The 72089-nt window shown below is 39.6% G+C and overlaps 2 protein-coding genes and 1 long non-coding RNA gene across 3 annotated transcripts; 2 read left to right on the top strand and 1 right to left on the bottom strand.

Moving 5' to 3' along the window:
- Positions 1 to 13484: 13484 nt before the first annotated feature.
- LOC122861979 lies at positions 13485 to 16072 on the bottom strand. The gene is made up of 2 exons (XR_006374613.1): positions 15682 to 16072; positions 13485 to 15439 (listed from the first exon to the last, which is right to left on the bottom strand). It is a non-coding gene; the product is annotated as an uncharacterized LOC122861979 (long non-coding RNA).
- A 15453-nt stretch (positions 16073 to 31525) lies between these two features.
- lrrn1 (leucine rich repeat neuronal 1) lies at positions 31526 to 47359 on the top strand. The gene is made up of 2 exons (XM_044172162.1): positions 31526 to 31931; positions 44197 to 47359. Exon 2 carries the CDS (start codon positions 44358 to 44360, stop codon positions 46509 to 46511), a length of 2154 nt encoding a protein of 717 aa, XP_044028097.1. The 5' UTR covers positions 31526 to 31931; positions 44197 to 44357; the 3' UTR covers positions 46512 to 47359.
- Positions 47360 to 65352: 17993 nt separating this feature from the next.
- On the top strand, positions 65353 to 68962 carry setmar (SET domain and mariner transposase fusion gene). The gene is made up of 2 exons (XM_044174729.1): positions 65353 to 65545; positions 67775 to 68962. Exons 1-2 carry the CDS (start codon positions 65444 to 65446, stop codon positions 68570 to 68572), a joined length of 900 nt encoding a protein of 299 aa, XP_044030664.1. The 5' UTR covers positions 65353 to 65443; the 3' UTR covers positions 68573 to 68962.
- The last annotated feature ends 3127 nt before the right edge of the window (positions 68963 to 72089 follow it).

Raw genomic sequence — 72089 nt, 5'->3', positions numbered from 1 at the left:
CAGGGTCCTAAATGTCACAGAATAATCTGCTACGCTTCTTGGGAACCAGGAAAAGGACCCAAATGCAGATGCAAAGGCAGAGCTGGTGCAGTTTTAATCATTTAATAATGAACAAAAAGGCTTACAATGATATCAGGAAGGCAGTGGTCAAAAACCAGGGAAGCAGTCCAACAGAGGCAAACAAGTCCAAATGAGCAAACAATAATCAGTCCAAAAATCCAGGCGCAGTCCAAGCAAAATAGAAATAATCTTAGAACTCGGGGGGAAACACAGGAAACAAAGGCCAGGACGCTTGACATTGAGACAAAGATGTTCTGCAAAGAGACAAGCGAAGCACACAGACTAAATGCATTCAGGTGAGGGGAGATAACGAGACACAGGTGAAATTAATCAGAGCAGGGCAAACAATCAAAACAGGCGGGAAAAGCAAACAAAGACAGGAAGTAAAACTACAAGACACATGAGAGAAGGAGAATATTTCAAAATAAAACAGGAGAGTAATCATGACACTTCTGTCACCTTGGCAGAGGTTTTGCAGCATTTCCCATGTTATCTGGGTGGTTAAACACATTGCATAGCATAGACACAAGTGAATCAAAAGCTAGTATATCCACTGGTTGGTTAGCATTAACTGCCGCTGCACAGGCCAAAGCTTGTTCTCTCAATAATCCCAAAATGTAATGTACCTTAGATTGATCCGTGGAGAAGGTCAGCAGTTGCTGACAAAACACTGTGGAGCACTGAAGTAGGAAGCCCCTGCATTTTCCAAAAATCTCTGGAGAAGGGCTCTGGGTCAGCGACATATGATTCCCTGAGTTGGTGATTAGGCAATGGAGCTGGTGGGGTAACAGGAGACTGGGAGAAGTTGTAGGAACAGACTGAGAATCTTGAGTGGTTAACATAGCAACTTGGGCAGACAACTGAGTCAATTGATTTAGCTTTGGCCAGAGAGTGTAAGAAGGAGGTATTCGTGTTATCCCAAGCATTGTCCTTGGTTAAAAAGAACCTTCTGGAAGAAGGAGAAGTTGGGGTCGGAATCTGCTGGGTCCATATTGGCCAGATTGTTCTGTTGAGTTTCACAGAGAGAGCTGGACCCAAATGCAAAACTCAGAAGGGTTAGTTGGACAAGAACACCATTTATTAGAGTTCAGAGGAGAGGGGGAATGATCCGGTAATCCAGTTGAGTGGAGAAGAGCAGCAGGCAGAGGGAATGGTTCTGTGAGTCGTGGGTGAATCTGGCATGGAGAGGAGGTTGCAGACAATGGAGACAGACATGTGGATTCCGGGAATTGTTTGGCATGGCGTGGAGCAGACAGGCAGGAATCTTCAACTGAAGGCAAACCTGAGCACAGGATAACAACAGGTCCGACAGGAATTCAAACACATGAGGCAAACACACAAGCCTAGGTTTCTTTGGCTGTTCTTTTACCATGGAGGTTAACTGATGATCTGGTGAACACTGGAGTGAGCCAAGGTATATAAACTGCAGAGTCTTGATTGTGGATGAGCCTCAGGTGTGCAGCAGGTAGTGTGGGAGAGTAAGCTGGGTGGTGATTGACAGTGGAATCAGGTATGGCACTCCATACCTGATTCCACAGACACACATACACACATACACACAAACAGGCAGGGGGAAAAAACCCAACAGGGGACTCACAGGAACACAAAAATATTGTTTAAAAATTCTATGTGGAATTTGCATTGTGCTACTGTAAGCTCTCTTACCTCCTGCTTTCTCTCTCTCTCTCCTTGATATTCAGAACTCAGAATCACAGGCTGAAAAATAACTGGATTCAATTAGGGGCATTTCAAGGCACTGATCAAATTTGGAGGTATGGATTGTATGTAGCTACTGCTGATCTGTTATGTCTGGTAATTCCTGAGGCGCATGGTTTTCAACATTGCGCAAGGAGGGAGGTAATCAAGAAGATAACAAACATGGGACTATGGTCACCTAAATTGCAGGCACTGGTAGATGTGTAACATGCATAAAAAACAACACCCGAAATGGAATAACCACTCCAGTTGGACATATACCAATGCCGTGAGGTCCATTTAAACATATAACAATGGACTATGTAGACATGATCAAACCAATAGAGGGAAAGAGGTATATGTTGGTCATAGAGGACAGATTTAGCCGTTGGGTAGACGCTACGCCAGCAAAACATAAAAATGCAGACACGGTGCTTAAATTCTTATGCAGAGAGGTAATTTCGATATTTGGCTTGCCAACTATGATAAGCTCAGATAATGGTTGAGAGTTTACTGGCAAAACAGTGAAAGGGATATACCAGAAATTAGGAATAAGACAAAGGCTAGGATGTGTATACCATCCACAGTCACAAGGAATGGTTGAGTGTGAATGGAACATTATTGGCAAAAATAACCAAGATATGCGCTCAGACCAAACTTAACTGGGTGGATGCATTGCCTCATGGCCTATAGATCAGGAACTCACTGAAAAACTAACACTGCATGAAATGCTTATGAGTCGACCCATACCAGCTCCCTCATACAGACATTTGCAAAAAGGTCCCACTTTAGATATTTTGGAAAAAGACTTTTGTAAAACAGATTGCTCAAGAAATCTTGTTACAGGAATAATCCAAGGAGAAGGAGCAAGAGGAGACAGAACCACTCCCCATTCAACCAGGAGATCAGGTGTTCGTATGGGTCTTTCGGGCCCAGAATTTAGGGACCCTACGAGTTGGTCCAATTAAAGGGCTCACCTACATGGTATCATCTCAACCACTGTACTAAGGCTCCTCCAGCTGAAGGAAATGCCAAAGATCAAAATAATGGAGAGGAGGATGGAACAGGAAACGATTATAACCAAGGCAGATTCATCAACTACACAGATGGTGCTTTAAGTGCATTAAGAGAACAGCTATCAGCAACTAGCGCAATGACTTGGCAAAACAGACAAGCTTTAGATTGGCTGCTAACAGAAAAAGGAGGGGTAAGTGCTTTTATAGGTGAATATTGTTGTACCTTTATCTACAATAACACAGCTCCAGACGGAACATTGACTAAGGCTATGGCTAAATTGAGGAGTCTTAGGAAAGAGATTGGGGACAATGCAGTCCTTGGGAAAGATTTATTTTCATGGTTGAAAAAGGCAAACAACATGGCTAATACTTGATGTTTTTCCTCTTATGCCATCAGAAGTTTTTTCCCAAGTATTGGCCAAAGGGAGCCAGGTACAATTTGTTTTTTACTCAATCCCCTCGCTATATTGGGAGGATTACTCTCAATATAGGAGTTTACTAGATTGTACGCTTGTACTCACAGACTCCCTCAGGATGAGGAGTCATTATTCATGGTCATCCAGTGGGTAACGATAGTTGTCCATAGAGTACTGAGCCAAGTTCATTGGCCTAAGACTGACTCTGTCACCACAGGCTAGATAAGTATTGTTTCACCAATATGGCATTTATTGGTCTTGAATTTTTTGAGTTATGTATTCTGACATTCTGCAAGTAGTGTATTTTAACCTATACGATTAAGAAGTATGGGACTTTTACAGTCCCAAAGGGGGGGATTCTGTGGTGGAAACTCATAGTCAATACATTATGTTTGTATGTTCATAATAATATCAGAATAATATCACCTTTATTCATGTGTATTCTTGATCTTGTGTGATGCAGCATATTGATAACCGTACACCTTGACTCAGAACATTGTGCCCTAGAGTCTTGTTTGAAGACAAACAAGTCTCAGGGCTATCATCCAAAAGTCTAGACTTAAACAAACAAACAACAGTATGACAAGTAGAGTAAAGCAGGCCATGCCATGACATCCAATAGATAAGCCGAAGATCAAGAGGTGTATGATCAGGATTTGCTGTAACTGTCCAGAACCACATGTCAAAGTGTCCTTGGGCAAGACACTGAACCCCAAATTGCTCCTGAGGGCTGTGCCTTTGGTGTGTATGTGAGTGTGTGTGAATGATTAGTTAGTTTCTTTGAGCTGATGAGCAGTTAGCATTGTGTGAATGTGGTGAATGTGATATGTAGTGTGTGAAGCGCTTTGCGTGGTCAGAAGACTAGAAAGGCGCTATACAAGTACAGTCCATTTACAATTTAAATTGTATGCTTGTGTGACCTCAGTCGCTTTGCAAACCGATTCAGGTCTTTATAGATTTCAATAAAGATCTTTAAAAACTCTGATGACTTTGTCTCCGAACGTTTGATTTCAACCACAACCGCCCATGCAAACCTTATCGTACAAAATGATAGGGAACAACTTTTGCTCATCAGATCATTGGTGGACAACACTTTTTCAGCATGTTAACTAAACTAAGATAGTGATCACTGTAAACAGGTAAATAGGTGTACATAACACCAGCATGTTAACTTTGTCATTGTGAGCATGTTAGCATGCTGACATTAGCATTTAGCTCATACTACAGCCTCACACAGTGTTGATTTAGCGACTTTTCAGACCTTCTTAGCGACTTTATTTCTAAAAAGTGACTAGCAACAAACACTTTCTCTCCAAATCTCTAGATTAGGATGTTCCTATAGCTTGTAATTATGTAAATAGTTAGTTTGATCTTGTAAATATTTAAATCGTTTGTTTGATCTACTCCCTCCCTTTGTAGATTTTTTTTATTGTTCTTCAAATATGTCCCAGTAGTGAGTTTGTGATTTTTTGGCAAAAGATTTCTCTATCTACCATTTTATATGGGGATGCATAAAGTTTAGTGCAACCACTAAACTTTATGCAAATGATGGCGTGATGATGTCATCAATATGCACATTTGCATATGACATCATCTGGCGACTTTTGGAGCTAGTGCTAGGTACTTTCATTGGAATAGCCTCACAGAGCCGCTAGCATGACTCTTCGCATCTTCTGGTGCACAAGCAGTGCAATAAGCTAAGATCAATAATCCTAAGTTAAATATAGTGTTTACAGTGAGTACGTTTCAAGGACATTGTCTAAAATATACAAGAAAATTGAATTGTGTAATTATGAGGGGCCATGGTATGTAATGATATGGGGAAAAAAAGCTGCATTTTGAAATATTAATTTTTCATGTCATTGTGACAATTACTTTTTCAGTTCTTTCTCGTAATGACTGTAAAATAGGCAGGTGGCAGACAAAACTGTATGTTAAAAATGACAGTACCTGTACAAAAAAGCCATGTTCCTATACATATCAAAATCTCAGACACACTTTAGTCAAGTAGCTTTTTGATTATCTATTTGCGCCTTTTTGCTGTCATCTATTTTTGGGATGAAGTTGATTTTGCCTTCTGTTCTCCTTCAGCTTGTGTCGGTCCCATCTCTGTTGCTCTCCTTTTATGAGAACTTTCAAAGCCGTCAGTGGGACACAAAGTGGAAGACATCATTTGAATTTCAAAGGCCTGACAGAACACATTGCCTCTATCAGCTGAGTAAAGGTCCTCTTGACAAGAAAGTGCCTTCAGAATTAATCATCCATGCTGAGAGTCCTCTTGGATAATGCTTCTGCCGGCAAGGAGGTGGCTGGAGAGAGCAGGCCAGACTCCATAAAAAAGCTGAAAACTTCCCACCCTGCTACCAGCCTTTCTGACAAAAACTAAACATGTGTTTTTTATGAGACAAACAACATGAGGTTATCTTTTTTTATTTCTAATTTTCACTCACATCAGTGTATTTCTTCTGTTTTGCAAAAGCACATCTTAAACTGTGTCATTTTCAGTGCACCCTGGGGAAACATAAAATGACCCATGAAAACACAAAGTTGGAGCTTCTCGCCTCCAGAGGTCTTGTTCGGGAGACATACGGCACCAGCGAGCAGCAGACAGCTTCCAGCCGTCATTGCTTTGAGCTAATTAGCCATCACTAATGTGAATCAGCTTCCATTCTTACTCACTTTGATTGGGGCCCATCCCCATTGCATCTCCATGGAGACAATGCAGTATTTATGGACTGTTGTGGGCTCCGCACGCTGAATGATCCCATAAAGGAGCATTTATGGCAGCTTACATACCTGCCAACACTCCTGTTTCTCCCGGGTTTCTCCTGGCTTTTCTCCCATATTTCAAGGCCATCTCCCTGCACCCTCACATTTTCTTGTTTCTCCCGGGAAACTCCCATAATTTGCATGGCCCTCAAACTTTTATTACTATTATGAAAACACGAATCCAAGTTTTGGATGTTTTTCTGACATCACCCAAGTTGCCAGATGGTCAATGAAACAATGAATGGTGTCGGGGGAGGGGTTTTTCAAACACTTACACAATACGACAAGCACTTCATTTAAAGCACATTTAGGCCCTTAGTCATCCTCAGATTAACTTTAAAACATTTGCTAAAGTGTTTAAAACATGATAATATGACCAATAGCATTGAATACATAACAGATACACTGAGGTGAATTGAAATTACGAAAGTCTTGGTTGGCTACACATTATTGTTTGTTTAATTCTCTACTCCACTCCAATTAGTTGTTTGTTGAGTTTAGTCTGATGAAATTGTGAATTTGTTAACTGTTCCTGTTGCAGCTGTGATGTTTGTCACATTTTAATAAAAAGAACATCTCATGGAACAAAAAGGCAGCTTTGAGCCTAATTAGCAGCACACAGAGGGAGCTATTTAGAATTAATTTCTCTGTTGTGTACTTTTATAACCAGTGTGTAACAGCCTCAAAATTAATTTATAGCTTTGTTGTGAAGAACGCTCACTCCCATCTTCAACAGTCATTGCCTTTCAAGTATGTTACATGTTACAGCCCTGCGTGCGTTGGTGTTTTCTAAATGTCAAATGTAGAGCTTCAGAGACTTAAGGTACTCATACTAACAAGTGGAAAACATGGAGACTTAATGAACCCGGTCTGTTAATATTTGAGACCATGAGACCTTATTCTGACAACTATTTTGTTTATCTTGTGGATATCTCTCCAAATTTTAAAGTCTGAACTGATTTTTGTTCTGTCAGTTGAAACTAAAGTTGCTTGAGACACTGACTTTGTATCCCTCTCATCATTCTCTCTCTCTACTCTGGGGGAGCGGGGGGCTCCTGTCAGGGGAATCAATCTACAGGACCAGGGAAGGGGAGGAATGACACAGCACCCATCGCTCACCCACAGCCTCGCTCTGCCCCTGACGGTAAGCCCTGCGATGATGGGAGGAGTGCATGACAAGACGGGGAAGAGGAGTGATGGGGTCTCTCCATCACAGCCAAGGCCCTGTCAGCACGTCTCAACCACTTTTTCTTCAACTTTGTAACCCCCCCGAAATAACTGCTTATAGCCAACCAGGAGTTCCTGCAGACGTCTATCCCTCTATGTTAATGAGAAAGCGGTTATTGGGGTGATCATTCAGCACTGATAAAACCAGACTGCCTGCTGAGATCTCTTAGTGGGGGGTAGGGAGGAATGAACAGCTGCTGATAATTCAGACACCCTGGTATTAAGCAGTGAGTTCCTCCTCACCGCAGCCCTCATCATCTGATCCTAAATCTAATTTACTGTTTAATTTCAATGAACTTTTCATTCTCTCAAGGCTGTAACTCAACTAGCTTGCACAATGTCCTGTACCCATCTGTGGGAGAGCAGATAATCATTTTAGAAGCACCATTATTTCATCTCTCAACATCTCCACCCTGGTGACTTTGAAAGCAGTATTTCAAGAATCACAGACGTGAGAGGACTCCCCATTTCACATATAAAACTTGATGTTTCACACCCCACCTGCCAGTAAGGGAAGGGACCTTCAACAGCTGCATAATTTTTGATAGGTGGATTAAAAAAATATGATGAATATTCTATTTCATGTGAAGCAACCTGCTGTTGGTATAGTGTAAGTAATCAGAGAGCCTTTTTTGCTTCTGAGTGCTTCTCTGTTTATGGGCAGCAGTCCACGAGCCCCAGCTGAATACTAAATGCTTATCAGAGATTGTGACAGGCCAGAGGCCAGAAAGCAGCACAAGTAGCAGCTGTGTTGTGCTCTATCAGGCCACAAAGATCCACAGAGCCACTAACTACGATTCCAAATCCAGCTCTATCACTATAGAGCACTTTGTGTCCCCTTGTACTGCCATTTCTCTTCATTATATCCACCCACAGACAGCAGAGAGTGGAACCACAATCTGCTGCTGATTGGCCACCATCGTTTATTGGCCTGGACAAAGAACCACCTCTACAGGAATCAAAGAAACATCAAAAGAGCCAACCAGAGCATGCCAAGCCTAAAAATACAGTTGAAACACAAATTAAACATGCCTGAATATCGCTGCCAAAACTCACATAAAATATCCAGAAGATGTTAATTTCATCAACAAAAATTTTTTGTTTGCATTTGAAAATGAAATGAAAACTATGACACATTTTCATCAAAGAATAAAACAATCTGCATATATCTGAATATTTTACACACTGAATATTTCTGATTAGTAAAACAATAAAATGATCCTCCTCTGCCCAAACGTATAGCTTATCTTCCAAAGTTGATTTAGCCACTTCTTTTTGCACCGATAAGTACCATCTTCACTAATATATGTCTCTGCTAGTAATGTAATGCTAACATTATGGGTTCTTGTAAAGAAAAAAGTAATTTATGAACAAGTCATCTCAAATCTCACAATCCCTACAAATAGCCAGGCCAGTATGGTGACGAATACAAAATAGTAAGCTAATGTAAATGTAACAACATCACGTTAACAGTGACGATAACATTACTTAAGGTTAACATTAACTAAAGAGGAACTCAACACTTGTTTTATTTTTATTTTTTGTTTTGCACAGTACACATAATCACATAGATTCTTGTTGGCATATTATGTTAATACATTTGATTTTTGGCCTACCGCTTTTTTTGCTCAAGATTAGCTTGGAGTTGAAAGTTCAGTTCAGCTGAATTTTGTGGCGTAATAGTCAAGACTCTGAGGTATATTTCGTACATTTACCCTCTCATCTGTGTTAGCAGTTGCCTCGCCAAGTATGAAAAACAGAACACTGGCTAACTGTAGCCCCAGTTTGTTCCTCTCATACATAGCTTCTGGTAACCTTAGCAAACCTTCACAAGAGACGACGTGGAGAGACGACGTTGTTCATGAACAAAAGATTTATTCCTCTGCAGTAGCAGTACAACATCTGGTTCTGCCAATAACTGTGCGATATTCAGAGCTTAACAAGATATTTAGGTCTGAAAAACAGTAACATTAATCAGGATAAACAGCATGGATATAACTATGTACTGGAATTTCACACAGACACCAGGTGAGCCTCTCTTAGTGGGCCTTAGTGGCTTAAACTCCCTGTCTTTCCAACAGAGAAACAGAGAGCCCAGCAGTAGCTACTCATGGCTGGTTAGCACTGACTACCTGCACTGTGGGACAGCACTATCCATGCTGCACTGACCAGTTTTTAGCAGTGGATTATGTTCAGAGACAACGTTTCTTTTTGTGAATAAAACAGTACAGTTATGTACCGCCCAGGAGTCGCAAGGAGGTGGTTGGGGTGGATGGTGGATGGCGTACAAAGTGCAGGACTGACTGTCACGCAAGAATCCAGGGTTCGTGTCCAGACTTCTGTGGTTAAGTTTAGGCAACAAAAGCACTTTGGTTAAGTTAAGGGAAAGATCGTGATTTCAGTTAAATGTCAATAACATAACCATAAAAAAGTAAAATAATGCTATAATCACAGTTAGTGGATAGTCTTTTGCAAGTTTGTCTATTTTGGTGGAAAACAACATTTGCGACAGTACGTTAATTAACAACATTTCCTCATTATGTTAATAGAAAACATAATTTGGTCGGTATTACGTTTCCCTCAAAACATATTTTGCTGTTGCAAATTAGTTGTATATAAACGGAATTTCTAGCAGACAGGGCTGGTATGTCACACACTACGTAGTCATGAGGCCATGCCAAACCACTACAACCTGGTATAATCAGGATGATTGCTAACCTCACAAAAAACACCTTAAACCTGACCTTCTAACCATGGTAACTGGATATAGTGCACATCAAAGATGGGATCAGCTGTAGTCTCAGAATGCTGAGAAGACAAAAATGAATGCACAATGAAATGAGACTAAAATTTTGCTGACAAAAATATCTAAATATCTTTAGTTTTTGTTGACTAAAACTAGACTTAAAACTAACAACACAACTGAAATGTGACCCAAACTAATACATTTTTGTTAAAAGACTAAAATAAAATAAAAATCAGGTGCCAAAATGAACATTGTATCCAGACAAGACAAGAGACATTCACCTAAAATGTTGGCAAGTTAGTGCGACAGTTACTAAAGGTCAGCCAGAAGATGAAATGTAAACTTATTTGATCTATTCCCTTAAGATGGATGTCAATGTCTTTATACTGTAAATACAGTCACAACGCAGTTTGTGATTAATTTGGAGGGAGGTATGTTTTATTCATCTTTGATTTCCTATCAGTAGAAGAAACACCATCACTTCATATGCAAATAGCCACCTCTTTGATATTAAAATTTAAAAAGACCTATGTAGTCTTACATATAGTATGCAGATTTATTAATTTATGCTATTTGGGTTGTGAATAGATACACAGTGGTGTCCTTTTGGACGATTCCCTGCTTGTGAGGTGGATTTAGATCTCCAGGGAAATGTAAGGCCTCGGGTCATAATCTGATGAAACTAGGCCTTAACAGTGATAGTCATTTTTTTTTTTTTGAGGTACAGTGTGTGTTCATCTATTTTAGGACCAATAAAAGGAAGTGTAAGAACCATCTCTGAAAGGAAACATTTTAGAAAAATATGGCCTTAGTTGAATCAGTTACCAGATGAAGCTTTCTATGTTGTCTTCAGCAGAATAAAGATTTTACAGACCCGTACACTCAGCTCACACTGTCAGTGGTGTGTTTCCCATCCAAATAGAGTCATACTAAATAAAGTTTGAGTATGGTAGGTGAAGGAAACCAAGGTGTATGAAAAGTCATACTAGTAATGTTCATTTGAAAAGATGTGGATCTAGTAAGTGGATTCATTCTTTGAAAACCTTCCTCATTTAACTTCCTTAAAAGAGAAAATATGAAGGACATCTGCTCAGGGCTGCACTAGGCTAATTAGAGGGTATTTTTGCTCTCATCATTTGTTTTCTTTGGACACACTGTATCTCTCCAAGGCCACCTCTACTGATATGCTATTTTTATTTCTTACACCCATTATTTGTGTGATTGTGGCAGCACGTGAGCTGGAGATATTCAACACCTGTGACTGCTCAAACAGCGTGAGAAAAGGAGATGGGGATGCTGGAACTGCAGGTGCTTGTCAGTCAGTAGCCTGGTTGTTGCTGAGAATGAAAAGTGAATTAATAAATAACTTAAAGGAGGAAGGGAGTTAGTACTGTTGTCACAAACCACGTTAATAATCAACTGTTCTAATCCTCATTTCAGTTCATTGGTGATTTCACAGTTTGCTCATCCAGTCTCAAATACAACAAAATAACAGTTTTTCCTACAGGGGGAAAAATCTGACTTTGGATCTGGAAAGTAGGACAGTCAACAGATGAGCAGCAGTTACAGTGTGTCCTTCCCTCGGGTAAGGAGGAGCCGACAGCAATAGTATTGATTATCATTGAGCTTACCTAGGTAATGCAGCTCTCCAGATAGTTTTAGTTTTACGTCCCAGTTACTCTACTCTACTATGTTAGCAGCTGTATTACCATCTCAAGAATACTGTCATAATAGTTAAATTTGATTGGTCTTTTAATTAAATTTTTGACTGGCAGCACCTAAATGATTCAATTATGCCAGTAAGTGAAAAATGTCTATTTACTCCTTTTGATTTTCTTATTTACACTGTAACATTATGGAGAGACACCTGAGACAGTGGTGAGCGATGAGCTACACAAGCCAGACTCCTGTGGGGTGTGGTGATGACAGGAGCATGATGAGACTGAGGCACCCCTGACTGTGCTGAGAGAGACGAGCACACACACACACACACACACACACACACACACACACACACACACACACACACACACACAGAAATTCAGACCTACCACAGTACACAGACAAATCCTATTTGTCACAGATTTGTGTGGGGGCTTTATTAATTAGGCCTGTGCTGGTAGAAAATTGAATTAGATGATTATAGTAAACAATGTATTTGGGATTCCAGTACGCCAGCTACATTAATCGTGGAAAAATGCATCGTCTGTTTTGATATAGCACAAGACAACCTGTCCAGACTCTATATTGTAAGTTGAGTGAGCTAATACTGTATGTGCCAAGTAGAAGCATTTTCTGAATGCATGATCTCTCTGCAAGATTGATCCTATCAGGTATTTAAACGACAGTACTACCCTTTCTTTGCTCTCATGCAAGCATACGCATGCACACAATGCTCTGTGTCATCTCCCAGCTTGTGTATGCTGTCTTTTTGTTCTGCTTGCCTCAGCAACCCTGGGTTTTCAAGGAGACACACTCCAGCTCTCTCCACAGAGAACTTTTCCCCAACTCTGGTTGTGAGGCAAACTTCTTGTTTTGCTGTGCATCACAATGGCACCATGCCCTCGTTTTTCCAGCCAGCTTTCCTCCGCAGAAGGATGCACATACACGCACAGCAGAAATACTCCCTCCTTCCACATGGGAATCCCTTGGTTACAGTGACTAATGTCTTGTCTGTGTCTGAACTGGGAATACTGACAAATATGGTGCAGTCAAAAAAAGTGGTATACTGCAGCAGTTAAATACAGTTAACTGTCTCAGAAGGGGAGCTTATATCCCATATGATTGTCTCTGAGGTACAGATCTCTGGAGTACTACATAAGGAATATGTACAATAATCCTCATAGATTGTGTGTTTCTTTAGAGCCACAGCTCTGGATAGGTCAGTCTAGTCAGAGATTGCTGGTTGCACCAGCCCTTCGTAAGTTAAACTTATGATGCTACAGACATGACTTCCTGTTTAGCTGCTTTTGATTTTGACAGCTCCACAGATATTTCCTAGAAACAACCTAGCTAATGTGTCAAGCTAAGAAATCGGTCGCACTTTATTTTACGGTACACTAATAAGAAGTAATAAGCCGTACTTTGTATCAAATTAGACCAAAACTAGAAATAATACGTTCTTTATTAGACAGTAAATTAACACAGTTATACCCTAATTAGACACCACACACCTAAATTATGGTGTAATTAGAAACCACATATAATGCTGTATTAGACCTAAAATATACTATACTTAGACATGAGTATACCAAATTATACTCTAATTAGAAACCAAATAGGAGATCCTAATGCACAATTAGACACCATTTTATAAAATCATAGTCTAATTAGAACTCGAATACAATGCTATATCAGATCCAAAATATGCTACAGTTAGACTCTATTCTACCCATACTACCAAATTATGCTGTAATTCACCACATTTAATGCTGCCAACATGGGCCTATGATAGCTTGATTAGACAACACAGGCTGTAGGCCTAATTAGTTGAATTTAATGCCATATTATATCGGGCATAATCTTTATAATAGTCAGACAAAACACCAAGAGCTCAGAGGACAACACATTTATTTGGCCTTCATTTAACACACTCCGATTCCAGTTAAGACATCAGACTATTTAATGCCGTATCACTATTTAACCCCAGTAACATTATGGAAGCTGCCAGGACATTTATTTCCCACTGTTAGACCCTTATTAGACTTTCTCAGAGGGTAATTTGCGACACATTTCAAAAGAACTGTGCCGTAAACTAAAGTGAAATCACATACGTACCTAACCCTAACCTAAAATACATATTAAAAGTTGCATTGGTGTAACGACGGTTTGCTGTTACTAGATCTCTAGTTAACAGTAAATAGTATTACTAGACGAAAATGGCTTATTATTGTACAGGGATACTGTACAGTGTGTGATTCTGCAGATGTGTGCAGGTCATTAAATCAGGCTTTGCATTAAAACGGTATAGCTCATTTGTCTGTCACATTATTGTTTAGTTTTTATTTGTTGATGAAAAATTTTATACATTTTGTCATAGCTGTAGTTTTCAATGGTTCCTTTTTAGTTAGTTTTAGTCTTGTTTTTGTCATGAAAAAGGTTCGTCAACAAATATTTTTCATCACAGTTTTAGTTGACGAAAATTAACACTAGTAGCATTGAATGAATGTTGCTGTTGTTTCATTATCAACACATTACGTGGAAATCTATCGGCTGACGTATTTTGATACATATACATTCCTCCGCTGTTTCATTACAAAATGGCATGTCACTTTGCCTCCATCTTTTTTATGCAAAGGTCACCTCCATTGGCATTCTGAGGCAGAAGTGCGTGAGAGAAATCTGTTTCCACCGAAGGGACCAAACACCCTGTGAAAAGTTCATTCAAATAATGGATTGCAGTCATTTCTGTTACATTTTTCACTTTGATTGTTTTTAGTTTCCCTGGAACAGTGTAAAGGTTAATTGCATAATTAAGTGGCTGTTACTGCCTTTGCTTTTGTCAGCATGTCAGGAGGGGACCCAAATTATGGGAAAGTACAGCATCATTGTTCCATTTCAAGTAAATTTAGGTAAAGACTGTACATATGAAGTAGAATATGACATTTTTTTTAGATATATGAAAGTATCTGTTGTTACATTAGGATGAACTTTGTTATGTTCAATAATTATTATCTCTTCTCAACCCATCTTTTTGAGAACAGATACATCTTTTTTACCCTCCATCCCTCTCTGAAAGCTGTGCTCCTTTCCAAGGCATCTGCTTCAGATACAGAAGTGTCTTTGTGACATTTTCTCATGTACAAGGTGCAAGGTAAATTATTTATCATTTTACAACACAAGGCTGTATAATGAAATTAAAATTTGTAGTCCCTTTATGCTACACCATATAACAGATAATTAAATTCATATTCAAATAGGGTAACATATCAAATAAAATGAAATAAAACAATATACATAAATAGTTACAATAGTTACATTGCCTACACATATACACCCAGGAAATAATTCTGCAACGCATTTTTTGAATTTGCGTCTGATGGAATGTAAACAGCAGATAGAGCCAGTGATGACAACATGGTTTCCATCTTAACATGAAAACTTCAACATTTGTGAGACAGTGTCCATCCAGTTTGCCTGCATTTGAGCACCAAGCATCATCGATGTAAACACAGAGTCCTCCTCCTTTCATCCTGCCGGAGTCTTGCGCTCCTTCACCACGGTCCGCCCGTCGAGTGCTTGATCTGGGTGTTCATGGAGTAGGTCTCTGTGAATATGTGGGCACAACAGTCTCTTACCCCTTCCTTTGCCAGATTTGAGTCCCATTTCGTCCAGACTGGACATTAGCCAGGAGCAGCCTTAAGTCCAAGCTGGGCCAGCATGGCTCCCATCCCGCCTGCCTGATCCGGTTGATCTGGCTCAAGGTCCGCTGCTCTTTAATCTTAAATTCCTTTTCCGATGACAACGATGATGTATTACTGTCATAGGTAATACGTGTTTCAGTTTTAAAGCTGAAAAATAACAGATGAAAAGCAAGAATGTAGCTTTTGAAGGATCTACAGGCTGCACACAGCATCTGCACGCGCAGCCATTGCCATAATCAAAATCTTCTGATCCAGTCAATTTAAACAATTTTGGCTTAGCCCTTTAAATCAAATCTAATCAGAAACCATTCACTGATGTTTCAGCAATAAAGGAGAAAAAAATAACAGATTAAAACAAAAATGTAGCAAAGTTTGAAGGAGCTACCAACCGCTGCATCTACATGCACTGCCGCCTCTGTCTCCTCCCCTCCATCCATCATTAAGTAACATGAATTGCATGTTGCCAGGCAGGTGTTAGAGAGCAGAGCAGCATTCCTACACAGTCTCAGTCACAGCCTGGAATACTGGAGTCACGAGGCTCAGCCACTTTTCCCAGCCCCAGGATAAAGCCTTAACACCACAGCTCAGACTGGTCCCATTCTGTTCCATTGAGTCCAAGGTCACAGTCCCATAGCAAGGGTCAAGGTGATAGGCTGGCAGCCGCCTGCCTCATGCATATGGATGACAGATGCTCCATCTGTTCCACTGCAGAATGCAAATACACAAGCCTCTTTCTCCGCTCTCTTTTTCTGCCTCAAAGGCAACCCTGACAGACCTTACATGGCATCAGTTCCACTTGTTGGTCGCACAGTGACAATTTATGCAAAACCATAATAGAAATGCAAGTCATTGCTGCACCAAGTCCTCAACCAACCAACCCCCAGCTCCACCCTCATACTTTCCTTCCTGATAACATTTATTGTCATCTTTGAAAATTAAAGCAAGACTACATCATTTGTATGCTGTTGCATGTTATTGCTACATTTATTCTGGATAAAGACTGTATTGTTTGGCTTGCTATCTGACATATGTGGTAGGCAGTCAAAGTATGACTCAGTCATGGCAGAAAAAGTGTTTTTTTATACCTTGACATATTCCAGAGCTGAGTAACTTCAAGTAAAGTGCTGGACCCCCATCATGCCAGATGTCTTTTTTATTTATTTTTTATTATTTAAGCAGTGTAGAGTCAGTCAGTTTCCAGGAACACTCTGCTCCACACTCACAGTTCCACACATTCACATTTGGATTCGCGCAGTAGTTGGAGGTTAAGCGCCTTGCTTGATGGCATCGGGGCCCCTTCTGTATGTTGCAGAGGTGGAAGTACAAATTACAAGTACTCACGTTACTGTAATTGAGTAGCTTTTTCATGTACTTTTTTGAGTATTTTTCAAAGTCAGTCATTTTACTTTAACTTAAGTTATGTTTTAAATATAGTAAAGTAGTTCGCTACATTTGTAGATCCATCCGTTACTGAGTAAATTATTTATTTTTGCTTTAAAATGATCAACGAAAAAAAAAAAACTGATTTGGACCAGACACCAATCAAATGCATCACATCAAAAATCGACCAACTAGATCAAAATGTCATGCATGCTTGTGTGTGTGAGTGTGTGCGTGTGGTTAGCCAAAAAGGGACATGTTTTATAATGATTAATCGATTATCTTATGTGTTATGTGAGGCAGTTTGTATTGGTAAAGAAATTAGGAGGTGGTTATACAAGGTTAGCCTTAGAACATTTTTAATTGTACATTTCTGACAAGTCTTTAATTTATACAGATGCCTTTGCCAGACAATAAATTAAGTTCTAACTGCACAATCATTTCCTCTCTTCCTTTTTCAGTTCATTGCATGGGATGCATGTAGTAACCTTGGCAAAATGTTTAAAATCTTTACTTTTACTTGAGTACAATAGTCAGCCAAGTAACATTACTTCTATTTAAGTAGGATATTTCAGTATTCTATACACATCTGGTATTTAGCATTGAAAACTAAGGCTGCTCTAAAGTACCAATGTGTGAGTTTCAAGAAAGTTGTTGCTAAAGAAGAGCTATACAAAACATTCTCTTGAGAAATAAATGTAGCCCTTCTGTTGCTGTTGTAATTCTGTGTAAAACATTGTGACTTAATGAGGGAAATTTTAGTGAGCCAGTAACAGTATCATGTTTGGTGCTGTCACGTTGTTTTTATTGTCCACCAGCATGAAACAATTCCATAACTACACTTTTGAGGTCTGCAGACATTGTGTGTACAATGTTGTGCTTTTTTAACCTATAGGGATGGCAATGTCAGTCAACCGGTCGTTTTGTACCTGACTGAAATATCTTAACAATTATTGTTTGGATTGCCATGAATGTTTGTACATTCATGGCCCCCAGATGATAAATCCTACTGACTTTGGTGATCCCCAGGTTTACATTTCTGGTTTTGAGTGAGATGTCTCAACTATTGGATGGATTGCCCATAAAATGTAGTATAAACATTCATGTCCCCCTCAGGATGTATTGTAATAACTTTGGTGTTGAGCTGTGTTTGGTGCTAATTAGCAAATGTTAGCATGTTAACACACTTTACTAAGATCTGTTAAAAATTCAGCATTTTAGCCTTTTCATTGTGAGCACGTTAGCTGGCAGTGCTAATGATGATGAATTTATGGTGGGTTCTTTTGTTTCTTTTCATGGGATTATTTGACACAAAGCAACAGCAAACTATATAAAGAGCCAAAAATCAACATCAAGAGGAGCTATTCTAAATTGGGAGGAATAAGGAAAATTAAATACATTTGGAAAAAACACCAAAATGTCTTGTGTTTGTGCAACTATATTTATCTTTTAGCTCTGCTTATTTACTGATCGTTATATATTTTTGCATGTGTAACTGCTCTGCGTAATCAGTGTTAGCAGATCAGCATTAATATTGTAATGAGTATGTAGTTGTTGTCGGATTTGTCATACAGTGAATTATGGGCAACAAATATTATATGCATAGACCAAAAAAAGAGCAAGACGGAGAGATGGTTTCTTTCTGAGAGCAGTATGACTTTATTTTTAATCAGAAGCAGTTTAATTGCCTTTTGGGGGAGAGAGCCAAGCTCTGCGACCATGGTGAGAGCTCATGCTGTTAGCCAGCCTGCTACTTGGTCCGTGGACCTTATGTTTGATCCCCATGAGGTCAGTCTTTAAGCTCCTTCTGTCTGAAGTGCCAGTCATGGGAGGGGGCTGAACATCTACACAATCCTCTTTTGCAAATGTGTTAAAAAGAGCTTCATTGTGCTCTGCCCACTGAGGGCCAGCAGGTGTAATCAGCACTTTTGTGTAGCATTTACAGCCGGCTTAATGGTTGCAGGCGTTTGCTATTTATCTAATACAATATGCAACCTCAGACTTGTTTGAACAGCTCCCTGGTACCACACATGGCTGAGCATGCTCATTTGTTTTCATAGTAGATCCAGTGAACAGATTACTTTTTTTGTTTTGTTTTCTGGTTTTGCTCGGTGGTGGTGGTATGGAGGAATAAAGACACTCAGTACAGATGTAGTATGGAGTTGGTGGTATGACCAGAGATGACTCTCCAGCACTGAATGAAAGTCGTTTGCAGTCAGGTGATAATAATACGCTCAGGACCGTGAGATCCAGGCCCAGAGAAGGACAAAAAAACCCACAGGAGTGAGGGTAAATAAAGGCAGATGAGAAGATAACTGTCCCTTTAGTTTAACAGACTTACTGTAAGTGCAACTCTTGAGAAAATCTGAGTGTCACTTTGACACTTTGACCTGCAAAGACAGAGTTGGAAAGTTATTTTCAAATTTAGTCTGTTACAGTTACTATTTACATGCTTCAGGTTGTAAGCATGACAATGCAGTGTGGGTAATACTTTATTTTATCCTGCTCTATTTAGCATTTATAAGCAGTATATAAACACTTACAGGAATAAATTGTTTGTAACACACTATAATGTAGTTGTAAATTAATATAAGGGCCTTTATTAAGTGATTATTGTATTTGTCAACAATTAAAACTGCTCTTATAAAGCATACATAACTGGTGTGTAAACAGTTCATAAATGCTAAACACAGTAGAACATAGCTGTAGTCATACAGTGTGTATTACAGTGTGTAATAAAGCTTTTATTAACTTCACATGTATTCACGTGTACACATTTTTCCCAGGTGGGTTAAAAACATTTTGTAAATGTGTTAAAAGTACATGAGGACATCTTGTACCACTGTATTATATTGTGTTATCAAGCATCCATTATCTATTTATACACCAGTATGGATACTTCATATGAGCAGTCATAGTTTTTTAAAACGCTTTAAAAAAGCGCTATTAGTGTGTTATAAACCATTTATTATTTGTTAATATACTTCTTATTATTACTAAACGAGAAGTGCTAACACTATGTGTGTGTATGTATGTTATGCAGGAAAATTAATGAATCTGACTACTTTCAATTTGGCTCCAAAGTCTGTAGATATATAATGAGAATCTGTATTTTGTATTGCTGTATTGGCATGACCGTAGATATATCAATATTGCCAAAGCAAGCTCAAGAAGGTTTACAGTGATTCCAAATCTAAGAACAAAGGGACAACAAAAGGGTTATACATTACTACATGGTAACAGTATATAACACAGTCTATAATACACAATACTATATGCATGTATACTGGCATAAACAGTTGCCTGTTTACACATCCAGCAGGCAAGGATGTCTAAGTCTAATATTCACTCCCCTTTTAGCCCTAGCTTGTCGAGCTAGCAAGTTGCTAACTTTGTCTGTAGTTCGGTGCTGGACAGGTAGTGTACAGTGGGTTTTTAGAGCTTTTGCTGAAAACAGCTGCCTGCTCCAGCCAAAAACGATGCCGATGAAAGCAGTGCCTGAACAGTAAAGTTGCGGGGCATAAAAAACAAAGAAACTATGAGCTGAAAGTCGCTATTAAGCTCTGTAGAGCTGAGGGGGACTGCAGAGTCAGGTGATAATTCTCTGTGGGTTCATCACTACAAGCGACCCCATTTTACATACAAGTAGTCATGATCCATTGTTAATAAAATATAGATTATAGCTGCATTAATGACTTTCCAATAGCTCCCTCCCAGAGCAGCTGATGTAATGCTCACTGTACATGACTGTCAGCACTGCATATAAACAATGATCTCAAATGTCAGAAATTAAGAGCTTTATGGAATAAAGTCCACAGTATGGCACATCACAATCTGCCTTTTACAATAGTAAGTCATTTTGTTTATTTGAGTAGATTTGGTAGGATTCAAATTGCAAATACTGTAGCTTCAGATTATTGAGTCTTAATTGAAGTAGATACAAATCTGCATCCAAAATGTATTTTTTTTCTTTGGCTGAATCCTATTCTCACATGCAACAACATAGTAGTAGGACAGTGTCACGCAATAATGTCAAACAAAGCAATGTTTACAACTGGAGTCTCAGCAGACATAATATCACACTGATCAGATTATATGGATTAAGGATGTGTTCGCACGACATTTGGTTCTGCTCGGTAAGTACGGATTTAAATACCCATAACTGCACAGACCTTATTTTGTTTTCAGTTTTTTTTTTTTTGTTGTTGTTTTTTACAAATGCAATAATGCAAACATATATAAACATACAGGCATAACTGTGGCTTTGCCTTCTGGAGAAATCCCCAAGCTTTCTGAGGACTAGCTATACATCAAAGTGAATACATTTCAACAAGAAGTTTGAGATTCCAAGTAAGATCCATTTTACATCTAGCATAAAGAATACAGACAAAAAAGATATTTTGAGTGAGAACACTCGAGATAGGAAGAGTTCCTTGTGGGAAATTCCCATCTTTAAAACAGCAGTTCTATCCGAGGTGCTGAAATCACCACCACGCTCTCAGGCTCCTGGAACGTGATTATGAATCTTAGAAGTGATTCCCACCAGAGTGTCCCAGAAAATGGACCATCCACTCACACATCAGTTTCACTCCCAACTTTACCCTGCAGGTGTTCAGTGATCACAAGAGGATATCCACTGCATTTACTCTATCAAGAGATGGGGGCTGAAGCAGAGAAGGCAAGAGCAGATTATCAGTTAGCTTTTGATATGTCTTTGAGGCTTTGAGGAATTTATTAATTTCATTGGTGGTGGTTTTTCTACTTTCTCCACCTCTTGATTTCAACTCCATTAATCCATCCATGTGAGTGAACAGCTGACCTCTCTCCCAAGCTTGACATGTCTTTGCAGCTCTGTGGGCAACAGAGGTAGAGCATCCCATGGAGAGCGCATGTTTGGTTACTAGGCAGATGTTATTAATATTTAAAGAAAGTGTTCTTGTGCATGTTGTGGTGTAAATTAACTTCTTCAGTGGTGCAAAGGCTGCACACTCTCTTGGGATAAGATGGGAGACTCCTTCGGAAGCAGGATTGTTCCTCTGCCATTGTCACACACAGTTGACAGAGTACAGAGAAACCCTCTTACTATGTGTTTGCTTATTCATATTCCAAAGCCCACAACCCTCAAGCAGATACAGTCAGATACGCTTCATCTTTTGGAGGCATGTTTGGCAGCGTTTTTCATTTGTATGCTATCTAGACATCTAAATTTGTATTTACAGGTAGGTTTGGATGAGTGTATATGGATCCCTTATTGCTGGATGCGTGACTGAAGGAAGACTAAGGGAAGAGACTGAGTAATGAAACACCTCTTAAATCTGTTACACGAGGAGAAGGCTGCTACACGGGAGGGGAAGGATGTGAAAAAAAAACAGGACAAAAAAAGAACAAGTGAGAAAGTGATCAGGCTGTCTAACCAATGTGAAGCTGCCAAATCTGCCCAGCGACTACAGTTAGTTTAGCGACCACCACCTGACTAACTGTCAGCTTGGTTCCTCCCTTTGACCTTCTCACCCTCAACCTGTAATGTCACTGTTCTTGTTGCTGGTAAAAGCTGGGTTGCTGTATTAGCTCCAGAAGCTAAATGCAGACAGACATTACTGTGTATCAAAGTGTAAGTCATATCACTTGTGCATATTTATAGAAAGAGGGAGACAAGAGAATAGTGTGGGTGCTCATTTCCAGAACATGTACCTGACTAGAGGTCTAATCAGGCAGAGTAACTGAAAACACCTCTGTGGGTGTGCAGAGCCTTTAATGGAGAAAAATGTATACAGATTGTTGAAACTGTACTTTTAGTGTAAATGGACATCTCAAACATTTTGTAGAGGCTGACAAACAAAAACAAACAAACTGTGAGGTCAGTTGAAAATTAAGTAATCATTTTTTTGTTGTTAGTTCTCAAAGGAGCTAAAAAATGCAAAAGTAAAATTAAATAATAATATGTTTTTTGTTCTTTTTTAATGGATGGGACATTTGCATGCTTATGCAACTTCTATCATAGCTTGTGATGGATTATTAGCAGGAGATGTAGCAGCATATCTGTGATTTGCACCAGCACAGCCTCAGGTAACAGATTAAAGGACAAATTGGTCCCCGCATCCTTTAGTCGCTCTGCCTTCTGTGCTCTGTTTCACTTACTCGTCTGTCCTCTGAAAATTAAATCAAATTTCATTCGTCAGTAAGGTGCATTTTAACCTCTGCGTTGGTGCATTATGAAGGAGAAATCCATGCTAAGCAGAAAAGCAGACACTTTAATAAGCTCTGGGAGGACAGTTTGCCTTGCCAGAGGAAATAGCAGCGTGAGCTCTGAGGCTAACTGGAGATAAACAGAAAAGAGAGTGAGGGAGAGGGAGGCAGAATTGGGCAGCAGATGAAGAGATCATCATCTTGAGGCAGATGTTTTGTAAAAGAATTCAGCCTCAGGAACATGGTTGGCGAAAGGTTTGGTACTCCCAGCCTACAGGGCAAAATGCAATCACTGAACAGTGGGCTAAAAATACAAAATATTTCTCACTAGTTTCATTTTCTCAACTGGGTACAAATTTGGCTGGAGTGTGTCTTTTCTTCTTCCAGTCCTGCCTCACAATGAGTCACACTAAATGAGAGTTGGGTGTGTGGTTCACTGAGGCTCCAGCCAGCCAGACAGCTAGTGAGCGCCTCCGTCTGCTCCTGCCTACTCCCGGCTGCATCACTTGGCTCGTGCTCAGCTGACTGTCAGTTGTCCTGACAGTCTGACGTCCCGGAGGCTCGCCAGCCAAATGCCACGTCACATCGGGCTCGGCCTCGCACGGGTCTGGCCCTCAATCATTTTCACACCCACATCTACCTCTAACATCACCCTCCCTCCTCCCCCTTCCACTTGACTCTACCTGAAAAAGAGAAACATTTGTTTCTCTCTCTGCTTCTGCAGTGTAGGCTAGGAAGACTGTCTGGTGCTGTAGTGTCTGCAAATGTAAATGCTGAAATTAAACAATATAGTGCTATTATTGTACACACAGCCTCCACTGGGAGATAATCCATATATGTTATCTGCCTTGAAACAAGAACTTCTACAGCTGCATATAAGCATTCTATTCTATTACACAGGCTAATTTCATTGATGTTTCTTCTTGTCTCTAAGTTGCCATAAAACAAAACTATCATTTAATTGCACCTGGCAGTCATGAGAGCAAAAGCTTCTGGTTCAATCCAGCTCCTGAGAGATTAAACTTTGCTGTAAATTTAGACACACAGAGCACACAATGTGTCTGTTGCTGGCATTCAGAGCCTCTTGTGAAGCTGGTTATATTATCTGAAGCTTACCATGCACAGTGTCTCATTCTGTGAGGAGATGACAAACCCTGATATACGACAGTGTTTAATGCACAAGTTAACAGAGGCGATCAATAGCAGCACTCGATAACCTGAACATGGAATGGTTGAAGCAAGAGTGTATCACCACCTGGGGTGATAGGGAGGAGGGGAGGTCTTCATAAAAAAAAAAGTCATAACAAACTGACAAAAAACAAACAAACAATGGCTTTTCAAAATAAAAATTAATTAATCTGCTTATAATCTGAATATATCAGATTATCCTGTCTGGGTCTAGATCAGAGGCTACCACCTAAATGAAGATTCAGAGCACAAAAAGATGGGACAGAAAGGGAGAAGATGGACATGATGTGGTGGATGAGGACACATACATTGTTAGACCACCCATGCCCGTCACACTAGCAAGCCTGATAATGACCAGTGATAACAAGAGAGATGGTGTTGTGTTATACTGTTGGCAGCAGGCAACAATAGTAAACTGACACTTAACCAACAAGCCAGACCAGCTACATTCTCTTACAAAAGCCAACACAAACCATCCCTAAATGGTAAAAACACAACATACAGTAGGATATGCATGCATAGCTGAATCAAAGTTGATTTATTCTCCCAAAAAGCCTTTTCTTTTGGTGTTGTTGTTGCATGTCTAACTTCAAAAGGGACTGAGAAGACTAAGCAACATAAAAAGAGCACAGTATACCGCCAGGCTGAGCGGACTAATAGATTTTCAAGATTATGAATAAATCCAGTGAAATATTTTGCATGAGCAAAGACAAAACATGTGTTAAAAAGCTTATGAGAGACAACAGATAATATAAACAGACAATGTTGCATAGCCTGACTGACAGAATGCTATTTTTAGCCATACATTTGCTGCCCTTGGAGCCCTACAGTAAATTCAAACAAGGGTAACTTTTTGGAGCTTGATGGGGGCGAGCCCATGTGTCAAGGCCTCTTAGAAAGCACCTGCTCATAGACCAACACACAGATATTTTCTGGCACTCTTGAGATGTTATGCAGGCTCTTGTTCTCCCAGTTATAAAGCTCTCAAGAGTAGCAGATCAAACAACTAGAAGTTCTGAGTGAGAAAAGACTAAGACTAGGTAGATTTCCAGGATGCAGGTTATAGAGACCTTGTTCTATACCCTGCCTGCAAAACCAAACCACACCTAAAGCAGCACCTGAAGTTCAAATTCATGCTTTCGTTTTAGAATGCAAAAAGACCTATGTCCACTATGACTTTTTGTAGAAGGCATGCTAGAAGTTCAATTCAATTCAATTCAATTGTATTTATATAACACCAATTCATAACAGAAGTTATCTCATTGCGCTTTTCCTATAGAGCAAGTCTAGACCGTCCTGTTTATGAGCAAGCATTTGGCGACAGTGGCAAGGAAAAACTTCCTTTTAAGCAGCAGAAACCTTGAGCAGAACCAGAGAGGCAGAGAGAGACAGACACAGAGAAAGAGGTTTTGAGAGAGAGAGAGAGAGAGAGAGAGAGAGAGAGAGAGAGAGAGAGGATTTCAGAGAGAGAGAGAAGGGGGGAGGGGAGAGGGGAGAGGGAAGCACAATGCAAATACCACCTAGAATTGTAATAATGTAATGATAGTGGTAATATTAATATTAATAATTTAATAATAATAACAGAGCCAATAACAACAATTGAAGTAGCAGTTGTCGAGCAGGAACACGGGGGCAGCAGGTGGCCCACAACCACAGATCCAGACTCTGCAGCTCCTGAGGCAGAAATACCTGCTGAAAGTGACAGAAAGAGAGAGGAGAGAAACAAGAAAGCACTACGGGAGAGAGAAGATGTTGAGTTAGTAACATGCAGTAATGGGATAAAAATGCATACAGACGGAGAGGGAGAGAAGGAGAGAGGAAAGAGGTGCATCATGGGAAGTCTCCCGGCAGTCTAACTAAGGGATGGTTCAGGACTCACTCAAGGCAGCCCTAACTATAAGCTTTATCAAAGAGGAAAGTCTTAAGCGTACTCTTAAAGTGAAGAAAGAGGTCCACATGATAGACACTTGTATGAAGCAGGTGAGCGATATGTTGATGACAGTTTCTTAAAAGATAAGCTGACGTTAACATTTCTTTTTCTTATTGTCAACAAACCTCAAAAACCAACAATGTAGTAGTCTGTCTCTCAATACTTTATGACTTCCATAGCCTGTCTGTGACTCTCATTCCCAAGCCCATTCATTCAAGACATACACTTATAAAAACTGGTCACAAATATATAGTTTCATTTTTAAAAAGGGCTAAGTAACAGCTGGGTATTGTAGTTTTTAGCAAATGTTACTCAAACAGGAGTAAATAGTGCTTCTGTTGGGGACTATTTTTTACTGTGTATCAACACACATTTGGTGTGCTATTGAGCAGGAATGTATATGTGGGGTTGACTCAAAACTACATTGACCATGTTCATGGCATTGAAGAAACAGGTCAGCCCGTGCAACAATATGGCTCATTGATTTGTTTTTATTAGTTTTTGGAAAACAATGATGATCTATGGCACAGAGGAATACACTAATCTTTGGCTACACAGACAATACTTCTTAGTAGGATCAATTTATTCTTGGAATCAGATAGTGGATTTCTGAGTATAGTGGCCAGATTTTTCTCTGTGCTCAGCTACACGATCAAGGATGTGGTGGAGAGTAGGAGAGCAGGAGAGTAAAAGTTACAGTGCAATGTAAGAAATTAATCATTATTTGATTTAATAAAAGGTAGCAGCAAACAGTAAAGTCTTCAATGAGACTTTGCTGCTCTATAGGAAAAGTGCAATGAGATAACTTCTATTATGAATTGGTGCTATATAAATAAAATTGAATTGAATTGAATCAAATTCAGCCTGCCTGTCCAACCTATTTGGAACATACATGTTCCATATTTGGAACAACCTCCCACAAAACTGCAGGTCAGTTTTGTGGGAGGTTGTTCCAAATATGGTGCATAAAAACTGAACGCTGCTTCTCCATGTTTAGTTTTGACTCTGGGGACAGAAGGCAGACCTGTCCCAGATGACCTGAGAGGTCTGGATGGTTCATAATGCAGCAGAAGATCAGAAATGTACTTTGGCCCTAAACCATTAAGTGCAGTAGTATTTTAAAATCAATTATTTGACAGACAGGAAGCCAGTGTAAAGGCCTCAGAACTGGAGTGATGTGATCCACTTTCTTTGTCTTAATGAGGACGTGAGCAGCATCATTCTAAATCAGCTGCAGCTGTCTGGTCGATTTTTTAGAGAGACCTGTAAAGACACCGTTACAGTAGTCGAGTCTACTGAAGGTAAATGTATGGACAGGTTTTTTCAAATCCTGCTGAGACATAAGTCCTTTAATTCTGGATATATTCTTAAGGTGGTAGTGGGCTGACTTGTAACTGTCTTAATGTGGTTATTGAAATTCAGGCCTGTGTCCATGACTACACCAAGATTTCTGGCTTGGTTTGTGGTTTTTAACATTACTGATTGAAGTTGAGCGCTGACATTTAATCATTCTTCTTTGGCCCCAAAAACAATTACTTGAGTTTTATCTTTGTTTAATTGAAGAAAATTCTGGAACACCCAAAAGCTGATTTGTTCAATGCACTTACTCAGGACCCTAGACCCCTGGTGACATTTTTATGTAAATTTGTGTGTCGTCTGCATAATTATGGTAACATATTTCGTTGTTTTCCATAATCTGAGCCAGTGTTAGCATGTACATATTAAACAGAAGAGGACCCAGAATAGAGCCTTGGGGAACTCCACATGTAATTTATGTCCACTCAGATGTGTAATTACCTATAGAGACGGTGTAGTCCGGTCCATTTTTTTTCACAATTAAGAATGACTTCCGGATGGGAGCCAAAATGTCTTGATTCTGAAAACAGTGTCCAGATGACTACGACTGAAACCTTTTCTATGATAATTACCTATAGACACAAAGTAGTCCATGACCTTTAAGTAGGATTCAAACCAGTTTAATACTGTGCCAGAAAGTTCCACCCAGTTTTCCAGTCTAGTAATATGTTGTGGTCGGCTGTGTTGAATGCAGCACTGAGGTCTAATAATACTAAGACTGAAACTTTTCCACTGTCTGTGTTTAAGTGGATGTCATTGAAGACTTAAACAAGAGCAGCATCTGTGCTGTGGTGTGGTCGAAAACCTGACTGGAAGACCTCAATGCTGCGTAAATAAGTGCAGAAATTATGAAAGATGCTGTCTGAACCATGCTCAGGTGTTCACAATATGTCCCGAGCATTTCCAAATCTAAACATTGGAACAAACACTGGTGTTTTCCATATGCAAGGCAAGGTTTTTGAGAGAGACATTGCCATGAAGAAAAAGGAGAAGGAAACTATGATGCATGTGCACTGAGTTCAGTTCACTCACTCACTCCTGCAATGTACGGTGTTACTGCCACAGGTGAACCACTGTATGTGTGCTGTCCATGGTGCTCAACCGGCTGCTGAAATTATGTGAAAAATCACAAAACCTAGAATCTGATCTATCACTAAAACTAAAGATGAACCAACCAAAAGTTAGCTGTACTTAAAATGTTCCTTGTTTACCAACATGCCATTCTTAATATTTGTTAAAATGCTGTTTGGAGCTGAAAAATGCACATAATTTCAAGCTTGCTGTAAAAGCACTGGTGTTGATTGGGAGCTGTATCACTTCTGGCTAGATATTCCACAATATTCTTGAGGCTTTAGTGTTGGTTGTGTGAAAAAGATGGTACATGTAGACATTCAAAAATGGCTGCAGTGACTTCACTCACTGGGGACGTTCCAACAGAATGCTCACAAAAAGAGATTAAATAGGCTGCAGAAATAATCATTACAGCTTGGATGACTTCATCCAATACATTTCAAAGATCCTCTTGATATGACCCCTGTAGCTGTTTGAGTAGGACAATACATAACACATAAAACCACCTACATCTCTGCACAGCAGCCTACTGAAAGAAAAAACAGTCCTGAGACATGCAGGCAACCTTGACATTTCCCTCTACCTTTACTGAAAGAATCGGTGTGTGTATGGGTCCAGCTGCACACAGCCTGTATCAGCAGCCTTGTTGCTCTGACGGGGCCAGAGCGGGCCATCTGTCTTCATCTCTTGCTCTATGGATGAGAACCAGAGGTGTACAGATGAGAGCTTTTCTCCCCACATGCCTCCTACCCACACTCCTGTCTCTTCAAGGGACACCAAGAGTGGCTTTGAAGGTAGTCAATCTTGCTCCTGGTGGACGGCTTTAACTGTTTCTACCCAACAAAGCGCATGTGCAGCTCCCTGCGCTATGTTGTTAGATGTTGTCTACCTGCATGGCATGGTAATTAGCATTAGGCTAATGTGTCATATAAGCAAGATAAAAGAATGATAGAAGCCATGCATATATGCGGCCATAGATGTTTCTAGTCATTTTCCAATGTCTCGAATCTACAATATGTGTGAAATTAGAGCCTCAAGTTAGTGTTTGCAGTTGAGTTTGCTTTGCCTCCTGCTGCTTACATGCAGCTCTATCATGTGAAGGAGTGCATTAAGACGGTGGGGCTTCAAAGTGAAGGACACTCATGGAACAAATCAATTCTATAGAACAGTGCACACAGCTTTCCAACAGGGCTGCACCAAGAAAAAACAGGCACTCACTGAGAAAGGTGTGTTTTTCACTATAAAAAGACACCACAAATGTTTATAAGAAATTTTATCACAGTTAAAATGATGTTCAGGCTACATGCTTTTTAAAATGGGAGGTTCAATGGAAGGTGGATTTGAGGGGAAGATTAGGTTTTGAGGCTGTGGACTGAAGAGCAATTATTCATTCAGGGGCTCTACTTCAGCCCCTTCACATCTCATTTTTGCTTTGCCGCAGTTGCCATGCACTTTGGGACGTGGCAACAGGCCTGAGCAGGAGCAGGCGCAGCACTTTCAGCTCCTGCATGTATTGCAACACTGGGTTCATAATCTCTTTGTCTCACCGCAACCACGAGCAAATGGATTCTTCAAATCGTGCTAATGCTTTACAGATGTCATCATACATGGCCGCACAAATGCTAATGGAGCCAGGATGCTTTTCAGCCTGAGCTCCAGTTTAATGTGATCCTTTATTCAGCTGAATTTATATTTAAAGGTCACTGCATGATATTACTCTGATGGCCTGTGCACATTTTTCGTGTGTTCTTGTGTGTGATTATGCTGCCATCTCATTATTTCACATGTAAAATCAATGACTAGTTTGAATATGGCAGTAATTAGGCACGTTACCAGTAGCTTTTAACAAGGAAATAGTTGCCAATGTGGTGATATTTGATGATATTTCCATTGATATTTTTCATTTGCACTGCTAAATGGAAGACAATGCATTACCTAATACAATATTGAATTATTCATAAGTGACAGAAAAGTGAGTGAGTGTGCTATGTTAAATAATGAATTATCAGTCATTTCCCAATAAAGCAAATGACAAATTCCACAAAAATATTATTACAATCAAAAAGTAGTAGAGTAAAATCTTGTGCAGGTCCAGACTTCACTTCAATATATTAAATTTTAAGTGGAACTCATTTTGTAATACATCAAGAGGTAAAATTACCCACCTACCATTTGTCCATAAGACAATAATGGTTGCCTTGTAATACTTTCTAGTTAAGCCTTGAGTGGCATGTTTGAGTTGTTCCAGTTTGAGATGTGCTATTACCTCCTCTAACCAAGATATGATCTTTACAGTAAGTCCTGCTGTGACACTGTCAAAGGCTTAGGATCAATAACTGTGCCACATACATTTTGAGAGGGTACTAAAAATGTCTGTCTGAAAATCCTCCCGACACACCCAAAATATATGACTCATGGTGCCTAGATCATGGCTGCATCAGTTGGAAAATCATAATGTACGCAAGTTTCAAGGAATGGATCACTAAAAAATCAAACTCAGGCAGGTTTACATTTACTTCTGAAGAATGGTCACTCAGTAGCATTCCATTAAAAATGGAGGCATATAAAGCTCTAAAGAAAAGCAAGTGCCAACCTTTTGATCATAATAAAGACTAACAAAGGAAAAAATAGCAAAATATTAACAGGGTTGGGTCGCTGCTTAATATCCAATTTTCACCTTTTCACCTTTCCTCTTAAGTAGCTACGGTTGGAAAACTCTTCTTATTCCACACTGTTTGACAATATTACACATAGCTTACTTATTATGTATTAGCTTGTTCCAACTCTTTGTTGAAGCTTTATCATTACAGAGGTAAATGTTTAAACCCAGGACACTTTTTTTATGGATTCATTCCATCAAATGAAGCAATTGTTCACAAACAAAACGCAACTATTTCTAAAATAATAATATTAAAAAGAAGAAATGAGGCCTAGGAATAAGAAAAACATTCAGAGCTCCCAAAAGTCTCGTTTGTGATCTTTTAGTGACACAAAGTAACGCATTGGTATATCATCCTTGTCTGAGGAGGAGGCTGAGAGGAGATTCCCCCCTTCGCCCCATGCCCCGCCGCCCTCTCCTGTCTTTGTTCTCATCACAACAAGCCCGGAGCAGATGGTGCTCTGCTTTGCTTGGCCGACACTGACAGACAGGCGCTCTCAGCCAATAGCCTTCTGAGGACTCAGCTGACTGGTCTGGACAGTGCCAGGTGTTTTGATCATTTTCCTTCTCCATCTGTAGGAGGAGCAGGCGGCGGCAGCGGCAGAGCGGAGGAATATCGGGGCGACAAAGCGGTCGGTGGTGGGTTGCAGCAGGTTGGAGATCTCTCTGCAGACCGCACCATGCCTCTCTCCGAGGCGCCCTGGGACTGATACACAAGCGACAAATCTCTGTTAACAACCGCCCGCTGAACCGCCTAGGATACCCCCCCTTGGCACAATAACATTGATCTTGTTTATTGTTGTGTATTGAGCGTTTATCTGGATAAAGGACCTGTGCTCTTGGGAACATCGGACTAGAATGCCAACAAGGTGAGACCCCTCAGGAAAGGAAATGTTGGGTTTCCACTGCTGTAGCCTGCTAGTTTCTTTTTAAACTGCATTTTGGTTGGAAAAAATATTGGTGATTTTTTGGTGATGCGATTGGCAGCCACATCATCTAAACCCTCAATCAAACGTTTTGGTAGTAGATAATTGTTATATTGATGTGTAAAAACCACGCATACTTTGTGAATATGTTTCCATTCACAACAGATTTCCTTACAAGGGCGATGCGATGTGTTAGGATATATTTAGGATGCAGACACACTCAAGGGCATGATCAATTTTTTTTTTTTAAATTTTATAAATGCAGTCTGGTTTGAGCCTATCGCTCCAAGCTTGAAATCTGTTTTGAATCCCTATTAGAACATTTCACCTTACAGCATATTTGATCAAATGTATCAACCCTTTATAATGCGTCAAATGGTATTCCACAGAAACCAAACTTTGATCTCGTTACGGTAGTTGCCAGCAGGAGCTGCATGCGGCGTGCGCAAGGTTGTGTAGCCTAAATGTGATTTGCATATTAATGTTAAAGTATGTCGGCAGATGTCTCGATTCATCCGTTCTAAGCAAAAAGTCGCTGAGTCTTCTTCGAGGGAAAGACAAGGCCCTCTGTAAAAGATGCTGTGGTGAGAATGGGGTTGCATTGGCAGGGGGTCTATTGTGGTTCACAAACGCTGCTTCTGTCGCTGCAGCTGTTGCGCTTTTGTGATGGAGACTGCTGACTTGCATCACTCAACTTTAAGCAGAGGGACGTACTGTAGAAAGGCTAAGATGATAAAAGGATTTATTTTTAATGTTTGAATGTAGGGTTTTGCTTGTCCTGTTCAGTTTCTGCCCACAGGACTCTATTTATGACCTATTTTAGCAACAAAGTGCTGAGAGTCCTCTTTTCTGTGGACCTCTGGGTCAAATAAAAGTGAGTGTTCGTTCAGAGACTTCACAGTATAATGATACAAACGGGAAAAGTAAAGCAGATTCAGTTCAACACTATACAGCTTAGTCTGTTTAGTAATTTTGCGATGGCTTATATAATATAAACTTTGTCTTCATTGGTGCTTTGGATGCTGTTGTCTCAGAGCAGATTTCAAAGCGAGCAGAAGGCTAAATCATTCTTCAAAACTGAATGAACAGGATAAAGGATGTTCACATGGACAAAGTACACACACCTACTGCATACTGAGGCACACAAACACACACACACAAGATGTCTATATTCTTTATAACTTCGTGAGGACATAATGTGACAATAGGGTCAGTGTGTTGCAGGCAAGTGTGTGTGTGTGTGTGTGTGTGTGTGTGTTTTGTGGGTGGGGTTGTTAGGAGACAGCAGGGCTTGTGGGAGGGGGCTTCACCCCCCCCCAACATTTAGGATATAAGGCAGGGTGAAGAGGGAGGAGTTGGGTTATTGAGCTCAAGCCTCTACCATTATTCCTATAAGAAGGGCTGAGGCATTAACCATTTGTCCTCTGTGGGCTACAGGTCTCAGAGACAACAGACGCAGTTCAGCTCACCCTGCCCTCTATTATCTCCCGAGACATCAATGTGTTTGCTGCAGCCAGTACAGGAGTTAGGACATTTTTCAAATGTGTCAGAGACAGAGAGACACCTGTGCTTCCCTTTGACTCTGGGGAACAGGGGTGGAGGAGCCCCTGGTGAGCGGCCCTCCATGGTCCTTTACACCCAATCTGGTGCCAGGCAACAAAGAGTGATCAGGCCCAGCTGCCTGCATTACAACCCTAATGGAGTTTCATACACAATCATTAATATGAAATAAAAGCATTCATGACCATCACATTCACAACACTCAGCAGGTTTTTTACTTGCTTATTTTACAGGTATATAGTTAGTTTGAACCTGAAAGGTAGGCAGACCGGCAAACCTAATAAAGGTAGGATGGAGGGAGCATTAATGGTGGTAGATGCTTTGTTCCTTGCAATGGAGATGCAGAAAATGGCGTGGGTAGAGTTGTAAATATAAACTGCGGGAGCTAGCATGGCTAGCGTTCTAACAACAGCTTCCGCAAAGTTGTAAATTATAAAGCCTCTAATCAAACCCTTTAACTTAATTAACCTCTATCACTGTCCTGCACTCGCTACAGACAAGCAGCATTGCTCCTTCTCTGCTGCTCGTATTATTTCGCCGTGCAGTTATAAAACAAGAAATATGAACAAACTACATAGATTTCTCAAATGAAAGGTCACCCCGTCTCTCAAACCTGCTGGATATTGGAGAGCCTCGCGAATGTCAAAGTTCAATCAGATTGAATTCTGTGTGAAGCAAAAGGCAGATCAATTTGTGACCGGAAGCTAATACGTCTTGCCCCGTTCTTCATACAAATGAATGGAAAGTGAAATCTGGTCTGATTGCACCATAAGAGGAGGCGGCTGTAGATCAAGTGGTAGAAGCGACTATCCCTTAATTGTAGCTGGTTGCAGGTAATTGTTGGTGGTTCAATCTCCAACTCCTCCTGTCCACAAATTAAAGTGTCCTTGAGCAAGACACTGGACCCTGAAGTGCTCCCCAAATGTATTGTGTTTTAATGGAAATGCACAGAGCTTTATTTCTAATAATAGCTGCCCTACCCTTTCCCTTTTAATCTGGTTCAGTTCAACATTTTTTTTAGCTAGAAAAACACATTTTATGGCTCTCTCGTAATCATTAACCTTTTGAATTACAGGTATATTCACATATATGAGAGTTTGATGAAAAACAGCCTTTTGCAACTGATCATAGTTAAAGATGAAGTTCTTTTTTTACTCATGTTTACAAACTATACAAACAATACTAATGTAAACTAAACATTTAACAGTATCAGAACATTTCTATAGTGTTTGTTGTTGTGTTGGTTTGTGCTTTAAAAGACCTGTCAATAGTGATGTTATAGTGTTTTAAATTTTCATGGCAGTGCGAAACTTTTATTTACATTTACACTGCAGTTTGCTCTTCTTACCATAATACCTTATTAGCCGTTGTTCCATCAAGACCTTCAGTCTACCACAAATCAAATCATTCAGCTTGAAGAGAGGCTGAGGATTTCCTCAAAGTGTCCATTGAGATCTTACGCTTCCAGGTTGAAGGTGAACTACTTTAAGAGGTGCAGCAATCAAGCTGCTGTAAAATCAATACCATGAGTGTTGCTGACGATGAAGTGGCCCAGTTGTCTCCAACCGGGGGAAGACCTAATGTGAATCATCCGGCATGTACATTGGCACACTTACTCATACTCACACATATACAAGCAATCCAGCGGCATGTGTGCATGTGCAACGCGGTGTACCTCTTCAAATGGTGATCTGTTTGTCATAATGTGTGTTACTACATAATTGCCCTACATATTTTCTATCCTTATGTCAGGGGAAGCTATCCATACAGTTATACTGGACACACAAATGTGACATTGATTCCTCTCTGTCGTGCTCTGGACGTGCGACCACAGTTCTTCAGGAACAATTAAACCTGCTATATGCATTGTTTAAAAAGTATGGGCTCATTTTTCAACTTCTGCTTATTTAGTGGAATGTGGTATATTAAATCCTTGGAGGGAGGGGGTGGAGAGAGCATCTTGACTCCTTCATCATCCTAGGAAAAAGATATAGTTTACATGACCATAGTCTCCAAGGGAGGTGTAACTGTTTATGTGTCTGCTGGAGTCTGATTGGATATGTGTTTCCCAAGAGGCTGTAATATGTTTTTTTCTCTATTTATTCTGGTGTTAAGATGGAGACAGAGCAGGAGAGGATAAGGAAAGAGAGACTGTTGAGTTTTTACTGTATATATTAGGTGTATTCATCTCTTCATTTAGCTTTCTTGTAACAGTACCAGTCTGTTCTCTATATAGCATATCCCCCCTTGCTGAGTTTCCTTGTCACTCAGGTTCTGCCATCTAATTCGGGAGTGTTTTTGTCACCTCAATTTCGTTCAGTTTGTGACAAGATGTGTTTATGGCTCCCTGGGGTTGTTTATCTCATCTGCTCCACCTGTAATTTGTTTTCCCTCATTTTTGTTGTGTCTTTTTCTATGTATGTGCAGATGAATAAACTAAAGTTCAAAGGCAAACCTGGGCCAGCTGGGTTATATGTTCGTCTCATAAGAGAGCCCTAACCAGTTTAAATCGCATTTTGATTTTCTCATGTCACTCTCAGTTCTTATCGCAGTCAAGGAAGGATTTCCTTGACGGAGTGTCCTCAGACTGACTTGGACAGGAATTTGAAAACTGATCCTTGGATATAAAAGTCACTCAGAGCGGTTCAGAGGGAGGCTTTATCTTGTGTTTGGAGATACATTCATTTGGAAAAGGGCTTTCACATCTTCCATCACTCACATATTAACCAAGCTTATTTAGTGGGCTGACAGGATTGGGAAAATAAACTTTGATACATAGAAGAAAATGATTTATTTCCTCTCAGCAGTACTCATTACAGACACGTTTTCTCTACTTCAGAAGAAAACTGTATGTTCAATCCCTCTCCTGGATAAAAAGCTCATATGCTGAGCACTTGGGTGACCTGGATGAGTGCAGTTACTGTCATTATCATACATTGGTACAATGTCATTTCATTACAACTTTATAGGTAAAATGGTTGTTACTGTACCACCTACAGAGGTGTTTGGATATTTTTAGGCATCTTTGAACATCCGGATGCCAATTAACAAGTTGTATTTCAATATCACTATTAGTGACATTCTCTCAAATGTAAATGACAGGGATCATGGCTGTCAGATGTGTTCAAAGTTGAAATGGCAGCCTACTGTATATAATCATATTAGTTTTAGCCATTGATCCCACAAAAAGGTTCCCAGCTTTGGAGGTGACCCATCGAATTAGGATCCACGGAGAAATGTTTTTAGCAATACTGGCCAAATTCAAAATAACACAAATAACACAAAATCCAAGGCCTAAAACAATGCTCTTTTAGTGCTGTTACTTTAGGGAAAAAATGTAAAAATCTACTATCTGGAACCCACATTTCTGCAGTATAAGAAACGTAATAATCAAGGAAAAGCAGGGTCTCCTAACAACATTGTGTATGTAGTACCTGCAGCCAATAAATATTCTTTGCCATTACACAATAGCAATGGACAGTAGGTGGTGATCCTTCAGTAGAAAATAGTTCACAATTAAAAATCTTCACATTGATAAAATGTCTATAGATTGTCAAGAGTAATCAAATGTAATTATTGGATACTTAGGGCTTGTGGGAGAAAAGTATCCATCAACAGCACACTCCATGCTGAAATTGTCTGTATTTAGTATGCATGCTGTCTGCTTTGAGTATATTTCATTTTGTCACTTTTCTAGTGTGAACGCATTATGTACTAAAAAGTCTATGTTGTGAACGTTTTTTCCCTCAAAAACTGTGGTAGGGTAATGTACAGTATGTGTGCCCTGTAGTAGGCTGTGTCTGTGACAGCTAGACTGGGTTTGGGTTTTGTATATTTGTGTCACCAGCGCCTTCATCCAATGTGATACTTCACCTCATGATCTGATTAGCTGACCTAATGATCATATTAGCAACCTGTTTTACTATAAATATGGACATTAGAAATTTGTTCAGTGAAAGCACATCCATTGAATTCTGTAGCTGGCATTGCATCAAGACTGTGATGCAATAGGTGCAGAAGCCCCTTACAAAGGACAAATTAATGAATCAATGGATGCCTAAATTTCATCTTAACAGTATTAAATAATTGTGGAAATATAATGGAAATCACCAGAGCATTGCATAAATAAATATTCAAAATAGTCATCTGTACATAGGCTCTCATGTAATGCAGCTGTTCTGCACAGTTGTCTGTTACAGCCCATCCATGAAAATTAAAATGCTCATTTGTGTAATTTCACCATAAAACCATAAGATGAACTTATTGCATTTTATCCAACCACAGGAAATTAAACTTTAAGGGGTACTGCCAAGATCTGAAATCTGAAGCTTAAATTAGCAGTAATAAGTTCATCTGTCGTTTCTCCGAGGACCACTGTGACTACCATAAGAGAACCTTTGATAATCAGTGGTCTTTCTGCTCCATTAACTTTGTATTGTTAATTAGCATCAATGCACTAACTATCAACTAACTGACAACGATCACCAGCAAAACCTAGCATGGAAAATAATTCAATATCAGAAAGAGGGACTTTGTGAAATTGATCATTTGGCAAATAATATTTTCAGAATCATTTGATGAATTTGAAACATTTCTTAAGTATGAAATTATTATGTATATGAATATTTATCAATATTAAGTTAGGGTATATGCAGGATGTAGGTAGGGGTGAGGGAATAAAAACTCAAAGATCAACTCAAAGACTAGGTGACTGAAAAGTAGGTATACTAATAGAAAATAAATGTGTCACTGTGTCTAAAAGATGATAAATTTACATATTCAGATTCCTGATCCATTTCTGTGAGTTTAGTGTTAAACACCTGTCCAACTTGTGAGTTCTGTGTCTTTGATTAGTAAAAGCTGCACTACAGTCACGCCTACTGAACACTCTAAATAACAAAGTAGTACGTAGTGATCTGAAGCGGTTGGTATTTATTTCAAGTATCCCATACACAGGTTCAAAGGTGGTCGTGGTTAAAACCTCTGGGTATTTCCTTTTCCTGTCTTCCTGCCTTTGGTGTTGTGTTGTTGAGTGTTCTTCCACCTGCTGTGTGTTTTAAGATTTCCTGTGGCTCTGTGTCAGGATGTCTCAGCTTTTAGTTGTTGTTGAAAAATCAACCGACAGGATGTTGACACTGATTAATTTTTCTAAGTGCTTATAGTTACATCAGAACAGCATTATTATTATTTTAAATTTCAGCTAACCCACTTTTTACTTTGACAAGTGTGTCATATTTTGTGTGTCCACTATTAAAGGGGATTAGAAACTCATAAATCTTACATTGCATAAACGGGAGCTCAGACAAAGCTGTCAGCATTTACCGAATGGGGAGTATCTAAGATTAACCCCATTTGTGGTAAATAGACGAAGAAGAATGTGAGCAGACAGTTATATATTAAATCTGGTTTACAATCTTGATGCATAGTATATTTTTAACATAGGTAAGGGTGACAATTGGTAGTATATATGCTTCAGTTACAGTACCCTCATAAACACATTTTATGAAAAAAGAAAAAAGTCTAAGCTAAAACAAAGCTAAATTATCATCAATGAAAATGCAGTCGCTTTATCAGTCCGACCAGACAACCCGAGAAAAGACAACAAAGCAGCATTCTTTAAAATGAAGATGTAAATTATGCATAGTGTCTTGAAAAATGTCCCCATTTTGCTGTTTGTTTGTTTTTGTTTGTTGTTTTTTTGACAGAATAATGCCAGAAACTTTCTTTGAAGGTAATTTTAGTGGGATGACTGTGGTTCAGTAGCATGGACAGAACAAGCAACAAAAATGTTGAAATAAAATCATCTTCTGTATTCTACACAACATTTTTGTCAATGCTGTAACAAAATAAAAATATTTTATATATTGTAATGGGACAGAATATTTAGTCATTGACAAAATTACAAACAAACACTAAAGGAATTATTTTTGTAATGAGATTACCAATGAATTAACAACACTCCTCTGTGCTGTATGTGTCTTAGATTCCACTGATAAATTGCTTTAAATAAAGTGCAAAGTGACCTGTTTCTCTCCTCTGGGTTTGAATCCAGTACACTGCCTCTAGCTAATCTCCACTTCAGTATCTCCATCCACTAAGCCTGACTGGTGCAGCAATCGTCACAGTATACAGTGCTATAGCTTAAAGACAAGCTACTATACTATCCCTGTTTCACCCATGCTCCGCCCTGTCCCATAGGGAATCCTCAGTATACATGTTCCTGTCTCCCTGGTGCTGTTGCCAGGCAGTTTGCATTCAGACGAATTAGTCAGCTCTCTTGTTTGAAAGCCTCTTAAGCGCTATCTTCTTAAGCTACTGTTGACCATAAAGCTGTGTGGTGGAGAAGGCCGTGGTACTGTGGTGCTGCCGTATGGCTCTGCACTGGTTGGAGTGCCTCCTTTAGTAAATAGATCTAAATGAGTAATGGGATCTCTTAAAGGTGCAATGTGTAAGAATTTAAGAGATTTAAGGGTTTAAAACATTCAAAAATTAACTAAAATGATCAACAGAATGTGAAGAAATAATATTTTGTCAAAAACGTATTGTGTTGCAGAGATATCTACTTAAGTTAGCATGCTAACCAGCTAGCCCTGACCCGTCATGACTCGTAATACCACCAATCCCGGCGCGAGAGGAAAGTAACTGGCGGGGCATTTGGTTTTTATGGGCAGTTCCGTGTCCCTGCTGCTGTTGCTAGCTTGGTGGTAACGTCAAAGCTAATTAGCATTTCGTTATTGGAATCTACAAAACTGCTAGCGGTAGCTGATTCTTGTAGTGTGGCTGCACCTGCTGAGTGACCATCCTCATTAGGTGAGCTTTTCTTGTTGGTAAACCACTTTCTTATGTCCATTTCCACAGAGGAATTCAATTGCCAATACTTAAACCAAGCTAGCCAGACACTGGCTGAAGTGACGCATCATACTGAAAAAAAACATACAAAACTCTCGAGAGGTTGATGACGTCACCCATGTTGTTAACACAACTCAAAACCAGTCTAGCAAATCACCAGCAAAGGCTGTACTTAGACCATATTATCAGAAACAGAGCCAGTTGGCAAGATAGTTAAATACAAGAGAAACATTAAGATAAATCACATATATATCCAATAACAACAATAAATATAGCCGCAAGCAGCAATTCCGGGGTGCAAGCCAACACAGACCATTAGAAGTTTAAAGCTTTTGATCTGAACCTGGTCAAATGTGGCCTAAACATGACAAAAGCAGTGAAATCTCCCTTTTTTGCATTTTTACAAATAGAAAGAAGTCTGATACGTGTTATGCCACGCACATATTTTGCCCTTGTAGTGCCCCCTATCGCTCAATTTCAGGGCATGTTTCAGGTTCGTATGTGGACATATCCTGGAAGTTTTGTGATGATTGGACAAACAATGCCTGATTTATAGTCTGATTTGTGTTATGCCACGCCCCAGTTTTTGCAGTTGTAGCGCCCCCTAGTAGTCAATTTGATGTTTCAGGTACTTATGTGGACATATCCTGTAAATTGTGTGATGATTGACCCAATGGTTGCTGACTTTGGTTTTTATTATTTATGTGCTGAGTTCATTGGTCAATATCTTGAAAACTAAATAAGATGATATCAAGCCTTATACAACTTTTGATAAGCTCCATCCATATATATGATAATATCAATAATAATGCTGATTTCTCCTGGGAGGGCCAAATATCACTGTATACTGAATACCACTCAGTACCTCAAGAGGCGATAGTCCGATAGCTCAGGCCTCCCCCCAGTTTCAGCTGTAAGATGTATTCAAGCAGCGAATTCGCTACATTACACAAGCTCTCTTGGCTTTTTTAGTCTAATAAATAAACAAAATAAACTCACAAAACTTCAAGAAAGGAAACATTTGTACACCTATTTTCCTTATTAAACAGAAAAGTTTCTCTCTTTTTCCGAACTAAGACCAGCTTAATTGCCTTATTAACTCATCATAAAACACACTTCATTCAAACTCGACAGAAATAAAATAAAACTCAACAAAACCGTCTTAGTTAGTCTTTCCACTCTTCCAACAATCACCAACTCTGGTTTGGTAAAAAAAAAAATCCATAATTCACCGAGTTAGATGTAAAAAATATTCTGGTAATGGCTTACTGAAAACAGCGTGTCAAGCAATTTTTGTATCTTATCACGTTTTATATTTGACATAGAGGGGTTGAGCTTTGACCAATGTCTTGTTTGTATCTTGTGTTTTTACCATATATAGAAGATAGCTTTTTTTTCTGGTCTCCACCTGTATAAAAAGGAGACACAGAAGGGCGTAGTGCTCTTTTTTGTTATGCTCTTTTTGCTGTTCTAGTCTCTGTAGACTAGACTCTTTTTATATTTGATTTTCTTTGTTCTTGATTGACTATTTTTGTGTGAGGTGGATAGGATTTTTATTTGTTATCAGTTAATAGAGCGTTATTAGAAGCCTTTTGCTTTTTTGCATAGAAGATTTTGATAATCCATATCAGATTTGTTAAGCTTTAAATAAAAACAGATTGTACACTCTACAATCGAAATACAGTTCCTGGTTTAGGACTCTTCTCTGAACGCCGACTGCGACAGCCTCACATCTGAAAAGTAGGATGCTTCTTGGGATAGGCTTTAGTAATTATTTGATGCTAAATTGTCAAATTGGTGTTGAACAGCTAAATGCTAAAATTGAATCCTCTCAGTACCACTACCTGATGCATGATTGAACAGTTATAGTTCAATTATATGATTTGTTGCTAAAAGTATTGAATAATATTTGACTTGTTGCTAAAAGTGTTGAATAATATTTGGCTTGTTGCAAAAGGTATTGAATTGTATTTGATTCCTTGCTAAAGATATTGAAGTGAATTTAATTGTTTGCAAAAGGTATTGAATTGTAGTTGATTTGTTGCAAGTATGTGAACTGAGGATTTGTTTTTAATTTAATTATAGTATAGTATTCATACACAGTGAGGTTTAAAATGTAATGTAGCACTGGCACTGGAATAAAAGCTGTCTATTGTTTGCCGGAATTGATGATTTATCTTCCAGTCACTGGAGTAAGTGTTACTGCCATATGGGCAAGCAGATGCCCATTGTACTTCCCAGGAGCTTGCATTCGCTGAACCAAGCAACTGGGCTAGATCAGAGTCTCTAGTCCTTTCCCAACCCTCTTCTGAATTCCCTATTTGTAGTCATAAGTCTTAGAGTTAAAGATTGCTGCTCAAAGTTTTGACAATTTTCCTTCTGTACCCAATCATCCTGGAAAAAATACGAGCCTGCTGAAAACTTTTTTTTTTTCATGTTTGCCCTAATTTCAGAATGTTGAAGACATTGCATTTAAAATGAAGATGCGCATCTTTTTTTGCTTTCTTTGAGGCATGGCACATACTAATGTCTCAAAGTGTTTGATGATGTTCGGAGAAGCTAATGATCCAGTCCGTATGGGCCTGTTGGATAGATGAAAGCCCTCAATGGAATTTGATCTGTTTCCAGTAGTTCAGAGCAGTGTTTTGTGCATGTATTGTAATGAGTTGAACTTGCATTTTCTCAAAACTGTTGATGCTGCACATAACTCGCAGTCTCACAAGGATAGTGGAGAAGCAGTTGTTGTTCTTAGTCAGTCTGTTGTCTTAAGTAATTGCTACATGAATGATTATGTGATAATAACTCAGTAATTGTTACATACAACAAGGCTAAGAGTCTACAGTTGTCTTAGCTACTGTGCGGCTGTACTTAGACACAGTAGTGCTTTGAGCTAAATGCTAATGTCAACATGCTAACATGCTCACAATGACAACGGTAACATGCTGATGTTTAGCAGGCATGTGTCATGACCTGCTCTGCTCCCTAGTTTGTTTTCCTTTTAGATGTTTTTCTATGTTTCCTGTTTTATTTTCTATTTATCCTCTCGTCTCAGTAACTTCATTTCATTCCTTTGTGTTTCCCTCCAGTTTTTATTGTTTGCCCCGCCTTAGTTCCACCTGTGTCTTGTTATCTCCCCTCACCTGAGTATTTAGTCTGTGTGATTTCACTCCTTCATTGTCGTTCATCTTGGTTTATGTGCCTATGTTGAAGCCAATATTTATTTCTTATGTTTTGGAGTGTTTTCTTAGACCTTGCCTGTTTCATGGACTTTGGATTTTCTGCCTGCTCCCTAATGGATTTGTTTGCCTGTGTTTGGACTGATTCTTTGGTTTTGACCTCTGCCTGTCTCTTCATCTCTGTACAGCTTTGTTCATTGACTTTTATTAATAAATCATTGAACTGCATCTGTTCTGCCTCAGTTGTTTGCGATTGGGTCCTATCCCTCGAGTTCCCTGTTATCGTCCCTTGATCAGCAACGCTGTGAATAAACAAAGGTGGAGGGGAGATAACAAGACACAGGTGGAACTAATTAAGGTGGGGCAAGCAATCAAAACTGCTGGGAAACACACAATGACAGGAAGTGAAGTTACTGACTCAAGAGGAGACATTGACATTGGCATCCCGTGGGGCCTAGTAAGGTTAAGGTATTTCACAAGATACATGAATAAGTAGATTTGACCTGTTGGTGGCGCTAGCATGGCTAAAAATACAGTTATGTATTATATACCCTCTTCATTATAAACATGGGGTACACAATATTTTCTGTATAATAACATATATCTTTTGTCTTTCTTTCCAGATTATTCTGCGGCTCCAAGAGCTTGATGTGAAATTCTACCCTTACTTTCAACTCCTGACCATTTCACTCAACTGAAAGACCTAATCAGAGGAAAGTCTGGTTGATGACTGCAACGCACTCTCTCCCAAAGTCATCTGCCCCTCCTCTTGTCCCTCCCCAGTATGGCTAGACGGAGGTTAGACTGCATTCTTCTAGGCCAAATGTTTGCTGGCCTAATCCTGGTAACGATAGGACTATCCTTCGTCCAGAGCAATGAGTGTCCGCAGCTGTGTGTATGCGAGATCCGGCCCTGGTTTACCCCCCAGTCCACCTACAGAGAAGCCATCACTGTGGACTGCAACGACCTTCGCTTAACACGTATCCCGGGGAACCTCTCCAGTGACACTCAGGTTCTCCTCCTACAGAGCAACTACATTGCCAGGACCAGTGAGGAGCTGGAGCAGCTCTTCAACCTGACTGAGCTGGACTTGTCCCAGAACAACTTCAGTAGCATTCGGGATGTTGGCCTTACCAATATGTCCCAGCTCACCACGCTTCATCTGGAGGAGAACCAGATCACAGAAATGCCTGATTATTGTCTGCAGGACCTCAGCAATCTGCAGGAGCTTTACATCAACCACAATCAGATTAACACCATCTTTGCCAATGCCTTCTCTGGGCTCCACAACCTGCTCAGGCTTCATCTCAACTCCAACAAGCTCAAGACCATCAACAGCCAGTGGTTTGAATCTACACCCAATCTAGAGATCCTCATGATTGGGGACAACCCTGTTGTTGGAATAATGGACTTTAATTTCAAGCCACTGGGCAACCTTAGAAGCCTGGTTTTGGCTGGGATGGATTTGACAGACATCCCAGGAAATGCCTTTGTGGGACTTGACAATCTTGAGAGCCTCTCCTTCTATGACAATAAGCTGGTCCAAGTTCCTCAAAGAGCCCTTCAGAAACTACCTAACCTCAAATTCTTGGATTTGAACAAAAACCCAGTGCACAAGATTCAGGAAGGAGATTTCAAGAACATGCTCAGACTGAAGGAGCTGGGTATAAACAACATGGGAGAGCTGGTTTCTATTGACCGGAATGCTCTGGACAACCTTCCTGAGCTCACAAAGCTGGAGGCTACAAACAACCCCAAATTCTCCTACATCAACCGTCAGGCCTTTCACGATGTCCCAGCCTTGGAGAGTCTAATGCTGAACAACAATGCCCTGAATGCCCTCTACCAGTCCACAGTTGACGCTCTCCCCAACTTGCGTGAGATCAGCATTCACAGCAATCCTCTGCGCTGTGACTGCGTTATCCAGTGGATGAGCTCCAACAAAACCACAGTCCGTTTTATGGAACCTCTGTCCATGTTTTGTGCCATGCCTACAGATGTAAGGGGCATGCATGTGCGGGAGGTTCTGCAGAAGAATTTAACAAACCAGTGCCTGCCCATGATTTCCCATGATACTTTCCCAAGCCACCTCAACCTTGACATTGGCATGACCGTGGACTTGGACTGTAGAGCCATGTCCCAGCCTGAGCCTGAAATCTACTGGGTGACACCAATGGGGAACAAAGTAATGATGGACACCCTATCTGACAAGTACAGCCTCAGCAGTGAAGGGACATTGAGAATTTCTCGTATCCAAGTAGAAGACTCTGGCAGATACACCTGTGTGGCTCAAAATTCAGAGGGAGCTGACACAAGAGTGACAGCTATGCGAGTGAATGGCACTCTGTTAGACAGCACTCAGCTTATGAAGATCTACGTAAAACAAACAGAATCTCACTCTATCCTGGTCTCCTGGAAAATAAACTCCAATGTAATGACCTCTAACCTTAAGTGGTCATCTGCCACCATGAAAATAGACAACCCACATATTACTTACACTGCCAGGGTACCTGTGGATGTCCATGAGTACAACCTTACTCATTTACAACCAGCAACTGAGTACGAGGTGTGCCTCACTGTCTCCAACATCCACCAACAAACGCAGAAGTCATGCGTGAATGTGACGACGAAGCAAGCAACCTTTGCTGTGGAAATATCTGACCAAGGGACCAACACTGCTCTTGCAGCAGTCATGGGAACAATGTTTGCAATCATCAGTCTGGCCTCTCTGGGTGTGTACATTGCCAAGAGGTGGAAGAGGAAAAACTATCACCATTCTCTGAAAAAGTATATGCAGAAAACCTCGTCAATACCACTAAACGAGTTGTACCCTCCTCTTATCAACTTGTGGGAGGCAGACAGTGAGAAGGAGAAGGAGGGCTCATCCGAGACCAAACCCAGTCAGGTGGACACCACACGCAGCTATTACATGTGGTGAGAGTTACTATCCAGTGGGAAATACAGAGACATGTTTCTTTCAGGAGCACAAATATACATACTTGCTTCTTTGTGTAAAAGTGAACAAAGTAATTTTTTTCTTTCATGTTTCCTTATTTTTTCTTTGGTTCACTCAGACTTGCTCTTTAAAGCAAATGACGAACCGAGATTTTCAGATCTTTAGTTTAGCATATTGTCTTTTTACCTCTCACCCGTTTTGACACACAATATGGCAGCTTTGTTTAGCTTCCTGGACTTAGTAATCACTGTGCTTTATTTTTAGTACTTGTTTTGATTAACACAGCATGAGCATTGTCACAGATTCAGCAAACGCGAGCAAAGGAAAAGCTGAAATCCAACCCATTTTTGAAATGTTTCTCTGGCAAAACTGTTAGAGACTGCCATCTTTCTTTCTCTTGTAAAGCAGTTTCACTGTTGACTGTTGTGCACTGAAATATATATATATACTAATTTGTCTATCAACTCAAATATAAGCTGACAAAGTACGTTTAGACTTGATATACTGTCTATTGAATAATGTTAGCAGTTCCTCTGTAATGTTGTATCAGCTATGATTTGATTAACTTTTTGTACATTAAATAACAGTATGTTTTATTTAGATTTTAAGTTTGCAGAGCAGCTACTGTAAACCAGCAATAGAAATATGAATGTTATGAACTAGGTAAATAGATGTAAGGCTTTTTAAATTTCTTAAATATTTCTTTTCTTATTTTGCTAGAATGTGTCTACAATCACTGGTTTTGTTGTGGTTTACACACACACAAACATGTTGTTTATTGAGGAGCAAATTAAATAAAATCTTCTTTCCTCATATTTTTTAAACCATGATTTTAACATCAAGTGTCATTTTTATAAAAAGTACATATAGTTAATTATGCATACTGTATATTTAATAAATATGCTTTGGACAAACAGACATTTACAGGTTGAAAGTAAAGGTTTAAGAAATTGTTGCCGGGAAAAATCACCTCATTAATGTCTTACATTAGGATTTTATTAATTTCAGTGTGATGAGCGAAGCGTAGGTGTTCAGTTACAACCTCAGTGTTGATAGAGAGAGAATAGAAGATGCAGAATGCAGTCTGTTTGCCTCTGAAAAGCAATTATCAAAGAATAATTTTAATTCTAGTATATAATTATTCCACAATATGCCTCAGAGTACATACAGTAACTTCAAAAACAAAGAAATTAGTCACTCAAAACCAAGAAAAGGGATATAGTGCCTGTATCTTTTGTTCACTGTCTGTTTTATTATACCAGACATACCTCTGCATCTCCAAAGCTTTATAAAAGAAGCAGCATAGGGAGTATAATGCAGCTGAGACAAGATCGAAGGCGATGGTGATTATGGATAATGGACAGTTACAGTAAGTACGGACTGCAGAATTATTTGGCACCAAGGAACCCTGCCATTAGCCGCCAAATGTTTCATATTCTCAGCATTTTATATTGTATGTGGTATGGAATTTACAGCAAGTCTGAGACTACAAATTATTCATCATTATGCCATGTTGGACTTTCATTTGATATAACATTATAGGTATCTTTTCATCATGTCTTTCAGTAAGATGGCATGAAACAACCATCTGCTTTCTCTGCAAAAAGTTAGACGGTAATATGTTGAGTTACTTGCAACCCATCAGTGTCTCTTCAAGGTCCATAACTCCACCACAATGCAAATCTCAATCTCAGTGGTTCACTGTCTAGAAAAGTGAATCTCCAGTGGGAGCCCAGAAGTTCTGTTTGTTTCTGATGTTGACTGACAGCTCTGAGCTTTGTGGCGCAATCAAACGATCTCTGTTTAGTCTCCCCTGACAATATGCTCATTCTCGTATATGCTCTCTCCTGTGAAGTATCCTTCACTGGTGTATAAACAGTTAATGAATGATCAGCAATATAATATAGCAATTGTAATAACATTTTTTTTTAAATAATTATATTTTTAGATTTTAAGCACTTGTTATTTTTAAAGTATTTATTTAAATACTTCTTAACTGTCATGATATTTGAACAAACTCCAACCACCATGAGATGCAGCTAATAGCTCTGTAAGAAATCAAGAAAGTTTTTTGTCACATACTCAATAGTTTTATTCCTGAACATGTAATTAGTTGACAAATTATAAACATTTAAATCTACTTTATAGACTAGTGTTATAAACCTTGTAATAATTGATTAGAAATGCTTATAAATTGCTTATAAATGCAAATAAAACAAAGTATTATTGATACACATTATAGATCTCAGATAAATGATATATCCCAGATAAAGATAAGACTTAGTCAAATCAGTTACTGGCAGTGCACTACTGTCAGTAGCTGATTTGACTTTGTGTGCATTGTGCACCAAGAAATGCTGCTGATGAAATGGGTTAAACGCTTTCTCATACTACTGCTTTTCTTAGTGTATAGAGATGTCAGGAGATGCTGCAAGGAAAATGTCAGTGAATGTCATGGACCACAGAGAGACCTGTGTCCTACGCTGAGAATGATGGACAGAGGAATGCAAAGCAGGAGTGGTCTGGCATTTGTTAAACCTGCGCATTGAAACTGCTACTTTGAAAAATCCACTGCTGTCCTTTTATCTGCACAGAACGGACAAGCCTTTATACTGTCTCAGTGGGTAGCCTAGTAACAGACCGGAAATCAGCTCATTGGGACAGCTATCAATGAAAGCTTTTCAAAGCGTGTGCTGGAGACTGCACCGTGTCCTATCCCAGTGGCCTGTTTCCATGACAACACCTCCCTCCATCCACCTGCGGGTACTGGCAGCCAAGTGAGAGAAGTCCCCAGAGCCTGAAATACCACTGACAAGGTCAACACCCCGCAGGTGGGAAACCACTAAAACATGATGTACGCTTTCAAAGGTGTGGAGCAAGAAAAGCTCCATCTTTGCACTGAAGGTGAAGTAGAATGGCACAGCACGCTCCTCAGCTGGCCTTCATGTCTCTTTTTCTTCTGTCATGCTTGAGGTGAACTATGTAAAACTGCAGCTGAAGACAGGATGAATACTGTGTGAGAAACAAAATGTAATTGTCAAACAAATGTCAAATATTTGCGCAGTTATTGTTTCAAGCATGGGACAATCTTAAAAATAATGCAAACAGAGGTTAGCCTTCAAGCAAGTTTCTAAGCTGGTGGTATGTTAATGGGGAGTTTGTTTTAGAGTTGTGACCTGTCTGCTTCTGGCCTCAGCTCTCTGCTTTGACAGGCGGTAGAGCGCCCAGTGGCTCACAGCCTACAGGGGGACGTTTTTTTTCTCAATTTTCAGCTGATTTCCAACACACCCGCTACAGTCGCTGAGCGAAATTAATCAAAATTTTATCTTTGTCTAGTGGGAAGGCAGGAGACAAGTCTGAGCAAGCTCCTGAATCTCTCCAGCCACTTAAAGCCTAAATGACTGAGTGCCTGCTCTAAGAGCTGAGGATAAACTAAAGAGATGGTGAAGGAGTAATTGAGCTTTGAGCACAGGAGAATGAATTCTGATTAAATCCAACTGTTAACCTGCATACGCTGCTGGCAACACTGCTTTTCTGCTTCTGATGCTGTTACGGTGGGAAGTTTCTAATATGCTTCTCACTGACCATTCGCTAAGCCCCCTAGTTACTGTTGCTATGCCTGCCAAGCTTTCCATTCCTAAACAGCACCTATGCAGCTTACAATGATATTTGGGGCAGATTTACCACTCAAATTCTTTTCTTATTTTTGAAACAATGGGTCCTTGATTTGACAGAGGTAGACAAAAGCAGGCTTCTCATTTCAGGCCTGGCTGAAATGACAACTTTCAATAGCAGATTTTTTCAGCTGTTGCTAGCTTATTAGGCTAACGTTAGCTCTATGATTTGGTTTCAAACGCTGTGTCCATCTCACATTTTAAGCTGACTTATTTAAAAACAAGAATCTGATAAAGATGGTCTTAAATATGCACTTGGTGACTATATATGATATCATGCTAAAAGACAGGTTAAAGCTAAGCCTATTTGGCTGCTTAGCATACATACTTGTTCATATTTTCTCACTTGCAGCTTCAAAGTAAAAGTTAAAATATTATATAATGTGTCTATTATACAATCGACATATGCGATCAATAAAAACACTTTTATATGGAAATCAATGTTATTAGATTCACAGACATAGGCATTTATATTTTTTTTTATTAAAAAGCAAAAGCCTGTCACCTTTGATACCATTCCTTTGAAACAAAATAACTTCTCATAAAGCCGAAACAAGTTTCACCCCACACAAAGTCACTTATGACAGCAAACCTGGTGATATTTTCCTCTTCCTAATTGACAGGTGCTTTTTCTCTCAGGCAAGATCACCCTTGGGTGGGGGTGGGGTGGAGGGTGAAGTGATGATATGACAACACTCCTTTTTTAGCTTTAGGGAGATTTCATATGTAGGTTGATGACTTGAACATATTTGCCCATTTGCCCTTTTTACAACCAAAATGATACTGTTCTCACAATTTGTATGTTTTGTTTAAGGCTAAATATTTTAACCCATTTTTCCTGCTGAGGTTCGTAGTTACAGAGAATTACACTATTTCTTCTGCACAGCACACCCTTGCACGAATAGTTCCAGTTTAACCCCTTTGAAGTTGAAACTGTAATTTCATTTTTAAAGAGCCTCTTCCAAAGCTGAGTGCAGTCATAGGCAGCTAAGTACATGAAACAGAAGTGAGAAAAGCAGAAAGCATTTCACTGCCTTTTGTAATCAACACAGCATTCAGCCTTTGATGGCTCTGAGTGCCCTGGCTCCTCACTACCTGTATTTGGACAATGTGATGAGCGCCACTCTTTGAGAAGAGATGATCATCAACAGGGTTCAACAGAAAGTCATCTCTCATAGATTGTTTATCCAAGAGAATGAGGAGGCATGCATAACCAAAGTTATCATGGCTCCTTGTTGGGTGCAATGATCACGCTGGCACAGCCTCAGTTATTTTCATTGTTCTAGGGAAGAGTGTATGTGTGACTTCACACCTCTTCCTGAGAGCAACTGGCAGCCCTGCAGAGGCAGCACCTGTGAGCCTCTTATTATTCCCAAACTCTCACACGTACAGATAAATTTAACTACTCGCAAAGTGCTTGTTACCCAGCAAGCCTTTGATGAACGACGCTGTGCAGAAGGTGGTGAAGTTGAAGCTCTTAGGTTTGCAGGACCTCCACCAACTTTTTAATGGAAGAAAAATGTAATTTGTATGTGATGTAACGTCAGCTCTGGAAAAAGTTGTATAATTAACAGAAATATGTAGTAGGACTTCGTATGGCATCGCTATCAATTTTAGCCACACTAACAGTGCCTCTAGGGAAGGCAATGTCGGCCAGTCCACCACTTTGGTTCAGACTGAAATATCTCAACAGCTATTGGATGTATTGCTATGAAATTCACGAGACATTCATGGTTCCCAGACAATGAATCCTAATGACGTTGGGGATCCCCTGACTTTCTGTCTAAGCAAGTCAAAGTTTTCACTTATCCAGTACAATATCTCATCATTTATCAGATGGATATGCACAAAATTATGTACAGATATTCATGGCCCCCGGACAATGTATCCTAATGACTTTAGTGATCCCCTGACTTTTCCTCTAACATCATGAAGTTGCCATTAGTGATTTTGAGTGAAATGTCTTGAAAACTATTGGATGCATTGCCATGAAATTTGGTACCAATATTCATGTTCCCATAAGGATGAATTGTAATCACTTTGGTGATCCCCTGAGCTTTTCATTTAGTGACATCATCTGGTCAAAATTTACATTTGTCCAAAACTTTGGTTTATGACCAAATACTAACGACATTTATTAGCCGCAGATGTACTTTGTGTTTAGTACAACAGAATATTAGCATGTAATTGCAAGCATGTTAGCATGCTGTTGTTAATCTTTAGCTCAAAGCACCACTGTGCCATATTACAGCCTTACAATGCTCTTAGTCTTGATTAATTATGTTTACATGAGTTTTCAGCATTGGCGCAGACCTTTGTGTCAGCACCTGCTGGATGTCAAAATATTTGATGTTTCTGAGAGGTGTACTTTCCTGGCAGTGTTTGAAGGAATGGAATTCCTTTCCTGGCAAGGTAAACACTAATCTATGCAAAGCTATGTGTATAGTGCCTTCATCATCTTACATTAGCTTTTCTATCAGAATGCAAATGGCTTATTCCAGGATTGGTCACTGAACAGTGGAAATGAGCATGAAAATGATGGTAAACAAATGCGTTCTCTGAAGGATAGGGGCAATGAGTTTCACCGGTGTCAACAAGACGTGAAATCTCTCATTGACGAGTGGTGGGACATCTCTCCGCAGCCTGGATCATTATTGCTTCTATACTACATACTAGCATACTGTGGTAAAAATCACAATAGAAGTGTGGAAACATTATCATTAGCATTTCAGTAATGTTAATCATCTGTTAAATGCATAATGAATTGTTGGACGGACTGTTCTGGGGTATTCTCCCAGGACCCAATTAAAGAGCTTCGCTTTTTGCCTGCAGCACACCATGTGTGAATGTGTGTTTAGTCTCACTGCTGACACAGAGGCTTGAAGCTCATTTCCATGTTCATAGCTCTTACTGTTACAGTTGTGTCTTTATTCAAACAGGCATATAAAGTGCTCTGTAGTAATGGAAGTCAAAATCCATGGGAAAAACTGGCTAAATTCCAACACAGAATATAAAATTGTACAGAGTAAACTAAAGACCATTTTAATAAGCACATGCATTCCTGTTTCAATTGATGGTGAAACAATAATACAATCGGAGGTGGCCTCACTCCATTACTTTACGGATTGCCTGGTCATCAAAACAGTGCAAAATGTTCTCTTATATTGATTGTTTGTGTGTGTGTGCACACAGTAATTGGCCACACATGTGCATGTGCTATATTTGTGTTTGTGCATTAGTGTTACGATAAATGTAAGCCATTAAATTTCCGTCTTGCGTAACAACATTTTCACTATGTTTTGGCCTGACCTTTTGCTGCCTCTGACTTTTCCTCCAGCCCCACTGTGACAATAGAAAGCAGGTCAGGAAAGGTCAACCATCTGTTGACTTACAAAATCCAAATGGGTCTTGCCTTTATGAAGCCCCTCATTTGCATTAGAACATGAGAGGCAGTGAGTGTTGGAGTGTTCGCACTGCCTTCTTATGTTATTAGGAAGATTGTGTGTAACATTTATGAGAAGGCAAAGTATCTCTGTGTCAAGATCTCAAGAGCTGAGACAAAAGACCTTGATTTTACTCTTCAGGCATTTCTGAGCTTAGAGTTTTGAATGGACTGGTCAGGATTGAGGCTACAGGTTTAGAAAATTTTGCTAGCTGCTAGGCACTAGGGATAGCAATGTCAGTCTGAAGGTTGGTTGGTCCATTACATTGGTCTGAAATATCTCAACAAATTATTGTATGGATTGAAATTACATATGGAACAGATATTCATGGTGCCCAGATGATGAATCCTCATGATGTTGGTGATCCCCTGACTTTTTCTCTAGTGCCACCCGCAGATCAAAGGTAACATATCCAGTAAAACATATCAACACTAGATGGAATGGCACAAAAATTTGTACAAACATTCATGGTTCCCAGTTGATGAATCCTAATAACTTTAGTGATCCCTTGAATTTTCCTGTAGCTGAGGTTGACATTTGTGGCTTTGACTGAGATGTCTTAACAACTGTAAAGACATTCATATCTCCCTCAGGATGACTTGTAATAACTTTGGTAATCCCCTGAATTTTCATCTAGCACCATCATCAGGTCAAAGTTTTGATTGGTTTATAACCAAACACCTACAAAACATTTCCATCAACCTCACCGTGTGTTTTGTGCTAATTAAGTTTAGCTAAACTAATATGTGGACATGGTAAACATTATATCTGCTAAACATCAGCATCTTACCATTGTCATTGTAAGCATGTTAGCAGCTAACTGTTTCTTGCCCCTGCCAATAGTGAATATTTGCTCAAGGGATCATATTCACTAGTTACTAGGTTGTTTTTTATACAAACACAATTTGGCTTCCATTGTTCAAAAGCTTTTTCCATGATGATGACACAACATTAATAAAAACATATGTTGTAATCATTCTCCATTGTGATTAGCGCAAACTGACTTCTCATAGACACACATAGAGACAGCTCAGAGAAATATGGAGCCAGTTTAGTTGCGTGATCATTACTGAGGAGGGGCTGAAAATGAGCAGTGAGTATTGTACACCACTGCTGACAGTTACAGAATCTACAAGGCAGAGACTGATATAATGGGAAATACACATTAAATGACGATGATCATGATGTGAAACCTGTGGCTTTGTACCTCTGTAATCCAGGGGCATCTTGTGTTGCTCATAACCCATGACTGACAGGTTGTCCTACTACTGGAACTGGGCCTGAACTGACCAGCAAGATTTAAATGAAAATGCTGTTTAACACTGATTTAATGTAGGTACCAGCTTGAGTTTGACAAGGCACAGTGAACATGTCTTTTAAACAAGGCTAAGGTAAGACACTCTTTTGTCTCTACACAGCACAAGTGGTCCTGCTGAGAAAGTGTTCACTGGTTATTAAACCCCATTTAAAACACAGACACTGACTCCTAGCCGGCTAAGTGGAAACAGACAAAGGGTATTGACTGGATTGGAAGAATTGAGCATCTTGAGAGATTCAACATGCTTGGCTGACTTGATTTGTTGAGGCTGTGCATTGATTGCTGGAGATTCCCTTTACTCTGTCAAACATTGTAAGACCTGTGTTATTCCATGTCATTCGAGGCGAGTGAAAGGAAACTGAATCACGAAATGTGATGTAACACGTGAAATCCTGAACTGGACCTGAACATTTGTAATCTTGTTTGTCATTTTATGCTAGTCATTTGATTTGATCATGCTGTATATTCTAAATCTTGATGAATCCAAATCACTATAATTTTAAGCAAGCCATATTGCTTTGTTTGGATGCTTATGTTAACATGAGAAATAAATGAATACATTTGTAAGATTTGATTTACAGATTTCTCATAGAAAATGGATGGGCTATGATGATTGCTGTCTCAAGCAGATCATCACTGTCACCACAGTATTATTAGTGGTGAGTTTCATTTTCCACACTTCTGTATGGTTCTATATATTTATTTTAATTAACAATGTTCTGCAGAAGCCCTGAGAGGCAAGTGAGATTTTTTTTCGGAGTCGGATCTAAATAGTTTTCTCTATTATGACCTAAGCACGGTGTAAAAGGTGCAAGGTGTAAAAAGTAAATTCCTTACCTTTTTTTTGTTTAATCTGCAAAACAGGTGGAAAAAAGTTTTTCCAGGTGAGAATAAAGGTTTTGCCAGGATCATTTTTCTAAGTTACTTTTTTTTCATCTGTGGAAACAGGTGAGGAACCTTAAAGTATTTCTCTTCTCTATTTGAACACCTTAAATGCTCACGTGTCAAGCATATTGTTTTAGAAGAAGTGACATGCATATCTTACTGCCAATAATGTGACTTGCAAATGAGTTTCTACAGGGTAACCACAGACTTATGGTAATACTGTGATAATGCTAACAGTATAATATAGAAACCATGTTTTTAATTTAAAGGTTAGCATTATGTTGAGGTGTGACTGGTGCAACACTGAGTTTGGAAATATTGTGGGTTTTTATTAATTAGTATTTCAGGCACTTTGCTGATTTACATGGCTTATTGGCTGCCTTATTTCAAATAATAAAGTACTAATTTCCATTAGACACATACAGTAATCCCTGTCAGGGTGACGCAATAAGGGGAATAGTGAAACTAACCACCCAGGAGGCCAATATAGGGAGGGAATCATTTTGGCTGAAATCATAGATTGACAGACTGAACTTTGTATCCAATATACTATCTGTACTGAACAAGATAAGACAACTTATAATCACTCCGTAGTGTATTTCATATTCTGTTAGGTAATGCCTATAAAGCCTTCCAAAAGGCAAAAAATTTACAAATATGACTAAAAATGGTCATGTGGCAACTAGAGTATAAATAAGGGTCAATAATGTACAGTATGAATTGTCTGATACTGTAATCAAAACTATTGACCATTAATATGCATTTTTTTGCAAATAGTAAAGTTAAGGACCATATGTGTTCTGTGCAGAAGCAGTCTAATATTTACTCTGACAGCTTAATGTCAGCAGTGCTAATTATTCACATTGCTGTCAGTAACATGTGATGTTCCACATATGTGTCTTTGCATCTCTTCCACAGCTGCCTGCCAGCTTTTGTGCCTGGTCCCTGAGCAATGTAAGATGTCAATGCATGGGGTCCTTATAAAGTCATCAAACATTTTGAATTCAATTTAGGAACCAAGTGTAATTCAATTTTCAACAATCCACTCTAGATAGCGCTTTTTATACTTTGCTGTCCACATTGATCTTAGTACAAAAGGTGCTTTCAGACAGCAAGTGGTTATTGCTACTGCACCACTGGTCCAATGTCAACACAACGGCTGCCCTACTGCCAAGGTAGGCGGCTATCTTGCTATCTGAAAATACCGTTACCTTTCTCAAGTATTGTGTAAAAAAACAAGTAATGGTTAGTTAATTAATTAATTGATGTTTTCACATGTATATCTACAGAGATTTGTAAAAGATATTAGATCAAGTTTCCTGTAGCTTTAAAAGCAGGGTGTCTGCAGATTCTTGATTTATTGTGCAGAACATGTACAGGTCAGTGATTTGACATGTTAGTCAAAGTGCATAGCCTGATCAAATACAACACAGAGATTTCTGAGATTAGACTGTACAGCTGACGAAAGGGACCCAATACACTGAAAAACTTTGGAAGCTAAGCTATCTGAAGCAACAATAAGAACCCCAGTCTTATCTGAGCTGTAAAAAGTTGTCCAGTCCAGTCCTTAATGGCAGTCAGACAATTGTACAAAACGGTCAGTTTGTCAGTCTCATCATACAGCTGGATATCATCAGCATAACAGTTATAAATAATAAGAAACACTAAATAAAACTTTATTTATAGAGCACTTATCAAAACAATTTTTTTTTCAAGAACCTTGGAAATAAAAGGTAGTTTGGAGATTGGAAGATAGTTTTCCAGGAGGGTAGGATCAAGCAAAGGTTTTTTAGGCCTGGCTGGACACAACCAGTTTTAAAGTAATCTGGGAGGCAGCCAGTAGACAGCAAGCTGTTCAAAATAATTAGCAAATGGGGCGGAATACAATCCATAACTTCCAATAAAAACCTAGTTGGGATTTTGTCCAGAGGGCTGGAGGATATTCTCATAAAAGACATGATGTCTGTGAGTTCAGGCAGAGTAACAGCAGAAAAATTGCTCTAAGAATCCCTGAGCGGGTGATCCACATCTAAAAAGGCAGGATTGGGGGTAATACCAGATCTTATTAACTCCACCTTTCCAGCAAAGTGCAAAAGAAACTTTCAGCATCACAATCAGCAGAGGCACACGGAGAGGCAGGGTTAACTAACTGATCCACAGTCTTAAATAGGAATCTGGGGTTGTGCTGATGGGCAGAAATATATGCAGAGAAATGACATGTTCTTGCATCCTTCACCATCTTATTATAAAGGAGTAATAACTCTTTCATAGCCTCAAAGGGGATTTGGAGACCTGATTTCTTCCATCTGCGTTCTGCTCTTCTGTATTTCCTTTTACAGCTTTGAATACTGTCATTTAACCATGGCTGTTTTCTAGTCTTTGAGTTTGGTCTATTTTTCAGAGGAGCTATGAGATCTAAGGTTGAAGAGCACAGGTAGTTAAAAGAATCAACCAAATCGTTGGTGTTGGAGGAAGCAGGAAACACATTGCCAGGAGAATTGAACAATGTACAGAATTTTGAGGTACTATGCTCATTAAGGGCACACATACTTAGAGCAGGATAATTCAGTACTAGCAGCCTGAGATTCACAATTAAAAGCAATGCATAAGTGATCAGATACAAACATGTCCCTGATTTCCACAGATGGTATTCTCACACCCAGACTAGGTCTAAAGTGTGGCCATGGGAATGAGTTTGGCCAGATACATTTTGCTGAAAGTTAAAAGAGTTAGTGACATTTAAAAAATCAGCAGCAAGGGCATTAGAAGACTCATCAACATGAATATTAAAACCACCACAAAGAACAAAACAAGACTGGATAAAAAATTCAGGGAGTTCCAACAAGAAGGAGCCAGCTGGTTTAGGGGGACGATAAATAATAGCAAATATGACTAGGAGTGGGCCACCAAGTTTAAACATGAGCACTTCAAAGGAGGAAAAATCATTGCAAGCTATAAGGTTCCATTGTAAATGCTTCCTATAGACAGTAACAAGGCCACCGCCATGACCACAGTCCCTAGAGCGGCAAAAAGCAATCATAATCTGGAGGGCATAATTCAGCCAGCTGACTGTGATCACCAGGATGTAACCAGGATTCTGTTAAAAACATGAAATCTAAATCAGTAGAAGAGATAAAATCATTTAAAATAAATGTTTTATTAGAGAGGGCTCTTACAATGAGAAGAGCAATCTTAAAAGTCTGTGTTGGGTTAGAGCTGAAGTTGAGACTGGAGGTAGGGTTCTGGCCCAGATCTTTATTAAATTATTATTATTGCCTTGTCAGCTGTGTCTGTTTCGTATTAAGGATCTATGCAAAATTACCACAGGAATTTTAAAAGTAGTGCTAGAAAATGGGAGTGTCCCTCCAGTGGAGAAAAGTCGTGCGTATCCAGGATGTCAAACCTGTTGGCCAGATACAGAAATGTTCTGCACCAAACACGCATTCGCACAAGTTTCAATATGAGGGGAAAAAATTGCTCTATCCTTGATGCTTTACAACTCCAATTCATATTATATGGAGACAAGAAGTAAAGTAGAGGGATGGGGTATAATAACAGAAAAAACTGGAGTCACTGAAACACAGCATAGGCACACTCCATACACACACGGTGTATGCGTTACTAGCAAGCTACAGTGCGTATGATGCTAGCTAGCTACACCTAATGTCTGTATATTCAGTACTGTTTGGGCCAAAACATGGAGTGCAACAGCATCCAGTGATCAAATTTGCAGCACACCTTTAAAGTTTTGGGTCGCACTTTCTCTACGATACACTAATAAGACGTACTTTGTATCAAATTACAACGAAACTGGAATTAATGTATTCTTTATCAGACAGTAAACAAACAAATTATACCCTAATTAGACACCACACACCTACATTATGCTGTAATTAGAAACCGCATATAATGCCGTATTAGACCCAAAATATACTATACTTAGACACTATTATACCAAATTATACTCTAATTAGAAACCAAATAGGAGATATACAAGATCATAGTCTAATTAAATAAAATAGTCTGCATTACCATATCAGATCCAAAAAATGCTACAGTTAGATGCTATTCTACCCTTATTACCAAATTATACTATATTAGACACCACATTTAATGCTGCCAACATGGGCCTACGATAGCTTAATTAGACAACACAGGCGAGAAATGGGTAGAGGTTAGTCGGTTGTACTGTAGGTATGAATGTATTTCTTTATTATATATAATATATATTGATATTTTTCAGATTATATTTGGGTGTGTAAACTACCTTCTACCCACTTCCCACTTGTTGTTACCCTCAACTAATAGTTGGTGTGCGAGCACCCGGGGAATTCTTTTGCCTGAACACCCTGGGAGAAGGAGAACAGGGTTGCAGTCGAATAGTCTTTTTTGCTTAGGAAGGTTCCTAACTTAGTGAAATGACCCGGAAGTATTTAAGTGGCAGACATGATAAGAGCTATTCCAATTTTCTAAATGCTAAGGAAAGGTACTTCAGTGCTTCCTTTCATATCTCCTTTAGCATAGAATACACTGGACCATCCTTTACGAAAGGAAAGGAGATAATGCGTGGGTCACATCTTTCACCCCGTCCAGGCGCTGTCTCTCCCTCTTCATCTCTTTGCAGTTTTCATGCATTAGTTCTGTGTTATTGACTGGGTAGTTGCTGTGGCTGCTTTGTCATACAGTATGTTGATGTTCAAGTTTAGGCTTCTGCTGTAGTGTAAAACTCAAATTGTTATCAAATTCAAGTTATCCTGGCCATTCCAATGAATGAATAAAAACATGAATATATCACGCACCATTTAGTATGATGTTATTATAATGACTAATCTTCTCTCATTACCCCCAACTGTGACTGACTTCCAGCTTCCCTGCCTGCATTCCTGTTTTTTTATTTTCATTCCAACCTTGTTACTGAAGTAATATTTTTCTCTGGTTGGCCACATTTATATTGCCTGCATGAAACAACAGGGTATAACACACAAGGCGAAATAAGATGTGCTTTTTGTAGTCCATCTTCGGAACATTGTAGTATACCATGCCAGACCCGTGTCAATAACATCCACCATCGCATAATTACGTCGCCTAGTGTGAGTGCAGTCGGATTCTCTTAGCACCGTGGTTGTCTTAGGTCCTAATGTTAGTGTTTAGAAAAAGACATAGGAGGGACTTTTTGACTGCAGCAAAGGCAGAGGTAAGTTTGTGCATTACATAGACAGATTTCAATATAATATTACAATTAGCTTAGCATGAGTCTTGCACATTATTTGCTCGTTCACAGGCGAACAACGAAGTGGAACGGCCCACATGTGAAGCACCAGACTCAAGCAAACCGCAATACACAAAAAATCACTGAGTGCATTTGTTAAAATACCACGTGTGTTTATTTAAGCCATGTACTAATATATGCGAATCTGTGCATAAATTATCTATGTTTGTCTAGTAATACTATTTAGGCTATTAACTAGAGATCTAGTAATGGCGACCCGTCATTACACCAATATTGCATTAATGTGTGGTTAGGGTTAGATATATGATTTCCCTTTAGTTTATGGTACGGTTTATTTTGTAATGTGTCACATATTAGCCTCTAAGAAAGTCTAATAAGATCTAACAGTGAGAAATAAAGATGGATTTCACTTTAGTTCACGGTACAGTTCTGTTGTATTGTGTCACGTATTAGCCTCTAAGAAGGTCTAATAAGATCTGCCAGTGGGAAATAAAGATGCAATGTCCTGGCAGCTTCCATAATGTTACTGGGGTTAGTCCTAACTGGTATGGGAGTAGAGCGCCCATTGAGGAAGCACGTATTGCTATGTATTACTACCTACAAACTCCATGGGACTCCGGAGAACATCCAGGCTACGAGGGACGTGTGAAGTAGCGACCAGATGTCCCCCGATGTGGTTTGACTTTACGGTACAGTTTGCTTCTAATGAGCAACAAATGACCCTGTAAGAAAGAACTGTGTTAAAGGCCAAATAAAAGTATTGTCCTCTGTGTTTCGTCTGACTATTTTAAAGGCTATGTCCGATCTAATATAGCATTACATTTGTCTAATTACAACCTGTGTTGTCTAATTACACTATCGTAGGCCCATGTTGGCAGCATTAAATGTGGTAAATTACAGCATAATTTGGTAGTGTGGGTAGAATAGCGTCTAACTGTAGCATATTTTGGATCTGATAAAGCATTGTATTTGATTTAATTAGACTATGATTTTGTAAAATGGTGTCTAATCGTGTCCTAATTGGTTTCTAATTAGAGTATAATTTGGTATAATCATGTCTAAGTATAGTATATTTTGGGCCTAATACAGCATTATATGCGGTTTCTAATTACAGCATAATGTAGCTGTGTGGTGTCTAATTAGGTTATAACTGTGTTTGTTTACTGTCTAATAAAGAACGTATTATTTCTAGTTTTGGTGTAATTTGATACAAATTGGTAGAAAAGTGTCAATATATGCAAGTCCCGAGTGTCAGTTAGGGCGAGCAGAGAAGCTTGCTTATGTTGTCGCTCTAGTTTTTCACTGGTATGCTGAGGACAGCCAGTAGAAAGGCAAAATGTTTTATAAAATAAAGACAGATTTTGTTTAGCTGTGTACAGTCTTGACTAATTTGTCTCTTAGTAAATTTCTAACAAACTTAATTCATTATTAAAACTCAGAGTGAAGCGCTAACTATGTTGCTATCCTCAGGTGGCTGATGAACCCCCTTGACTCTTCGCTTAATTGCTTTTGCAAAATCTTGTCATGTGAGTGAATCACACTGTCACTGCAGTTGCCTGGCAGCAGAGGAAGGCACCCAGTAGTCTCATGCGATGACTGCGACAGGATGCGCAAATGTGGGCTGAAGTCATCCTCCTGTGAATCGTGTTTTCACCCAAAAGTTTGAATGCAGTGAAATTTTGTTTGTTTGTTTGTTAATGCTTGATTCTTTCTTTCTTTCTCACGTTTTTTACTTTGATTTTAAAATACAATCCCTGACTTTTCTGGTGCTCTCTGTGACTAATCTGAGCATCTCTGCATCCTTGTTTGTTTCACTGCCTTTGATGGCCTTTGATGAACTCAGCGGAGGAGTCAGAAAAAGCCCCTTTGAAACCTCTGGAGTCAACTCATCATGATCATGCATACTCAAACAGACAAAGGCAGATGAGGGAAACCTTTGAAATTTCCTTTGTTCTCCACTGTCAGACCAGTCAAGAGTGCATCCACTCGGCCACTGCGCAGCTTTCCTCACAAGCTGGGAGAAGCATCGCAGCCAATTTGAGGCCAAGTCAATCAGCACAGTAGCAAAGGGAGTGTTGTTGATAATCTCCCCAGAGAACATGCTCTACCATGCCTTTGGTTCATTAACTCTCCAACCAATTGTAGTCCAGCCTCCTTTGTGTTGGTGTGTGTGTGTGTGTGTGTTTTCATTAAAGCCAAAGGATCCCTGTCAGTGGCACCCACGCAAGACCCCCAACAACCTGCCTCATCTGGAGCAAGGGAAGCTGTTGTCAGAAGACACAATGAGAACCACAATGTCAAATCAAAGGCCCTTTTAAAGGCTACAAGAAAACAAATGAACACATGTTAAATTATTCAATTAAGGGATACACCCAAACTTAACCTGAAATCTGTAAAATGTAAAATAAAATGATACATGTTTAGATTAAGCAATGGAAAGCATATTATTGCTCTAAAATATGTGGTACATGAGACACAAAGATATGTGGGAGGAATGGTTTCATGTCCCTAGCCCCTTTTGGAACATAATTCATAATGATAGAAAATGGGAAATTGTCATTTTATTCTAATTTCAAATAAGTTGTTTAGATATTACCATTTAGTTATCTTTCACAAAAAATGTTGTGCATTTGTTGAATGATTTAATCATTAATAATCTATTTCTCTACATTTCTCAAGTTCTTAAGTATGAGTTTGTGGATGTATGGCTTAGAGTGTGATACCTTTTTATCTCTATCTTGACAGGAACCCCCTTGAAACTGATGTTGATCTTTAGCCAAGCTAGCAGCATGACTCTAGGGACTGCAATGTCAGTTTGTCAGTTGTTCAATCCACCACTTTGGTCTCAACAACCATTTATTTATACTGTACATAAATATACTGTACTGTATATTAAATTATATGTTCACTGTTGAAAATTTGGATTCATTTGGGGGCATCACACAGGACACAATTCCCAACTGATCAACTAAAGTGAACTTGTTTAAATGTCTGTTGGAAGCACTGACTGTAGAGCACAACGCAACAGTTGAGTCATGAAGCCTGCATTCTTTTAGCACTAACCTCTGTTGTTGTCAAATCAGTCAAACTGTCAATCAGTTTGTTGTCAAATACTTGTACCATTCACTTCTAACACTGCAGCTTGTGATCGAGTATGCAATCTCTGAAACCTAGATGCAGGACTAACAACTGAGATCTAATTTTTCCCAAGGACAAAGATGGAGGCTGATTCTCAAAGAAAAATCCTTGGTCACCTGTGTGTAGCAGTCAAAATGCCAGCTGACAATGTGACTTCCCCCATCTGCCTCAGATAGCCACCAGAGAATAAACCACTGCATGTCACTTACACATGACAACACTGTAACACCATAGAAAGGTTATGGAAACCCAACACAACTTACTAAGTCTACTGAAAAAAGAACGACATTCCAACAAAATGACAATTCATTCTCCTCTCCAGAGACTCTTCAGTCATGTGCAAAACATTAATTTTTCACCAGTCTGGAATCATCAGCTGTTGTGTGACAGTAGACACCAGAGTTCAACAAACACAGCTGAATGGTGTAAATTAACTTCTGTGAGAAAAGGCCTTGAATCAGGACTCCTGTCTCGGGCCTTCTCACAGGCATACTCACATGGCCATGTTTTCAACTTTGTGTGGTCATGCAGGAAGTCTTATTCATTTGCCACATCTTGAGAAAGATGAAGAGTGTAAACGAGGGCTCCATTTTAAATGCAATTTCAAGTGTTTGGCATAAGATTTGATTGATTCCCTCTATTGTTCAAACATCTATTTCTCTTCATCTCTCTTGCTCAATATGCAAAGGTTCAGTTGTGGATTCAAAAGAGGAATACCAGTGATAACCACTTTGCCTAACTAGTCCTGCCATCTGCAGGCCATGTGCCATTACTACAGTTGTCTGAATCCACTACTGGACACATGCGCTCAGGGATGGCAATGAGGAATAACTGGAGATGTGAGGGCAAATACTGAGCAAAGAAAGAAAGAAGCAAAGTAAGAAAAACATTGCTGAATAAATGGGATAGCCAATTGGTGTGACACTGTGAGATTACTTTGATCGTTTCTAAGAAGTAATGCTCTCCAGTCTTACCCTCACAGTAGTTCAGACTAAACAATTATCTCATGCTGTGTTGTATTTGTCCTTAATGAGCTCCTGCCCACTTGGTCCTGAGTACGGCCAGATGGTCAAACCACACGATGCATAATTACAGTGATGTAATAATGCAGATACGTCACTAGAGGGTGCTAGCCTGTAATTAAACTGCCGGAAGCTGTAGCTTCTACAGCCATGGTTTCTGTACTTCCCAGCTGATTTGCCGCTGTTTCGTCGGAAATTTCGGATATGAATATTAACAGACATGTTGCGGATTTGAGCAACGGCCTCGAGAATGTTCCTGTTTCACTTGAGGGGAGTTCAGCTGCACTGACATTTCCTGAATTTCGGGTAACGTTACGTAGCATGTCTCTCTATATAGTTGAACCGCATGAGTCGAACACGTTGAGCTAAAGTTACAGTCGTCCGGTAAATGTACAGATATTTTAGCAACATAAACATCCGTTAAGTCCACCATTTTAGTAACCACTGCTACTTTTTGGATCAAAATAGGAATCCAAACTGATTTACAGTGAGAATAGGCTTTGAATCCTGACTTTTTCACTCTACATTCTCTTCATGTGATCTGGGAACAGATGGGCATACAGTAGATGCATCCAAAGAGCTGTAGGTCACCAGTGTCACTCCCCTTTATATCCCTCTGATAATAAATCAAAAATACATATTTTCCCTCTAACCTGTAGTGCTATTAACCCATCTAGATTGTTTTGGTGTGAGTTGCGGAGTTTTGGAGATATCGGCTGTAGAGATGTCTGCCTTTCTTGAATATAATGGAACTGCATGGCACTGGAAATTTTGCACTTTCATGTAGGAACTATTTAAAGTTCTCACATAAAACTGCACACAACAGGGTCTGTGGATTATCTTGAATAACCGGATCATGATTTCTGGAAAGAGACATTGCTGTTGAGTTTTTCAAATGTTTTTTTGTTGTTGTTTTTTTTAGCACCACAAGCTGAGTGCTATATTATATTCAAGAAAGGCAGACATCTCTACGGCCGATATCTCCAAAACTCTGCAACTCACACCACAACAATCTAGATGGATAAATAGCACTACAGGTGAGAGGGAAAATATGTATTTTTGATTTTAAATGGATACTATAGCCTGACAGATACTGATCATTTAAAAAATACTATAGTGATAATTTGACAGACAGTCATTTTGTAACATTTAAACCCATAGGACTGTTAAACCCATAAACCCATTTAAACCCATAACACAAACAAACAACAGCTTGTTGTTTTTAAAGAATTGTGACCACGATACATGTATGCACTGAGTTTCTGCCTCAAACATATCTTTGTTATTTATCAGACAACATACAGTATACACTGATACCAATATACAGTAAGCCAGTATCAGCCAATATATCAGTCTAGCACTAATAAATACCCACTCAAAGTTGTGAAAAACAAGAATTGTGGAGATATTGTGATGCTGCTATTATGTAGAACCCACAGGACATGAGACATGCTCAAACTTCAGAAAACACACGTTTTAAGAGTGAATATTAATTATGTGCTTTTCATTTTCACTGCATAGCACTACCCCCATGCAATATGTCATATACTGTATACAATAGCTTTAGGGGTGGGATAAAAGTCTCAGTTGACATGTGTTAGGAAAACATAATAGGGGGGAAAAATCATAATAATTATAAAGAATTTTAGTTATGATGCAAATTTTGAAAGAAAAACCAAACTCTCAAAGTCCTTCTTAAGCTTTGTCTAGAAAACCCCTGGCTGTGGCAAAAACTCATCAAAACCTAGTGGTTATCGACTCCATGAAATGAAATCCATTGTTTTACCAGCAGGTGGCAGCAAATCCTTCCATACTGCAGCCACATGTCTGACTACAGTTCAGGGAATCAAAAAATAACTGCCTCTCTACAACCAAAGGAGTTGTCCTAGTTAACACTCCTTGCTCATGATGCTCTAGACCTTTCTGACTGCATTATAATGCAACCAGTTTTTAAATTAATCCTAAAGACATACAAGTCATATCATTGCTGAATGTGGTGAAACTATAGGTGTACGGTAATGCGGTTGTTAAAGTAGGTTGATGGGTTTCAAGTTGGTAGTTACAAAGCATTCAGACATGTGCTCTAAAACACATTTCCCATAAATTGGAATTAGGCCTGCAACTAACAGTTATTTTAATTACCGATTTATCTATAAAAGTGCCTGTCACAGTTTCCTAAAGCTCAAGGTGGTGTCTTCAAATGTCTTGTTTTGTCTGATCAACCCAAATATATTCACTTTACTATCACATAAGCAGCAAAACTTCATAGTTGAGAAGCTGGAACCAGTGAAAGTTTGGCATATTTGCTGGATAAATTGACTGAAATGATTGATCAGTTATCAAAATAGTTGCCGACTAATTTTCTGTCGATCGACTAAAGGATGAATCAAATCATTATTTTAGCTGTAAATCAAAGATTTCCAGGAATTATGGACGTTTTGGCCTAATTTGCTTTTTAAATTTCTCTTCAACTGTTTTTGTTGTTTGTTTGTTTTGTTACTTACAGCTCTGTTAAACTTTGTTGTCATTTTTCAGTATTCCCCAGATAATATTCAGGGACCAGGATGCACTATTGACCCCAGTGAAGTCACCCTTCCTGGATGTTCCTGCCTGTCCCACTCCTGCTTCGCTGAGAGCTGCTCCTGCCTGCAGACACATGGGCAGGCATACGACAGCACTGGCACACTGCTGAACCTTAGCACAACAGACTCTGGTTTCTGCTCACCTGTGTTTGAGTGTAATGCCCTTTGCACCTGCAGCGATGCCTGCTGTAACCGGGTGGTGCAGAGAGGGCTAAGACTCAGGTTGGAGGTTTACAGCACCAAGAACAGGGGCTGGGGAGTACGGGCATTAGAGGCGATCCCGCATGGGACGTTTGTGTGCGAGTATGCAGGAGAGTTGATCAGTTTGGAGGAGGCCAGATGCAGACAGCTTGCCCAGAGATCTGAGGAAAATAACTACATCATTGCCGTAAGGGAGCATGCAGGTACGGGCTCCATCACTGAGACGTTTGTGGACCCTGCCGTGGTGGGAAACGTAGGCCGCTTTCTCAACCACTCCTGCCAGCCCAACCTGTTCATGCAGCCAGTCCGTGTGCACTCTGTGGTTCCTAGACTGGCGCTGTTTGCTGGACGGAACATTGAAGCACAAGAAGAGCTGACGTTTGACTACTCAGGAGGATACAATAACCAACCTCCCGTAGAGCTGCTGTCCACGCAAAGTGACGCTGCCGTACAGGCCAGGAGGACAGATGGACTCCAGAGGAAAGAGTGCCACTGTGGTGCCAACAACTGTGTTCGGTTCCTTCCGCTGGATTTATCTATTCTCAACTGAAATAATCTTAAGTAAAATTTCATCTCACGTTTGTTTTCATCTGAATTTCAAGAGGTGATTTGTTTCTGAATGATGGAGAAAAATTTTTTTGTCAAGCCTTCTGCCTTTTCTCCTGATTTTCTTTTAAAACTATGTCTATTTAGTTATGTCTTGATATATTTTCAGTTTCCCTGAAATCTTGGTTAATTCAGCCTCTCATTAGAACAAGACAATGCAACGTGTTAATGGCTCCATAAACACAATCAGCTGGATGAGTCATGTCTGTACCCGTCATTGTTTCCTGTTTACTCCCCGGTGTCTCCTGCTCTGCCACTGTCTCCCACTCAATGTAAGAGGATGCAATTAAAACAAAATCTCAAGGCAAGAAAAACATTTTTCTAAGAGTGTAAACTTGTTGACATTCCTGTCTGTTCTTTTACTTCAATCCATTTCATCTATCAGGGGTTGCTTGTTCTGTATAGGACATTTCCCATCAGATTTATGGTCTTGCAGCTTGTCCTGGCACATCCAAGTCCCATTTCTCACACACACAACACATGAATCTGGAAGGAGCAGAAACATCATTTGCACTGACAGAGAATGAAGGAATAGTGTTTAAGATGTTTCTTTTAATATCCACATAGGCTACAGAATTGATCTTTACACCATTTTAGTTGCCAAGACTTTTTGCAATAAGAAGATGTCACGTCAGTCAAAAACAAAACATTAAAATTCTCAGAGTAATAGCTCAACTTCACATTTCTTTTTTTGGCTTCATGCAATGCAGCCTCCCCGCTGTAGATATTCTCAGCTTCTCATCGCACTCAAACCTCAAGAGAGGTGGGGCCAATTAAAAAGGGCCAGGGGGTATTTTTTATATAGAAACAGAGTTTATTCCCCTGTCAAAGGAGGGGCGAAGGTGTCCCACTTTGGTGTGACCATTCTGAAATCAGGACCTTCTCCGTTCAATCTGCCCCGTTTCTAGTCTAGACCTGCTTTCATCTTATTAATATCCACATCTAGGTTAATTAGGATGGAGGCCGTGTTTTATCCAGAAATGGGACCAGTGCTCCAGCCACACTGGGGCTGAGAGAGACTAAATGGTGGTGGGGGGGGATGGAAGCCCTCTGCCGATCGGAGACCACTGTCAAGTTGATTGGTTTTTGTGTCACCCAGTGGAGAGGCGAATGGTGCGGGATGTTGTTGACCTATATTTTCTCCTCTGTGAGGGTTACCTGAAATTTTATTTCTGTTCAAAATGGGCTGTTCTTTGCATTGTACCTAATCTGATCTAGTTGGACATTTTGGGACATGCGCCTATTCACTTTCTTGCCAAGAGTTAGATGAGAAGACAGATACCACTCTCATGTTTGTACGATAAATATGAAGGCACAGCCAGCAGCCAGTTAGCCTAGCTTAGTGCTAAGACTGGAAATGGGGAAACAGCTAATTTGTAAAAATGAGGCATTGTGACAAATATTCCGGCACATAACCCCTCATAAAACCACAATGCGTTGTTTTTACACTTTGTATCATGTATTATTAAACAAATGAGATATAACATGTTAATTAGTGAGATTTAGAAGGGCTTGTAGGTGGATTTTGTTACCTGTTTTCCCCGTTTTTAGCTAAGCTAAGATAACCAGCTGCAAGCGGTAGCTTCATATTTGACATATAAACAACAAAGTGGTATCGATATTCTCATCTAATGGACAATACAGCAAATAAGCGTACTTGCCAAAATGTTGAACTATCCCTTTAAACTGGTCAAATTGCAGTTAAGTGTGATCGGACACATACAGCGGTTTATTTACATGAGCAAGGTGCATGATACACATTTGAGAGAAAGAACAGTCAGAACAGCAGTAGAAAATATAGTTTGTATAATAGATGCTAAGATACAGTACATTATCAGAAATGCTGTACTGCCATGTGGGGGAATGTGGCTGGAGTTTAGCTGTGGCCCTGAAGAAATCTAGGACAGAGATTATGCAGAGAAAAAAAAAACCCAGGCATTCCTCAAACCAAAGGATAAAAATGTATAGAAAGTTCTGGGTCAGGGTTTCTCTTTCCACCATCAGCTAAATCAGGTGTGCAGTGGTCTGCTACCAATAGATTCAACATTTAATTTGAAGACAAGAAGCAGCCCTTAGTCCTTCCCCTTTCAATTTGTGGCCGTTTTTGTTGTGCCTTTGTGATAAACCAGATTCCACTGTCCTTTCAACAAATCTACTACGAGTATTTAAAAAAAAACAGTCTCTCTTCAAATACACGTCATTTTTGAGTCAGATGTCCCTGGAATCCCTATGGCAACCGGCTATGTGTACAGGAGGTGCTTTGGACAGCAGTGGTTGGTTCAGAGGTGCACGAAGGCTGTTATCAAATCCTGACTGTTGAAGAGCTGGGCTGCAAATGAATAGCTTCTTTCCAGGATGGTCACCTAGCAACCACCAGTTAATCACATGAGGTGAACTTCCCCACAGAACCCCCCTCCGCACCCCCTTCGTAGAAAACATGTCAAGGATGCCTTACAATGCAGGAGCCTGTTATGTCGTTTTGTGATGGTATTTTGAGAGTGGTAACAGACAACAGGTGTGTCTCGCATCTCAATAAATAATTCTTTGAAGGAAAATAAATGTTTTTAGAAGGCTATTGTCCTCGTTGTTTGAATGGTATTGGAGGTATACTTGGTGACTTTGCATAGTGGTGGCTTCAACTTGAAAACACAGCAAAATGTTTGAAAAATTGGAACTCCCAAAAACTGTGATGTTTCGTACCAAAAACAGAGAGGCAAAAGATCGATACCACTCTCAAGTCTGTCCATTAAATTTAAGGCTACAGCCAGCAGTTGTTTAGCTTAGCTTAACATAAAGACTGGAAACAGCTAGCCAGGCTCTGTCCAAAGGTGACAAAATCTGCCTATCAGCACCCGTAAAGCTCACTAATTGACTCCTTATATATTGTTTGTATAATATTTTAAAGCTCCAGCTACATATTTACCGTACAGTAGAGAGAGTGGTATTGATCTTCTCATCAAGGTCTCGCGAGAAAGCGCATAATGCAGGTGGATGCCCCCCTCGTGTCCTGGATTGTTGACTACCTGACAGGACAGCATGGTCAGCAACACTGGGGCCCCTCAGGGGACTGTCCTCTCTCCCTTCCTCTTCACCATCTACACCACAGACTTCAGCTACCACACAGAGTCCTGCCACCTTCAGAAGTTTTCTGATGACTCTGCTGTGGTGGGATGTATCAGCGGTGGTGATGAGACTGAGTACAGGGCTGCGGTGGGGAACTTTGTCTCATGGTGTGTGCAGAACCATCTGCAGCTCAATGCAACAAAGTCAAAGGAGCTGGTTGTAGATCTACGAAGAACCAGTGACCCCGGTTTCCATCCAGGGGGTCAGTGTGGACATTGTAGAGGAGTACAAGTACCTGGGAGTACACATGGACAATAAACTGGACTGGACCAAGAACACTCAGGCTGTTTACAGGAAGGGCCAGAGCCGCCTCTATTTCCTGAGGAGGCTGAGGTCCT

The sequence above is a fragment of the Siniperca chuatsi genome, linkage group LG2 (assembly GCF_020085105.1).
Source record: "Siniperca chuatsi isolate FFG_IHB_CAS linkage group LG2, ASM2008510v1, whole genome shotgun sequence".
NCBI lineage: Eukaryota > Metazoa > Chordata > Actinopteri > Centrarchiformes > Sinipercidae > Siniperca > Siniperca chuatsi.
This window is presented reverse-complemented; position numbering and strand designations above follow the sequence as displayed.

Coding starts and splice junctions, on each gene's coding strand:
- lrrn1 (XM_044172162.1), top strand. CDS start 44,358: ATGGCTAGACGGAGGTTAGACTGCATTCTTCTAGGCCAAATGTTTGCT.
- setmar (XM_044174729.1), top strand. CDS start 65,444: ATGAATATTAACAGACATGTTGCGGATTTGAGCAACGGCCTCGAGAAT. Junction 65,546..67,774: donor TGACATTTCCTGAATTTCGG/GTAACGTTACGT, acceptor GTCATTTTTCAG/TATTCCCCAGATAATATTCA.